This window comes from Gymnoscopelus microlampas (assembly GCF_963454915.1).
Source record: "Gymnoscopelus microlampas genome assembly, chromosome: 5".
Lineage (NCBI taxonomy): Eukaryota > Metazoa > Chordata > Actinopteri > Myctophiformes > Myctophidae > Gymnoscopelus > Gymnoscopelus microlampas.
Window position 1 is genome coordinate 33,919,126 of NC_139942.1, and position 55,469 is coordinate 33,974,594.

The 55,469-nt window shown below is 40.2% G+C and overlaps 3 protein-coding genes across 3 annotated transcripts; all 3 read right to left on the reverse strand.

The window, feature by feature from the left end:
• Positions 1-13,208: 13,208 nt before the first annotated feature.
• On the reverse strand, positions 13,209-22,763 carry LOC311046422 (glycosylphosphatidylinositol anchor attachment 1 protein-like). Its single transcript, XM_084058714.1, has 13 exons — positions 22,664-22,763; positions 22,027-22,135; positions 21,305-21,484; positions 20,674-20,785; positions 19,960-20,107; positions 19,569-19,670; positions 18,071-18,267; positions 17,787-17,983; positions 16,590-16,743; positions 16,179-16,247; positions 15,840-16,036; positions 15,368-15,538; positions 13,209-14,686 (listed from the first exon to the last, which is right to left on the reverse strand). The coding sequence occupies exons 2-13, from the start codon at positions 22,098-22,100 to the stop codon at positions 14,443-14,445; spliced, it is 1,845 nt and encodes a 614-aa protein (XP_083914840.1). The 5' UTR covers positions 22,101-22,135; positions 22,664-22,763; the 3' UTR covers positions 13,209-14,442.
• An 835-nt stretch (positions 22,764-23,598) lies between these two features.
• On the reverse strand, positions 23,599-26,198 carry LOC311046432 (exosome complex component RRP41-like). The gene is made up of 3 exons (XM_084058726.1): positions 25,997-26,198; positions 24,661-24,867; positions 23,599-24,113 (listed from the first exon to the last, which is right to left on the reverse strand). Exons 1-3 carry the CDS (start codon positions 26,165-26,167, stop codon positions 23,760-23,762), a joined length of 732 nt encoding a protein of 243 aa, XP_083914852.1. The 5' UTR covers positions 26,168-26,198; the 3' UTR covers positions 23,599-23,759.
• A 391-nt stretch (positions 26,199-26,589) lies between these two features.
• LOC311046429 (cAMP-dependent protein kinase catalytic subunit beta) lies at positions 26,590-37,345 on the reverse strand. The gene is made up of 10 exons (XM_084058722.1): positions 36,997-37,345; positions 32,053-32,114; positions 31,824-31,952; positions 31,538-31,636; positions 31,354-31,436; positions 30,932-31,058; positions 30,747-30,842; positions 30,078-30,200; positions 29,715-29,879; positions 26,590-28,298 (listed from the first exon to the last, which is right to left on the reverse strand). Exons 1-10 carry the CDS (start codon positions 37,040-37,042, stop codon positions 28,173-28,175), a joined length of 1,056 nt encoding a protein of 351 aa, XP_083914848.1. The 5' UTR covers positions 37,043-37,345; the 3' UTR covers positions 26,590-28,172.
• Between the last annotated feature and the right edge of the window lie 18,124 nt (positions 37,346-55,469).

Here is a 55,469-nt window from a genome sequence, read left to right on the forward strand (position 1 = left end):
CAGTCAGAGCTCGTATGTCTTGAAGGACCCATGTCCATCCCGATAGAGCGAGCTCTGAAAGCACAGAGATGACCGAAAGGAGCCTTGCCTTTAGGGAAGTGTGTTGTTAGACTTATGTTCTAACATTAATCGAGTATTGATTCCAAGTCCTTGGAATCTATAAGTTAATAATAGTTGCCCCTTCCCTACCGGCGTCTATAAGGTATATGTTGCATTCTGACTTTGACTCTTGCCTTGAAGACTACTGTGTCCGCCGGGATATGACTGGAGAGACTGGGAGACTCCTGTTACTGAAAAACACAAGTTGAAAATAACTTTATACTTAACTTTTTATTCTGGGTGGAAACATTCGTCAAAAATAGCAGATCTACAAGGCTAGAAGCTTGTATATCTTCATTTGTTGTTTCTGGTTTATTATTGTTGTTGAAGTAATTGTAATATTAGTCTGTAGTAAATTATGAAGAACAGCCACAACAGAAACCTGTGATCTGCAGTACTTTGTAGTGACTTTTTTTGGTCCCTAACATTGATCGAGCTCTGGACTTAAGTACATTTATTTTTTCACCATTGTGTCACTACCGAAACGAAAGTTAAATCCGAAAAAATCACTAAGTGTGGAGGCCAAAATCGTCCCCCCAAAAACCTGTTAGGAGTACGTTTCAGGCAATTTAGAGTTGATTGGTAGTACTTTGTAGTGACTTTTTTTGGTCCCTAACATTCATCGAGCTCTGGACTTAGTAAATGTATGGGTAGCACTTTACAATAATGACCCGTTATAAAGCATTTATAAGCGTTTATAAGTAGTTTGTAGACTATTAACAAATCATTAACAACCTGTTTGTTGACATTCGTAAATGATTACTAAAACCTTTATAACTACAGTTACAAATCATTTATAAAGAATTAGTAAGTAGTGAACTATTCATGAATAAGCCATTTATATACATCTGTAAAAGATTATTAAATCATTTGTAACAACCCATTCTAAAGCATCTATAAACGTTTATGAGCAGTTTGTAGCCTATTAACAAATCATTAACAACCTGTTTATTGACATTCGTAAATGATTACTAAAACCTTTATAACTATGGTTACAAATCATCTATAAAGGTATTTTATGACTATTCATGAATAAGACATGTATAATACATCTGTAAATGATTATTAAATCATTTGTAACTGATGTTACATAATATATACAAGCTATTGGTAGCTTGTTCATGTTTAACATATGCTTTGTTAAACATTCCTAAAGTATCTATAAATCCTTAATACATGTTATTATGTGCCCTATAGTAAAGTGAAGACAGTTCATCATTTACAACTGTCTGTTAATGTGTTTGTTCGTGTTTAACATGCTTTGTAAAACATTCCTAAAATATCTAAGACTATGCATTATTATACTCTACCAGGAAGGCTGTACTTGTCAGCCATCTGTTAGCTCAATGGGTTGACACGCAGTATTCATGATCCAGAGGCCATGAGTTCAAATCCCATTGATGTCTTTCCTATGATTCTTTCCTTTGCAGACTGGCTTCCAGATGATCAACTTGAAAACTACCAGGAAGGCTTTACTTGTCAGCCATCTGTTAGCTCAATGGGTTGAGACGCAGTATTCATGATCCAGAGGCCATGAGTTCAAATCCCATTGATGTCTTTCCTATGATTCTTTCCTTTGCAGACTGGCTTCCAGAAGATCAACTGAAAACTACCAGGAAGGCTGTACTTGTCAGCCATCTGTTAGCTCAATGGGTTGAGACGCAGTATACATGATCCAGAGGCCATGAGTTCAAATCCCACTGGTGTCTTTACTGTGATGCTTTCCTTTGCAGACTAACTTCTAGAAAAACAAGTTAAAACCACCAGGAAACCTGTAACTCTCAGCCAACAGCTTAGCTCAACTGGTAGAGCGTCTGTCCAATAACATGACTTGACTTGACTTGACTTGACTTGAGTGGGTTCGATTCCCACTCGAGTCAAGTGTCCCCGGTAACTTGAGGCAACTGATAAATTGAATGATATCCTTAGTGATGCTTCCCTTTGCAGACTAACTTCTAGAAAAACAAGTTAAAACCACCAGGAAACCTGTAACTCTCAGCCAACAGCTTAGCTCAACTGGTAGAGCGTCTGTCCAATAACATGACTTGACCTGACTTGAGTGGGTTAGATTCCCGGATAAATTGACTGATATCCTTAGTGATGCTTCCCTTTGCAGACTAACTTCTAGAAAACAAGTTAAAACCACCAGGAAACCTGTAACTCTCAGCCAAAAGCATAGCTCGACTGGTAGAGCGTCTGTCCAATAACATGACTTGACTTGACTTGAGTGGGTTCGATTCCCACTCGAGTCAAGTGTCCCAGGTAACTTGGGGCAACGGATAAATTGACTGATATCCGTAGAATAACTCCTCCCCCTACTCTGGGCCCTACTCCTCCCCCTACTCTTACTCCTCCCCCTACTCTGGGCCCTACTCCCCCCCCTATTCCTACTCCTCCCCCTACTCTGGGCCCTTCTGGGACCTACTCCTACTCCTCCCCCTACTCCCCGACTATATTCCCTCTTTACTCTACTCACTACTCTACACACCCTCTATCTATCTCAGTAACTGAGACCGAATTGGCCAGATTCGGTTTCAGTTACTAAGGTGGTGACTGGATTTGAACCAGGACACTCCTACAAGTTATTCTACGGATATCAGTCAATTTATCCGCTGCTCCAATTTACCGGGGACTTGACGTTAGTGGGAATCGAACCCAGGACCGCTCGGTCCTGGGTTGAACTGGATTTGAACCAGCACACTCCTACAAGTTATTCTACGGATATCAGTCAATTTATCCGTTGCCCCAAGTTACCGGGGACACTTGCCTCGAGTGGGAATCGAACCCACTCAAGTCAAGTCAAGTCATGTTATTGGACAGACGCTCTACCAGTTGAGCTATGCTGTTGGCTGAGAGTTACAGGTTTCCTGGTGGTTTTACCTTGTTTTTCTAGAAGTTATTCTGCAAAGGGAAGCATCACGAAGAATATCAGTCAATTTATCCGTTGCCCCAAGTTACCGGGGACACTTGACTCGGAGTGGGAATCGAACCCACTCAAGGAAAGAATCATAGGAAAGACATCAATGGGATTTGAACTCATGGCCTCTGGATCATGAATACTGCGTCTCAACCCATTGAGCTAACAGATGGCTGACAAGTACAGCCTTCCTGGTACTTTTCAGTTGATCTTCTGGAAGCCAGTCTGCAAAGGAAAGAATCATAGGAAAGACATCAATGGGATTTGAACTCATGGCCTCTGGATCATGTATACTGCGTCTCAACCCATTGAGCTAACAGTTGGATGACAAATATAGCCTTCCTGGTAGTTTTCAGTTGATCTTCTGGAAGCCAGTCTGCAAAGGAAAGACATCAATGGGATTTGAACTCATGGCCTCTGGATCATGAATACTGCGTCTCAACCCATTGAGCTAACAGATGGCTGACAAGTACAGCCTTCCTGGTAGTTTTCAGTTGATCTTCTGGAAGCCAGTCTGCAAAGGAAAGAATCATAGGAAAGACATCAATGGGATTTGAACTCATGGCCTCTGGATCATGAATACTGCGTCTCAACCCATTGAGCTAACAGATGGCTGACAAGTAAAGCCTTCCTGGTAGTTTTCAGTTGATCATCTGGAAGCCAGTCTGCAAAGGAAAGAATCATAGGAAAGACATCAATGGGATTTGAACTCATGGCCTCTGGATCATGAATACTGCGTGTCAACCCATTGAGCTAACAGATGGCTGACAAGTACAGCCTTCCTGGTAGAGTATGATAATGCATAGTCTTAGATATTTTAGGAATGTTTTACAAAGCATGTTAAACATGAACAAACACATTAACAGACAGTTGTAAATGATGAACTGTCTTCACTTTACTATAGGGCACATAATAACATGTATTAAGGATTTATAGATACTTTAGGAATGTTTAACAAAGCATATGTTAAACATGAACAAGCTACCAATAGCTTGTATATATTATGTAACATCAGTTACAAATGATTTAATAATCATTTACAGATGTATTATACATGTCTTATTCATGAATAGTCATAAAATACCTTTATAGATGATTTGTAAACGTAGTTATAAAGGTTTTAGTAATCATTTACGAATGTCAATAAACAGGTTGTTAATGATTTGTTAATAGTCTAAAAACTGCTCATAAACGTTTATAGATGCTTTAGAATGGGTCGTTACAAATGATTTAATAATCTTTTACAGATGTATATAAATGGCTTATTCATGAATAGTTCACTACTTACTAATACTTTATAAATGATTTGTAACTGTAGTTATAAAGGTTTTAGTAATCATTTACGAATGTCAACAAACAGGTTGTTAATGATTTGTTAATAGTCTACAAACTACTTATAAACGTTTATAAATGCTTTATAACAGGTCATTATTGTAAAGTGCTACAAATGTATTTTTTCACCATTGTGTCACTACCGAAACGAAAGTTTGTCACTACCGAAACGAAAGTTAAATCCGAAAAAATCACTAAGTGTGGAGGCCAAAATCGTCCCCCCAAAAACCTGTTAGGAGTACGCTTCAGGCAATTTAGATTTGATTGGTAGTGACTTTTTTTTGGTCCCTAACATTCATCGAGCTCTGGACTTAGTAATTTTTTTTTCGTTTCGGTAGTGACACCATTGTGTCACTACCGAAACGAAGTTAAATCAGAAAAAATCACTAAGTGTGGAGGCCAAAATTGTTCCCCCAAAAACCTGTTAGGAGTACGTTTCAGGCAATTTAAAGTTGATTGGTAGTGACTTTTTTTTTGGTCCCTAACATTCATCGAGCTCTGGACTTAGTAATTATGTTTTCGTTTCGGTAGTGACACCGTTGTGTCACTACCGAAACGAAGTTAAATCCGAAAAAATCACTAAGTGTGGAGGCCAAAATTGTTCCCCCAAAAACCTGTTATGAGTACGTTTCAGGCAATTGAAAGTTGATTGGTAGTGACTTTTTTTTTGGTCCCTAACATTCATTGATCTCTGGACTTAGTAATTTTTTTTTCGTTTCGGTAGTGACACAATGGTGTCACTACCGAAACGAAAAAAAAAAATCCCCAAAAAACCTGTTAGGAGTACGTTTCAGGCAATTTAAAGTTGATTAGTAGTGACTTTTTTTTTGGTCCCTAACATTCATCGAGCTCTGGACTTAGTAATTTTTTTCCCGTTTCGGTATGGTGTCACTACCGAAACGAAAAAAAAAATTGTTCCCCCAAAAACCTGTTAGGAGTACGTTTCAGGCAATTTAAAGTTGATTGGTAGTGACTTTTTTTTTGGTCCCTAACATTCATCGAGCTCTGGACTTAGTAATTTATTTTCCGTTTCGGTGGTGACACAATGGTGTCACTACCGAAACGAAAAAAAAATAGTGACACAATGGTGTCACTACCGAAACGGAAAAAAAATTACTAAGTCCAGAGCTCGACGAATGTTAGGGACCAAAAAAAAAGTCACCACCAATCAACTTTAAATTGCCTGAAACGTACTCCTAACAGGTTTTTGGGGGAACAATTTTTTTTTTCGTTTCGGTAGTGACACCATACCGAAACGGGAAAAAAATTACTAAGTCCAGAGCTCGATGAATGTTAGGGACCAAAAAAAAAGTCACTACCAATCAACTTTAAATTGCCTGAAACGTACTCCTAACAGGTTTTTGGGGGAACAATTTTGGCCTCCACACTTAGTGATTTTTTCTGATTTAACTTCGTTTCGGTAGTGACACAATGGTGTCACTACCGAAACGGAAAAAAAATTACTAAGTCCAGAGCTCGATGAATGTTAGGGACCAAAAAAAAAGTCACCACCAATCAACTTTAAATTGCCTGAAACGTACTCCTAACAGGTTTTTTGGGGAAAAAAAATGTTTTCTCGTTTCGGTAGTGACACCATTGTGTAACTACCGAAACGGAAAATAAATTACTAAGTCCAGAGCTCAATGAATGTTAGGGACCAAAAAAAAAGTCACTACCAATCAACTTTAAATTGCCTGAAACGTACTCGTAACAGGTTTTTGGGGGAACAATTTTGGCCTCCACACTTAGTGATTTTTTCGGATTTAACTTCGTTTCGGTAGTGACACAATGGTGTCACTACCGAAACGAAAACATAATTACTAAGTCCAGAGCTCGATGAATGTTAGGGACCAAAAAAAAAGTCATTACCAATCAACTTTCAATTGCCTGAAACGTACTCCTAACAGGTTTTTGGGGGAACATTTTTTTTTTCGTTTCGGTAGTGACACCATTGTGTCACTACCGAAACGGAAAATAAATTACTAAGTCCAGAGCTCGATGAATGTTAGGGACCAAAAAAAAAGTCACTACCAATCAACTTTAAATTGCCTGAAACGTACTCCTAACAGGTTTTTGGGGGAACAATTTTTTTTTTCGTTTCGGTAGTGACACCATACCGAAACGGGGAAAAAATGACTAAGTCCAGAGCTCGATGAATGTTAGGGACCAAAAAAAAAGTCACTACCAATCAACTTTAGATTGCCTGAAACGTACTCCTAACAGGTTTTTGGGGGAACAATTTTTTTTTCGTTTCGGTAGTGACACCATTGTGTCACTACCGAAACGGAAAAAAAATTACTAAGTCCAGAGCTCGATGAATGTTAGGGACCAAAAAAAAAGTCACTACCAATCAACTTTAAATTGCCTGAAACGTACTCCTAACAGGTTTTTGGGGGAACAATTTTGGCCTCCACACTTAGTGATTTTTTCTGATTTAACTTCGTTTCGGTAGTGACACAATGGTGTCACTACCGAAACGGAAAAAAAATTACTAAGTCCAGAGCTCGATGAATGTTAGGGACCAAAAAAAAAGTCACTACCAATCAACTTTAAATTGCCTGAAACGTACTCCTAACAGGTTTTTTGGGGATTTTTTTTTTTTTCTCGTTTCGGTAGCTACCGAAACGGAAAATAAATTACTAAGTCCAGAGCTCGATGAATTTTAGGGACAAAAAAAAAAGTCACTACCAATCAACTTTAAATTGCCTGAAACGTACTCCTAACAGGTTTTTGGGGGAACATTTCTTTTTCCGTTTCGGTAGTGACACCATTGTGTCACTACCGAAACGAAAAAAAAATTACTAAGTCCGGAGATCGATGAATGTTAGGGACCAAAAAAAAGGTCACTACCAATCAACTTTAAATTGCCTAAAACATACTCGTAACAGGTTTTTGGGGGAACAATTTTGGCCTCCACACTTAGTGATTTTTTCGGATTTAACTTCGTTTCGGTAGTGACACAATGGTGTCACTACCGAAACGAAAACATAATTACTAAGTCCAGAGCTCGATGAATGTTAGGGACCAAAAAAAAAGTCACTACCAATCAACTTTCAATTGCCTGAAACGTACTCCTAACAGGTTTTTTGGGGAAAAAAATGTTTTTCTCGTTTCGGTAGTGACACCATTGTGTCACTACCGAAACGGAAAATAAATTACTAAGTCCAGAGCTCGATGAATGTTAGGGACCAAAAAAAAAGTCACTACCAATCAACTTTAAATTGCCTAAAACGTACTCCTAACAGGTTTTTGGGGGAACAATTTTTTTTTTCGTTTCGGTAGTGACACCATACCGAAACGGGAAAAAAATGACTAAGTCCAGAGCTCGATGAATGTTAGGGACCAAAAAAAAAGTCACTACCAATCAACTTTAGATTGCCTGAAACGTACTCCTAACAGGCTTTTGGGGGAACAATTTTTTTTTCGTTTCGGTAGTGACACCATTGTGTCACTACCGAAACGGAAAAAAAATTACTAAGTCCAGAGCTCGATGAATGTTAGGGACCAAAAAAAAAGTCACTACCAATCAACTTTAAATTGCCTGAAACGTACTTGTAACAGGTTTTTGGGGGAACAATTTTGGCCTCCACACTTAGTGATTTTTTCGGATTTAACTTCGTTTCGGTAGTGACACAATGGTGTCACTACCGAAACGAAAACATAATTACTAAGTCCAGAGCTCGATGAATGTTAGGGACCAAAAAAAAAGTCACTACCAATCAACTTTCAATTGCCTGAAACGTACTCCTAACAGGTTTTTGGGGGAACAATTTTTTTTTCGTTTCGGTAGTGACACCATTGTGTCACTACCGAAACGGAAAATAAATTACTAAGTCCAGAGCTCGATGAATGTTAGGGAACAAAAAAAAAGTCACTACCAATCAACTTTAAATTGCCTGAAACGTACTCCTAACAGGTTTTTGGGGGAACAATTTTTTTTTTCGTTTCGGTAGTGACACCATACCGAAACGGGGAAAAAATGACTAAGTCCAGAGCTCGATGAATGTTAGGGACCAAAAAAAAAGTCACTACCAATCAACTTTAGATTGCCTGAAACGTACTCCTAACAGGTTTTTGGGGGAACAATTTTTTTTTCGTTTCGGTAGTGACACCATTGTGTCACTACCGAAACGGAAAAAAAATTACTAAGTCCAGAGCTCGATGAATGTTAGGGACCAAAAAAAAAGTCACTACCAATCAACTTTAAATTGCCTGAAACGTACTCCTAACAGGTTTTTGGGGGAACAATTTTGGCCTCCACACTTAGTGATTTTTTCTGATTTAACTTTGTTTCGGTAGTGACACAATGGTGTCACAACGAAACGGAAAAAAAATTACTAAGTCCAGAGCTCGATGAATGTTAGGGACCAAAAAAAAAGTCACTACCAATCAACTTTAAATTGCCTGAAACGTACTCCTAACAGGTTTTTTGGGGAATTTTTTTTTTTTCTCGTTTCGGTAGTGACACCATTGTGTCACTACCGAAACGGAAAATAAATTACTAAGTCCAGAGCTCGATGAATGTTAGGGACCAAAAAAAAAGTCACTACCAATCAACTTTAAATTGCCTGAAACGTACTCCTAACAGGTTTTTGGGGGAACAATTTTTTTTTTCGTTTCGGTAGTGACACCATACCGAAACGGGAAATAAATTACTAAGTCCGGAGATCGATGAATGTTAGGGACCAAAAAAAAGGTCACTACCAATCAACTTTAAATTGCCTGAAACATACTCGTAACAGGTTTTTGGGGGAACAATTTTGGCCTCCACACTTAGTGATTTTTTCTGATTTAACTTCGTTTCGGTAGTGACACAATGGTGTCACTACCGAAACGGAAAAAAAATTACTAAGTCCAGAGCTCGATGAATGTTAGGGACCAAAAAAAAAGTCACTACCAATCAACTTTAAATTGCCTGAAACGTACTCCTAAAAGGTTTTTGGGGGAACAATTTTTTTTTCGTTTCGGTAGTGACACCATTGTGTCACTACCGAAACGGAAAATAAATGACTAAGTCCAGAGCTCGATGAATGTTAGGGACCAAAAAAAAGTCACTACCAATCAACTTTAAATTGCCTGAAACGTACTCCTAACAGGTTTTTTGGGGGAAAAAAATGTTTTCTCGTTTCGGTAGTGACACCATTGTGTCACTACCGAAACGGAAAATAAATTACTAAGTCCAGAGCTCGATGAATGTTAGGGACCAAAAAAAAAGTCACTACCAATCAACTTTAAATTGCCTGAAACGTACTCCTAACAGGTTTTTGGGGGAACATTTTTTTTTTCGTTTCGGTAGTGTCACCATTGTGTCACTACCGAAACGGAAAAAAATTTACTAAATCCAGAGCTCGATGAATGTTAGCGACCAAAAAAAAAGTCACTACCAATCAACTTTAAATTGCCTGAAACGTACTCCTAACAGGTTTTTGGGGGAACAATTTTGGCCTCCACACTTAGTGATTTTTTCTGATTTAACTTCGTTTCGGTAGTGACACAATGGTGTCACTACCGAAACGGAAAAAAAATTACTAAGTCCAGAGCTCGATGAATGTTAGGGACCAAAAAAAAAGTCACTACCAATCAACTTTAAATTGCCTGATACGTACTCCTAAAAGGTTTTTGGGGGAACAATTTTTTTTTCGTTTCGGTAGTGACACCATTGTGTCACTACCGAAACGGAAAATAAATTACTAAGTCCAGAGCTCGATGAATGTTAGGGACCAAAAAAAAGTCACTACCAATCAACTTTAAATTGCCTGAAACGTACTCCTAACAGGTTTTTTGGGGGAAAAAAATGTTTTCTCGTTTCGGTAGTGACACCATTGTGTCACTACCGAAACGGAAAATAAATTACTAAGTCCAGAGCTCGATGAATGTTAGGGACCAAAAAAAAAGTCACTACCAATCAACTTTAAATTGCCTGAAACGTACTCCTAACAGGTTTTTGGGGGAACATTTTTTTTTTCGTTTCGGTAGTGTCACCATTGTGTCACTACCGAAACGGAAAAAAATTTACTAAATCCAGAGCTCGATGAATGTTAGCGACCAAAAAAAAAGTCACTACCAATCAACTTTAAATTGCCTGAAACGTACTCCTAACAGGTTTTTGGGGGAACATTTTTTTTTTCGTTTTGGTATAGTGTCACTACCGAAACGGAAAAAAAATTACGAAGTCCAGAGCTCGATGAATGTTAGGGACCAAAAAAAAAGTCACTACCAATCAACTTTAAATTGCCTGAAACGTACTCGTAACAGGTTTTTGGGGGAACAATTTTGGCCTCCACACTTAGTGATTTTTTCGTATTTAACTTCGTTTTGGTAGTGACACAATGGTGTCACTACCGAAACGAAAACATAATTACTAAGTCCAGAGCTCGATGAATGTTAGGGACCAAAAAAAAAGTCACTACCAATCAACTTTCAATTGCCTGAAATGTACTCCTAACAGGTTTTTGGGGGAACAATTTTTTTTTTTTTCGGTAGTGACACCATACCGAAACGGGAAAAAAATTACTAAGTCCAGAGCTCGATGAATGTTAGGGACCAAAAAAAAAGTCACTACCAATCAACTTTAAATTGCCTGAAACGTACTCCTAACAGGTTTTTGGGGGAACATTTTTTTTTTCGTTTCGGTAGTGTCACCATTGTGTCACTACCGAAACGGAAAAAAATTTACTAAATCCAGAGCTCGATGAATGTTAGCGACCAAAAAAAAAGTCACTACCAATCAACTTTAAATTGCCTGAAACGTACTCCTAACAGGTTTTTGGGGGAACATTTTTTTTTTTCGTTTCGGTATAGTGTCACTACCGAAACGGAAAAAAAATTACGAAGTCCAGAGCTCGATGAATGTTAGGGACCAAAAAAAAAGTCACTACCAATCAACTTTAAATTGCCTGAAACGTACTCGTAACAGGTTTTTGGGGGAACAATTTTGGCCTCCACACTTAGTGATTTTTTCGTATTTAACTTCGTTTTGGTAGTGACACAATGGTGTCACTACCGAAACGAAAACATAATTACTAAGTCCAGAGCTCGATGAATGTTAGGGACCAAAAAAAAAGTCACTACCAATCAACTTTCAATTGCCTGAAATGTACTCCTAACAGGTTTTTGGGGGAACAATTTTTTTTTTTTTCGGTAGTGACACCATACCGAAACGGGAAAAAAATTACTAAGTCCAGAGCTCGATGAATGTTAGGGACCAAAAAAAAAGTCACTACCAATCAACTTTAGATTGCCTGAAACGTACTCCTAACAGGTTTTTGGGGGAACAATTTTGGCCTCCACACTTAGTGATTTTTTCTGATTTAACTTCGTTTCGGTAGTGACACAATGGTGTCACTACCGAAACGGGAAAAAAATTACTAAGTCCAGAGCTCGATGAATGTTAGGGACCAAAAAAAAAGTCACTACTAATCAACTTTAAATTGCCTGAAACGTACTCCTAACAGGTTTTTTGGGGAATTTTTTTTTTTCTCCTTTCGGTAGTGACACCATTGTGTCACTACCGAAACGGAAAATAAATTACTAAGTCCAGAGCTCGATGAATTTTAGGGACAAAAAAAAAAGTCACTACCAATCAACTTTAAATTGCCTGAAACGTACTCCTAACAGGTTTTTGGGGGAACATTTTTTTTTCGTTTCGGTAGTGACACCATTGTGTCACTACCGAAACGAAAAAAAAATTACTAAGTCCAGAGATCAATGAATGTTAGGGACCAAAAAAAAAGTCACTACCAGTACCAATCAACTTTAAATTGCCTGAAACGTACTCGTAACAGGTTGTTGGGGAAAAATTTTGGCCTCCACACTTAGTGATTTTTTCGGATTTAACTTCGTTTCGGTAGTGACACAATGGTGTCAATACCGAAACGAAAACATAATTAACAAGTCCAGAGCTCGATGAATGTTAGGGACCAAAAAAAAAGTCACTACCAATCAACTTTAAATTGCCTGAAACGTACTCCTAACAGGTTTTTGGGGGAACATTTTTTTTCTCGTTTCGGTAGTGACACCATTGTGTCACTACCGAAACGAAAAAGAAATTACTAAGTCCAGAGCTCGATGAATGTTAGGGACCAAAATAAAAGTCACTACCAATCAACTTTAAATTGCCTGAAACGTACTCCTAACAGGTTTTTGGGGGAACAATTTTTTTTTCGTTTCGGTAGTGACACCTTTGTGTCACTACCGAAACGAAAAAGAAATTACTAAGTCCAGAGATCAATGAATGTTAGGGACCAAAAAAAAAGTCACTACCAATCAACTTTAAATTGCCTGAAACGTACTCCTAACAGGTTTTTGGGGGAACAATTTTGGCCTCCACACTTAGTGATTTTTTCGGATTTAACTTTGTTTCGGTAGTGATCAATGGTGTCACTACCGAAACGAAAACATAATTACTAAGTCCAGAGCTCGATGAATGTTAGGGACCAAAAAAAGTGTCACTACAAAGTACTACCAATCAACTCTAAATTGCCTGAAACGTACTCCTAACAGGTTTTCGGGGGGACGATTTTGGCCTCCACACTTAGTGATTTGGATTTAACTTTCGTTTCGGTAGTGACAAAATGGTGAAAAAAAAAATGTACAAGTATATAGTGCTGAAGTGGTTAATTTATGTTTTGTGATTATCAACTAAAAAACAAATAATTGTACTGTGGAGTATAAGTACAATATTTGCCTCTGAGATGTAGTGGGGTAGACATACAAGTATTGGAAATTGGAAATACTTGAGTAAAAATACCTCAACATTGTACTTAAGTGTATAGTACTGGAGTACATGTACTTACTTTCCTCAACAGCAGTGAATAAGATGAAAATATATACGGTACCATTTTCAAATCACAGTCATCAATCACATCTGTCCGTGTGTTTTATTTTGGCATTTATAAATTAAAAAGAGTACACATGGTTCAGTTAACAAACAAGTATAAAAACACAAATAGTGACAGTTTGTGCAGCACCTGCAGACCTTCAGATATGGCACAGCTTCTCTTGAACTGTCATAACCACTTAAGCCCTTTACATTTAATTGCACCATGAATAGCGTAAATAGCCAATCTACTAGCATACATAGGTGTTGTGAGATCGTAGATCTATTTTCTCTATTTTAGAACAAGTCATTCAGGCTGAAAGTGGTTAATCCCCTTTTCTTCCCTCATCCACATACTGACAGGTGCCCTGAAAACAATCATTAAAAACCAGTGCAGTAGTTTTCCTCGTGTACCAGGGACTACCCCTTAAAACATTCACAGCAAAGTACTTAAAGCTACACTATGTAACCTTTTTTTGGTGACTTTTATCTATATGGTTAAGTATGTTAATACAATATAACTAACACAACTGCAGTGGTTGTGTAAGTTCTCCCTGCTGAGACATTTAGAGCCTGTGGTATGGTAGGACCACTACTGCTTGACAAGTGGTGCTGCCTGAAGGTCAAAATTAATTTCTCCCCTGAGCAAGCAGGCACAAAATGTCTGCACCTGCACAGGGAAACAAGGTTCAAATCCCTGGTAGGACATGAAATTTACAAAGTGTAGCTTTAACCGAAATCACCAGCTTAACAGCTGGTGATTTTGGACCACCTGCAAGTAAAACCAATCATTACACCTTCTTTAGAAAGTCCCCCTCTATTTGCATACATATTTTTTTTTAAAGCATTTAATTGTAATTGATTTTGAAAATACAAAGCACTCCATTCTGTCAATATGGAAACAAAATGATCCTTGCCTTTTACTTTAATTTAACAATACACCAAATCTGTAATTATCCTTGAACTTAAAGTACATTTTACTTTTTTCATTAACTAGATTATTTTCCACTTTAATAAATAATAAATAATAATAATGAAGTGCTTGAAGTCACAAAACCAACAAAAACAAACAGGGAGTGTATACTTTACAAGACAAGTGTAATGGCAATCTTACTAATGGACATAAGTCAGTCGTTCTTCATGCTCTCTCCTTTGGAAGGCAAACCTGAGTACAAATCATAGTGCCCACTGACATTCAGACCCACCCACCCCCACACAAAGACCCACCCATTGTCAGGGCCTGCGTGTCCCATCATCCCATGTGTGTGAGTAGAATCTACTTCCAGAAAAGAATATTCCAGAACAGCAGCCAGCAGGGGTAGACCATCAAGGACACGAGCGGGTAGACCAGAGAGCCATACAGGCAGTTGTCCAGGATGCCCTGCGAGATGACAGACAGGAAGAGCATCCAACCCTCCATGAAGCTGACGGGCATTTCTGACAGCTCCTGGAAGAAGAACACGCAGAAGAGTAGCGTGCAGGCGGGGCTGAGGACGATCATGACGAAGGCTGACAGAGCCCTGTGGGCGGACGGGGGGGAGAAGCATATTAGAGGCTTTACTTCTACAGCAGTGGTTTTCAACCTTTTCAGGCTGCGACCCTCCAAAATAATCATATTTGAACTGGGGACCCCCCACCCTGACAAGCACTTAGAATTGTAGGAGTTGAGGCATTACATTTTGTTTGACCCAGTTCCCACAGATAAATATTGCGAAAATAGCCGATCTACAAGCTTACAACGCCTCGCAACGCGACGCGCTGTGAGCTTGTAGATCGGCTATTTGCACAATTTTAGCCTCTTTCTTATTTTATTTGACAATTTGGCCAATGTTTGACCAGTTTTTATAATATAGTTTGTTGACCTTTGATGCATTAATGGTCTTCAATTGTCACTTTACTGTCACCTGGGGACCCCCAAAATATCATGTGGGGACCCCGACCCACAGGTTGAGAACCACTGTTCTACAGCACTGACCTTATGACTGAGTGTACACTGTATGACTCATGACCACTTGTAAAATCCCAATCATTTAGGTTCCAAAGGAACACTTTGCAGCTTTCAAATGGTTTCATTATTAGTTTTTGAAATGGCAAATTGGAGACTATAATTTCAGAGAAGGAAACAACTACTTAATTTCAAGTACTGTATTATCCATCACTAAGCAAGTTAAAGACCAGGGCAAATGATGAGTGAGTATTACTTCGGTACGTGGGGTGTGATGAAGGCTGCCACGGGCACCAAGGTGAGAGCCAAGATGAAGCCCAGGGAGAAATTGATGAGGGCGGTGCAACCCAGCAGCACAGCCAAGTACAAGACAGCCACCAGCTTCAGAACTTTCCAACCCTGCTCTGTACCGTGTCCTGTCAGGAGCCTGGGGGTTACAGCAGCACAAAAAAAGTCACTGATCGACATCGTAACCTTTTACACTTGCGTGCCTAAAATAGCTGTTCTACAAGCTCGTAACACCTCGCGGATGCAAAGCTGGAGAATTCCTATTTTCAGTGTACAACGGAGCATAAATTAATGCTAAAGGTCTCAGTTGTACTTTGCCTTTGTACGCCTCATGCCGCGAATGTCTACATAATAATACAATGAAATACATTTCCCTAGGTGAACGAGAATGAAGGGCATTCAAAGACCTTAATGCTAGTGGCTATAGCATCAGCGACTACCTGTTTGTGTTGTGAGGAAGAGCAAGGCCTGCTGTGTAGATGGCAATCACCGTCAGGACCACAGCCTCTGTCTCAGACACAGGGAAGTGCTCCACAGCCATCTCCTGAGAATGGATCGGCAGAGTGTACAGAGCTGCACCTGTAAGGTGGCTGATCACCAGAGGAGTCAACACAGACAGCACCCCGGGACTGGATGGCTGTGAGACAGTGGAAAGAAAAAGAAGAAGAAGTTGGGTACAGTTTTTTTCCCCTGGAATATGGTTGTCACTTACACACTAGCAAAGATTATTCATCATCTTCTTTAGAAGACAGAGATATAAAGAAAGGAGTCCGTCTAACCTGCTCGATGTCAGTGACGCCATCTTCTTCTCTTAGTGGAGATACAAGTTGAACCCATAAATCTAAGGCCTGTATCATGGTTAAGGGCACCCACATTTACAATTAACAAATGATTAGGATTATTATTTTTTAATTTGACCTAACAAATCAAATGTTAACACAAATGTCAAAGTCTTCAAGTTTATACTGAAAGTGTGCAACACGTCTATAACAGGCTAAGATACATCTGCTTTTATCCATTTCAGGTTTCCATCCAATCCAATCGATGTAAAATATCACCAAAAGATGCTTGGGAATGTTCCTGGGTTGTTTGTCTGGCTTAGTCTCAACGTGTCCTTGAGCAATACATGGTATGGTATGTATGTGCATGGGTGAATGTAAATGTACATTTAACATTTACCAAAAGGATACACGAAGCAACAGTATGAGAGCAAGCAGGCCGAAGGCTGGCATGTAGTAACCGATGGAGACAAAGCGAGAGAGCGAAGGCATAAGATAGAAGAAGTAGGACTGGTGGAGGCGTTCCAAGAGATTATTGAGCTTCCGAAACATTCCTTCCAGGAGCCTGGGAAAACAAAACACAGTCCAGTCCATCCCCGATCAATCATCAAGTATCAATCCAATTCATATTTTTTCATATTTTTCTAGATAATACACCTGCACAGTGTAGACTTCAAGTACATTAAAGTTAGTAAAAACATTCCAATTTGGCCAATTCAAAAGTGGCTGTTGGACTAAAATCACCCAGAACATGTAATTTTCAAACTGACTTGCTTGTTCTGCAACGCTACATGTCTGTAATTATTTTAATTTATTTATTTGCAGCTGTTGTTTAATAAAGTTTGGAGCGTTCAAAGTGAGTTGCGAGCCCTTCCTGTTCTCTATGTAATTAAATTAAAAACATTGCATTGTTTTTTGTTAGTTTTGGTGCAAGCTTTGCAGCTACTTTGCCATGCAACTGTATACTTGATTTTACCCCCTTATTTTGCATACAGAGTAAAAGATCATTGGCATTCTGAACTGAAACATTTGATTAGAATTCGGTCCGAGATTATCCCAGAAAAGACGAAAAAGAGGTCCAGGTCGACATTTAAGCTACAAAAAACACAGGACTTTTCTGTCACACTGACCCAAATTATTCACAATGTAATTTGTATGTCTGACATAGACAGATAGCAATGCAGTCAAATACTGTATAGAAAGGATCGGAAATTGACTGGACCTAACATCAATTAAAATATACCTTGATCCTGATCTGTCAGATAGGGACATCAGTAAAATTACAATGATAAAAAACATCACAATGTCAAATTCAGAACACGCATAATGAAACAAGGCAATAACAAAGAAAAAGAAAAAAATGCAGATCTACATGCTTGCAGATAGGCTATTTTCAGCCAAGAGATTTGGTGTAGAGAAAAAAGGAGTCGGCCAACTAAGGATAGACGCCCGGAGGACCCCAGGTCAAACAAGTATATTTGAAGTGGTTAAAATGTCTTAACCCACCCCCCACCCCCACCCCCCAAAAAACATCATAATGACAAACTGAACATATAGAAACAACTGAACTGGATGGATGCTCCATCATGTGAGTGAACTGGCACTGACCTGCCGATGGTGGTGGCATCAGTCTTGTACTGGCGGAAACTGTTGATCCCCTTGATGGAGGCAGCTTCTATGTGGTAGCGCAAGAACAGTCCGTGGTCACCCCAGGGACGTCCACTGGCCTGCTTCAGTACCATCAGCATCATGGTTTGAACTGCATGGCTGTAGCCTGACGCAGTGTCCCAGTCATTCCTCTGAAGCTGTAACATTATATGCTAAATTATTACAAAGTAAATGGAGTAAATGTGATCGTCTTCAATGGCTGCAGGTGGTCTTCAAGCTCATACCTTGCCCTGGATGGTGCAGAGGACCCCTATCTTCTGGCAGAAGGCATAGAAGAGGTTGGCCAGGTCCAGGTTGGGCAGCTGACCATTAAGCCCCTCCAGAACTAGGTCTAAGCTGGTGACGACGTCACTGCTGAGCTCCAAGGACAGTGCTGCCTGGATGGAGCCACCACGACCTTGGAGTGGAGAGTAGTCCATACCTGACAAACAGACAAAAAGGCGGGTGATAAGTTTATGTTTGTTCTAGGAAAACCAAACACAAACAGTTCAAGAGAGAAGAACTGTGAGCTGTAAGCCTAATTTGTGAAGTCAAAGATCATTCCTTCAATGGACTGATTGAAAGAGATGTGAAAGCTTGGTTGTATTATTCATGTTTATGTTTGAAGCATAAGAATAATGCAAGTGCGAGATTGAAATTAATAGGAGAGATAAAGTAAAATGGGAACGGTTTTTTTTTATACCTTGCAGCAGTTATGAGGGAATGGGTTACCTGCAAGCCTTAAGTTGTATTAGCTCTATTGAGAAGTTCAAGTCCTCTATAACAGCTGGCTAAATAGCAACTGGACCTAATTATAACCATCAATTAGTTGAGTTGTAGGTTCCATTTTTTCTTTGCTTTTTTTGTTGTGTAGTATCGTATGTATATATTATTGATTTTATTTTTCTGTATATTTCAGCTACACCCCTAGCCCTAGACTGGCTATAGTATTACATGACATTACATGTATTACATACTATACACAGCCAATCAGCCATAGATCACAGCCATGCGGCGGAATTAAAAGTTGTATCGCTCCAATGAACCACAGTGGTCAATGAGGTATCTGTATTTATATATGTGTGTGTGTGTGTGTGTGTCCAACAAAAGTGAAAACACGTGGCACAGTTTACGCACATTTGCACTAAAAAGGACCACAATAGAGCACCGAAGTCTGACATCACTGCCGCTAGAGTCCCCTGGGTCACAGCCTTATTTGTCTGTATTGGAATTCATAGGGGAAACTTATATAATAACTGTGTTCCAAAAATAAACAAACCACCCCAATGATTTTACTCATGGATATGAAGCATCAGCTGAAGGTGAAAAAGTACAAATTCATCTCCAAACACATACGTTCAAATGTAACTCAATATCATAAACGACACAGAATCACATACCTGAGAAAATCGAAAATTAGTTTTCCGGGTGGAGGTGCTGGCAGGCAAGATAATGTACATAAGACAGAAAACTTCCCACTGCTTCTCTCAGGAAGGAACCGCACACTCCAATGACGATGGACACGACTCACTTAATGCTTTTTTTACATTTTCTGCACAACCCGTTTCGCTGTGTTGGCTTCGTCAGGTGCATTAGGTGAGTCCTGTCCATCGTCATTGGAGTGTGCGGTCCCTTCCTGAGAGAAGCAGTGGGAGGTTTTCTGTCTTATGAACAAATATATGTTCATATATATGCATTCTTGTCAAAAAGTTCAATAAATCAATGGTAAAAGATAGTACTCACCTGTAGTGTTGGTGTGGTGGTAGCCCTCCAGCCAGGCCTGCATACCAATCAGATCATGTTCATTCACCAGGAAGATTATATCCTTGGCCCAGTAAACCTGACCTATACAACAGCACAACAGCCATCATTTCAAGAAATACCATAACTATCTCTGGAGCTATGCTAATTTGTGGCAGGAATATGACAGAGACAAAATGCTAACAACAACAATTGAATTGTATGAATTGATTGAATACCAAAAAGTAATCTCAACAGTATTCATGCAGAGTGAGCTGTAAGGCTGTGTGTGCTAGTCTAGCTTGCCTTGTTCTATATGCAACAATCTATGAAAAGGGGCAGGGTACTTACTCTGAAAGTACTGTGCCAAGTTGAAAAGAGGCAGGGTACTCACTCCGAAAGTACTGTGCTAAGCCAAGCAGTAGGCCCACCGCCTGGTTGTTGTTATTCCCTGGGGTGCAGGGGGCACTCAGCACCAGGGCTTCTGTGCGAGGGGCCCTGGGAGCCCGCAGGATCCCATATACATTAGTACCTTTCACCATCTGGAGAGAAGGGGGTATCAGAGGGAGATCAATGAAAGGAAGCACAGGTAGGAGAATAGAGCACTGAAGTCTGACGTAATTTACGCATCCTACCTGGGTCGCATTCCCCCCCCGCCCCCATTCTGAATTCCCATAGACGTGTTTAATATCGCCTCAAATAAGAACTGTGTTCCAAAAATAAACAAATGATCCCTGCGGTTTGACTCATATGGATATGAAGCATCAACTGACGGTGAGAAAATGCTAATGTTACTTCCGCCGAATTAGTTAAATTTTCGCCAGAAACAGACTGTATCAAATATGAGTGACTGACTATCATAAACGATACAGAGCCACCTCCCTGACAATATCGCAGAGACAGTTTGTTTATTTTTGGACCACGATTCTTATGAGACAATTCTAAGATGACCCAATGTTATTCTCCATAGAGAAATTACTTCCGCAGGGTACTCAGGGGATGAACGAGTGTGACTTCAGGGCTTCTGTACTCTATACATTTGGCCTATTTCTTTAATCACTAGAACTGTTCATACATAGCTATTCATCATCTCTCATTTAAAACTCACATATCGCTCTTTGTTTTCATCAGGGAAGGGAAGCGTGCGGGTGAAGGTTTGGGTAAACACCTCCAGCCCTCGGGACTGCATGGTTTTCACCAGCCAATCCACTGGCATTCCACTGCACAGAACACAACTGGTTAGATTGGAGTCAAGATAGGTTGTTTAACCCATTTAGACCGGGAAAGTATCTCTGTCATTTTAGATTTCTTTGGTTATTAAAAAATAGCAGATCTACAAGCTCATAGCGCGCCACTCGGTGCCGCGCTATGAGCTTAAAGATCTGCTATTTTTGAAAAATCGTGAAAATGTGTGCAAGTCTTTGAATATATATTTATAAAAGCGAACATTTGTCAAATATTTGTTCCAGGGACCTCCAGAAGCAAAGATTTTAGTTAAAAATAAATATATGTCAAAAAATATATGTATTCAAAGATTTGCACAAAATGTTCAACATTTTTCAAAAACAGCAGATCTACAAGCTTGTAGCGCGGCACTCGCTACAAGCTTGTATATCTGCTGTTTTTGAATAGCCCAAAAGTATAAAAATCAAAAATGATGGTCTTAATTGGTCAGCTGTTAGCTGATGCTGCTGGGGTTGACTGAAGGAACTTCATTGTCTCAACAGTATTTAACTTACTCTGCCTTCTTTTTATGAGCTGCAAACTCCCTGCCAGTGGCCATCGCCCGCTCTCCTGCTGGGAAACGCTCCTCCACCATAGTGGAGCCCATGGCATTCTCTGACATGTATGTACGCAGAGTGAATGGGTCAAAGGCAAGGCCCATGAACCAAGCCACGCCCGCCATGTAACATATAACACTGAGAGTAATATACAAAAGAGAGAGAATTGTAAGAAATGTGCACAAATACACTGTAGATTATAATTATGAACAACATATTCATTCATGACATAAATATACCATACAGACATGGATTTATGATGAAGAGTCCCTGACAGGTACACCTACTTCAGTGGTTCTCAACCTTTTCAGGCCACGACCCCCCAAAATAATCATAATTGAACTGGGGACCCCCCACCCTGACAAGCACTTGGAATTGTAGTTGAGGCATTACATTTTGATGGACTCAGTTCCCACAAATAAATATTGTGAAAATCGCCGAGCTACAAGCTCACGTTGTGATCTTGCAGATCTAGATTTTTGCCTCTATTTTATTTGACAATTTGGCCAACATTGTTTAGATATTAAAAAGGTCTTAAAAGTCCTTAAATTGTCACTTTACTGTCATCTGGGGACCCCCCAAAATCACATGGGGACCCCCCTGGGGCTCCCGACCCACAGGTTGAGAACCACTGACCACCACTACTTTGCATGATCTGCATCTCACTTCAAATGACTTACCAGATGGGGGCATTCAGGCGGGTTAGCATGCTTATCAAAGCACGCCTTCTGTTTGGGTCTGACAGTAGTCCCATGAATGCTGTCCTGTGCCCCTAGGCTGGCCAAAGCACTAGACCACGGAACACAGCAGGCAAAATCATTACAATACTAATAGCACACTTAAAGAGTGGAGAGAACAGTGGAGAGAGTGAAACCTATGATCTGAAAAAAAGCGATTCTTATACATCCTCTCATTGGGCTGATTTATCTGGTGAAACACTAGGGAATATAAACTTTTCCTCATTTGCTGGTTACCCCCTGGGAGACTTCATGGGGTCCTGGACGTCACTTTGACAACACCGTTTAGGTGACTCAGCTAGAGCTACGGCATTTTTGTTAAAGGTATGGTATGTGCCACCAAATGAAGAAATATTGTATGTCATGGGATACTACATTATTCTACACCAAGACCGTACATTTAGTCTCCCATTGTCATAATGAATCTATAGACAGGTGCATGTTTGCTGCCTGCTAGCTAACGTTAGCTACCTTAGCAAAGTAACCAGTTATATACAATTGATCAACGGGGAAGGGAGAAAAGGTGGTCTTATTGTTTTATCACGCAGCTATTCCGTAGTTATAGTATTGTTATAAATACCTCTCAGTGCACAACACAACACCGACAACCAGGATGGTGCAGCTTTTTGCAGCCGCTGATGAAGTGTTTTTTTATTTCCTTGTTCCCAGGGACATTTAATGCGACGGACCAACTTCCGGCAGAGAAAAAAAATAGTAACTGACATCTCCACGCCAGCTATCTAAGTGTGGAACCTATTTACAGTGGTGGAAAAAGTCTGGCTGCAGACTGAAGCCAGACGCTTCTCGAAAAAGTACTACATTTCTTTATTAAGTATCAATACTGCAATGTAGAAACACTGTTACAAGTAAAAGTCCGGTAATCAAAATATACCAAAAGTAAAAGTACTCATTATGCAGAATGTTTCACAAGGTATCATGTGTATAAAATGTATTTAAAACAATCTTTTGAAAATAGCAGATCTACAAGCTTTTTGTAGATTGTACATATTGGTGGTTAATGCTGTAGGTTTTGTAATAATTCAAATCTACAAAATAACTAGTAACTTAAGTTTTCAAATAATTGTAGTGGAATAAAAGTACAATATTTGCCTCTGAGATGTAGTGGAATTAGTTAAATGTAATCGTAAAAGAATTGGAAATACTCAAGTAAAGTAAAAGTACCTCAAAATGTAAATTTAATTAGTTACTTTCCACCACTGCATATGCATAACTGCATATGCATATATATATATATATATATATATATATATATATATATATATATATATATATATATATATATATATATATATATATATATATATATATATATATATATATATATATATATATATATATGAATGATTGTAACTTATGGTAGCATATTGCATGAAATATGCAAATTGATACACAATATAAACACTTTGTCACCAAGCGTTTTACAGCAAATTAAGTCATTCAATTATATAAGCTTTATCACAAAAACAGACAGATAAATGCAGGTTTCACTTTTTTTATATACTTTATTTTTTCAAAGCCACAGTTTAATTACAAAAAATATCTAAGACTGGTCATTACATATATCAAAAAGAATGTACCCAACTTTTTCATTCATCCCACACCATTCAAATTCCAACTCAGCCTGTGCCCAAGTTCTAACACTCTCCATCACCCCATCACTCTCCAGTGAGCACATTCACTTGTAGGTGTTGCCGCACTACCTCATCCAATACTTTGCTTACACCTTTGCAAGCCGTCATGGCGGCCTCCATCAGAGTCTCTAGGTGGTCCTGATGTAGTCTAGCGTCCATCTGCAGCAAAGCGATCTGCCCCCCACGTGGCAGGAGTGCCATAGCCAACGAGCTTCCTCCACTCTCCTCTACATGGGACAGGTCTGCCAGGGGCGTCTCGTCCACAAACCCCACTGTGCAGGCACACACGTAGTCTCGCATTGGAATGCCAGCGTCGATCACTGCCAGTGTGGCGGCATTCACGCACGCACTGTAGTTCCCACCATCCGACTGCAAAATCTGTTTTGAGAGAAGGCATTTCATTGCGAAAATAAAACACCTTTAACCACATGGAACCCTAGCATTCCTATTCTGGGGCAAACGTCCGAACATATGTGTCGTGTTTTTGGGACACGCGAGATTGTAAATCGGCTTTTTTCAGTAAAGATATTTGCTGTAGAGGGAAAAGAATACAGTATAGAGCAGTGGTTCCCAAACTTTTAGCTCAAGACCCAAAAGAGAAATTATGACGTTTGCCCGGGTCCCAAACTTGTGAAGATAGCAGACCTGCAAGCTCACAACGCGGCGTGAAGTGACGCGTTGTGAGCTTGTAGATCTGCTATTTTCATATGTTCTTCTTCTTAAACATATGTCTTCTAATTTAGGGAATTTATTTGATTATTTTTATTTAATTCATGAAATTCTTTTTGAAGAATATTTGAATTTGTTTTCAACTGGTAATCATTAATAATTAATGACAACATTTAGGAAACAAAAAATTAAGGGATATTCACTCACAACCCACGAAAATGGGTGTATTTAGCATTCATTAGTGTTTGTAATTAACCTTAACATAGATGTCTATTTGAGAACGTGGATAGAGCTGGGTCATCACAGCCGCCTCAAACGTCTGCTTTAGGTGAAGACTCATCTCTGTGGACTTGCGGTCCCCATGAGGTCTCCTCTTCCTCTCCGCTGTACTGAATGTGGCCATGCTGTATTGACAGTTGATAACAGCTCTGTCATAAAGTGTCCGGCTGCGTGAACCTCGCATCTATAGGGGTGACAGAAAACGAGAGTATCATTGTGCAGCAGTATCAATTAATCTATACAGGATTAATTACAGTTTTGTATACAATTTCTCCCCCTTCATCTTTGTAGTAGCATTAGACTATATTTGCCAAAATTAAATGAATTGCTACTTCAGTTTTTTGATTGATCGATTGAATGAATGAATACTTTAATTACAGTTTGCAACCTACATAGCTGAGGCCGTTTAGCTCAGTTGGTTAGAGCGTGGTGCTAATAACGCCAAGGTCGCGGGTTCGATCCCCGTAATGGCCACTTTTTCGATAAATTGAGTACAAAGCACCCCAATAGAAACAAGCCATAGGGCCTTGGCTTTCTTTGGTTTAAAATCCTCTTAGCAGACCTTGTATTGAACTGTACTGTCTTTCCTGTGATTTCTTTTGCAAACTGCTAATAAAGTATTCAATCAATCAATCAAAACAGTGGTACATTATACAGTGGTGCTAAAAGGATAACACAAAAGGCCCTATAAGGGCTTGTTTCCATTGTGGTCCTGTGCATTCAATTCCTCGAGACATTTAAAGACATACAATAATATACAAGACATCAACACTATGACTTGGACTTGAACCCTATGACTAGAAAAATACTTCATTTGAAAATGTTTGTTTCTCTAGGAGAGAAAGGGATAATGAAGTAGAAATGCTACAGACTCTTCATGTACAGAGGGAAGGTTACCAGAATGTCTATATGTATTATTTTGTATTTATTAATGGTTCAAAGTAATAAGACTATATTAGTTGGTGTGAAAGCACATTTTTCAGAACCAAATGTACTTACTACTTATATTTATCACCAAGCAAAACTTGACAGCATAAGATATGTCTTGAAGCTTAAGTTGGTTATCTTTGTTGGGAGTCAACTTGGGACTCTCACAAGACTTGTTCGTAAGTGTTCGTAAGTGTTGTTTGTAATTGTATTTACCACATAGACCTGGACAGATGCATACACAACAATTGACAAACGATAACTAATATCTATTGTAAAATATATCACTGTTGCAACTGTAATTAGCTATAATTAGGCTTCATTCATTTTAACGCATCTTTCAGCTTTTAGCTAGCTAGCTAGCTATTAGCATTAAGGCCACTTACTTCATGGGGACCATACACAACAGCAAGGACTTTGGTGTTGCCCTGCTCTATGTACGCAGAGCCGTCAGCCTGGGCAAATACACCCATACGAGCTTGTACTTTTCTAAGTTCAGTTGCTTTTCTTCCATCTAGACGGTATCCCTGATCGGACAGCAATTCAAGGCCTGCCATATTTGTGGAAATCAGGGCGAGAAGCAGCACACGTGTGTGGTTAAACTACATTACCCATAAACCCACCCACTGAGTCAAGGGGGGAAAATAATCTGTGTGGCCATCTAGTGGTGACCAAAGTCAAAGCCATTGTCCAAGTGATAAAAGTAGTAGTTCATCTCATTTTGTCTCAATAGTAAAAATATATGAGGTAGAGTTTAGACCATGTATTTTAAATATATTCAACATTAAACACCTAGTATACAGTTTTTCCACCATGCATTCAATACATTATTACACAAAATTGTGATTTGCGCATGTCTGTGGTAAACTGTACTACTGTTGAAAGTAGGCTAATTCCTAATCTAGATGGTTGACTTCATGGCATGCATGCCCTGACAAGGCAGTGACAAATCCACCTGAAGGAAAATGACAACTTTGACACTTTTAAAAATAAAATTTATTAGCATCTCTAATGTGTATAAATAAAAACACATATGAAACAATGCATATACGTATAATGTAATGAGCTGGACAATGACTGGGTTACATGTGATACAAACGAGCAGTCTTGGTTTTAGCCAGTGTATTGTGAGGAAAAATATGTACCTTGGAAATCAAGCCGTTCAAATCTGCATACCCATCAGTTGCAACTCTACATTCTTTCATAAGAATGAAACAAACATGGTAGTTTAAATAGTTCAGGAATGCCAATAGGGAAAATTTCGAAAAATTGCTGTTTTGTCATCCTGTTTCAGGAGATTTAAAAACACCTTTTGCATGAATGCATATTATAAAGTTTGTACTTCTTTAAGGTTTCACAAACAACGTTGAGGCACAAGCCACAACACTATACACATTTAACTGATCATTTTTACATTACACTCTAGAAAAATCCCCAAAGATTTTACATTTGAGTAACACAGTTGCACGCAGGTATTGCACACCTAAAATAGCTGATCTACAAGCTGACGTCGCACTGTGTGACACTTAACACGTTGTGAGTTTGTAGATCTGCTTGCGCAACTAAGTATAAATCAGGCTTTACTTCACTCTTTCCCATATCCTGGAGGCGATTGCTCCACCAACTTTTATCAAAGGGTCTTTATAAGCAGACCTGTAATCTAGGGATAAAGTGAATATAATGTTAGACACAGCAAATAATGGTGAGATATTAAATGACAAATTTACAATTAACTAAAGAGATCCAAACGGATCGAACAACTAGATTTGCATTTTACCATCAGTAACAAGGTTTTCCATTTCCTGAAATGGCTTGCTGTGACTGGGTCAGAATACCAAGAAGAGCATGAATTGATGCTTTGTGGGGTTTGAGGACATGCCTCTCTAAGGCAAAAGCAAAGAAGAGAAACAGGACCTCTCGTCTTCTGTCACCGAATGTTTTCTATTTGGTCATGCTTTGAACACTCACCCTGTTCAAATGTCTTACAAAAGTAACAGCTATGCACATATGACAAATACTACTTCTGAAAGCTGGCCAAACTTTGCGAGATCCAGAGATGAGAGTAAGGTTTTCTCCCATCTTGGATTTGTAACAGACCATAAATATACATTGTTGACAACTAGAGGCAATACCCTATAACCCACACAATTGTGTGTCATACTGCCACAGACAAATCTGTTACGTGTGGATTAATATTGGCCATTGTCTCAAGTTTTTCCTCATAAATTGAAAAAATATCACATTGTAAAAGGGAGTACAACATCCAAGACTAGAACTGCTTCAAAGTAAAAAAAAAAAAAAAAAAAAAAGAGGAAAAGAAAAAGTGGATAAAAAAAACAACCAAAAGAAAACAAAGTGATGTGTCTGCTTTAATATGCAGGTGAGTGAGGGGGGTTATCGGCACCCAAGGATCATGGCGACCTCATTCAGCCTTGTGGAATGAAGGAACTACGTGGTAGATTAGAACGATGACGGTCTCTGCTCCATCCCAAGTCTTTAGAAGAGTGCAAAGATCCCCTTATTTTGTGTGTTTTAGCCCTGATACATCCACATTCTCATGTCCTAAAACTCTGCAAACTCCTTCGCACATTTTTCCGTTACGGAAACACGGATCTCCTCCTCTTCGTAGTCATCAAAGTTGCTGGTGTCCCCTTGACCTCTGCACTTTGGTATGAATGGTGCTTCCACCTGCAAAAGAGACAAGAAAAATAAGGCACTGAAAGGAACGTGCTTGACCAATGTAATCATTACAGTGAAGTCTTAGTGGGATTCAAACAACAATGAAAACTGTGCATGCTAATGCCAGAGTTATACTTAGTACTTAGCACCAGTGTCACACTCCGAAAACAGCCAAAGGCACCTGGCCAATCCTGTCTTTCTAAAAGATCAACCCATCAAAGATAAATAAATACCCATTTTCAGTAATCGATACCACAATTATATCATACTCATCACGGTGAGTGTGCGCTACAGAGGCTGCTGGGTGATTTCCAGGTCAAAAAGAAAAACAAGTCTAACTGGTCAGCTGTGCATGACTGATCCGTACAGTATGCAAAAAGAATACAAGCATGCAAAGTATAAAGCAAGCCTGATCAACTGCCTCAGATAACAGTCTAACAACACCCAGAGGACCTGTTTTCACAATATGCTGTTAAAGCATATACACCGTTTCACAAGAAATAAAATAAATAAACCAATTGGTGTGTGATATTTCACACACCAATTGCGTTCGTGAAATTTCCACGAACGCAAGGGATTCACAATGTGAGAAATGTGAACATTCAATAAACGTTTCTTTGTTTCAATGCTTAAAACGTTAATGGCTCCGTTCTTTTTAACTGCAAAGAATACGTTAAAGTAAGTAAAGTAAGTGATATTTTTTGGTTAAAACTAAAAAGTATTTGTTAAAAAGTCAAAACTCTCCAGCTCTTAATAAAAAGAAAATACATGTTCAGGTGGTTCACCAATGTCATCCAATCAGGACCCATTTATCAGCTTCAAGTTTGTAGTGTTCCAATTAAAAATGTTTCAGCAAATTCTTTGTTTCATTACTTCCAATTTTGCTTGTTTATTCTGCATCTTGTACGAGTTCTCTCTCCTGATTAGATGAAATTGGTATCCCGACCTGAAAATGAATTTTCTGTTTACTAAAAAGCTGGAGACATAGGGAGATCCCTGTTACTGAACAAACACTATCTATAGCAATGATTACTATGGGAATATATATATATTTAACAATTATTTTAACAACAAAAATATCACTTGTAAAGGGCTACAATTACAGTTAAAAAGTGATAATGTTGAACAAATATTGTATTGATATTCTTCTGTTTTCAGTGGATTTTAAATGGATGACTTGAATTGATTTAGGAACAATTTTCCTATATATTCATTAATATTTCGGTCAGCCGAATATTTAACTCTCTCAACTGATTGAGTTCTTCTAGTGGTCACAAATTTGAGGATGGACAAACATGGACAGATTGTACAGCAATTACCATGGCTCCCACATTTCAAGCGGGGCTCTAATTACTTTAGTTTCATAGTGGTTAGACTGTGGTAGCAAAAATATGTTGGTGTACAGTATATAGTGTATTGTCTTGCCTTCCTCTCGTAGATAGCGATCCAGTCTGTTGTGGCAAACCACTTGTGGCCCTTGATGTCGTTAACGCCATTCTTCAAGTTACCATAGCGTTTGGTCAGGTCCACCTGCAGTAGGTTTCTCAACAGGTCTTTCAAGTCTGAGCTGAAGTGCGAGGGGAATCGTACCTGGCGAGGGCCAAAGGATTATTTAATTTAAAATTTGCATTTAAATGCCATTTCTGACCAGGGAACATTTTGTACATCAGACAGCATGCAGAGGTTCAATGATAATTACATGTAAAACATTTTTTGTAAAGAACGTTATGAAAAAGCCTCTCTCCAATCAGATGATAGTGTGGCAATATGAAAAAAGGTTTTGCTTACCTTTCCAGACACAATCTTCTCGTAGATCTGAATGGGTTGATCTGCAAAGAATGGAGGGTAGCCAGCTGCCATCTCATAAATAAGGACTCCCAGAGCCCACCAGTCCACAGCTTTATTATAGCCCTACAAAAATAAATAACATAATCCGATCAGCATGACATCACAAAGCACTGCACATTAAATAGAAATTTAAATATTATACTATATTTCCCCCGTAGCTTCCTCATGTCCTGACCGCTGCACCCTACTGTACTGCTGACAAAGCCCTGGGTAGGCGAGCAGGGCTGGCAAGTTATTTTGACAACCCGTATGGATTGCTTGTTTACAGCAATACGCTAGCAATGGGAGCTCCACATTCTAACGGACAGCCGACAATGGAGCTAATATTTTCTCAATGACATCTCAGTTTCTGACCCCCGTGTTTGTGGGAGAAACCCAGACGTTCCAAGCGCTGGTAACATTACAGATCCACGCTCCACTGCTCCAGTTACAAGCTGCAGCCCCAGTTTTTTCAGGTTAGAAGTTATATAACCCTATCAGAGTATATTGGTTATTGAGTTACAGAATTAACTTGGGAACACACTTGAAAGCATAAATGGAATGTCACATGATCTGTCTGATCAACATCATTTGACTACAGGTAAGAGACAGAGTAGATATTGTACATACTTTGCTGAGAATGATTTCTGGAGCCAGGTACTCTGGTGTTCCACACAGTGTCCAGGTCCTGCCTTTTACCCTCTTGGCAAATCCAAAGTCTGTCACCTAGGGCCCAAGGAGAAAACAGACTGTATAGGCAAAGAGTTGAAAGCCCAGCTGCAGTAAAATAATTCTTTCATTGATTCATAGCACACCTGAATGTAGCCATGGTTATCGATGAGGAGGTTCTCTGGCTTCAGATCTCTGTAGATTAGGTCTAGCGAATGGAGGTACTCAAAAGTCAGCACTATCTGGGCAGCATAAAAACGTGCGTGTGGTTCACTGGAGAGGAGAAATGTTGTGTTCACATTTGGTGAAAAAAAATGAACAAAGACATCTTAAACAACCAACCACTAAGCACACTGGCATAGAATAAAGTACCAGTAAAGGACAAATTAACTGAGCAACATCAGCCCTGAAGAAAATGCCAGTTGTTATCCATTTAGATTGCTTGTGTATGTAGACTGTGCTTCATGCGTTTAAACAACAGGTTGACAGGTTGCTAATATAAACGCAAAAGCATAAGGTGAATAAACCTTTTGATGTATAATAAGAAAGATGCCGCGATTGAACAGACCTGAACCTTCCAATTCTTCTTAAATGTGAGAACATCTCTCCTCCTGGAACATACTCCATTACCATGTACAAATTGGAATTGTCCTATAAAATCAACAAAAAAAGTAAACAGGAAACCAAAGTTTAGCTGATAACTTAGTAAAGGATGTTTTCTATACCGATGAAGAATGTAATGGTTCCCCTACCTTGAACGAATAATCAAGTCTGACGAGAAAGGGGAAGCTCACTGCCGACAATATTCTTTTCTCGTTTAGTGTGTGTTCTATTTGTTTGAGTTTCACCACCTAAGACAGAGAGGATTAATCATCTAATTGCATTCTTGGGAAAACGTCAATCATACTGGCAAACAGCACAGGTGTTTTCTTTTTGGATTAACCGTTTTTCATTTTAGCCAATGCCAATTCACCTCATGTTTATATAGTCCAAACGTACAGACACTGATTCACACACACACGTCCCATCATCACTAACCTTTTGCTTGTCCAGTATTTTCATGGCAAAGTACTGCTCTGTGGCTTTGTGTTTCACCAGCATGACTCTTCCAAAGGAGCCAGTGCCCAGTGTCTTTAATCTCTCAAAGTCATCTAGGCACGTTGTGCTCTGTGGAAAGTTGAGGCAAGAACACAGGAAGTTGGCCTACTTCAAGGACAACTGCACCAAAAGGTGAACTTCTAACTACAAGGTCCTCTGTCACACTCACCTGTTGTGGACATTCCCATTTCCGTAAGAAGTCTTCTTTGGCTTTGGCTAGAAACTCTTTCACTGAAAGGGTGGACAGAGAGAGAGAGAGAGAGAGAGACAATTAGCATACAGATACTGGCATCCAAGGCTAACTTATACTTTGTTGCACAACTATGTCGCTTGCCGAAAATAGCTGGAAAAAAATGTTTTCACTTGGAACTCAGTTATTTTTGGCAAATGACACGATTGTACCTAGATTGTAAAAAAAATGGAACTGGCACAAAAGACCAATATGGGAATAGATATATAAATATATAGGAATACTATAAAGGGAGTTGGGGGGGGGGGGGTCTAAATCCCATATGTATACAACACCAAACTGGATGTTAAAATATTACATATTATGTTTCTAATGCTTAGACACAACACAATATACGGTAACTCAAAACAACAACAACCAAGACAGGCAGACTAGTAAGAAATGATGCAAAGAGACAGCATATTTTCCCTTTTTTCTTAAAGGGAGCTTGCACAGGAGAAGTCTCTCCAAGTTCTTGTGCATCACTTTCTGTACTGTAATACCAATTTAGGGAAGGCTATGGAACTCAAGAGTATTTAAAATGATGATGATCAAGGACAAACCAACATTACATGGAAAACACAGCAGACAGCAGATATCCAGAATGACAGAATGTGGACGACAAAAACATGGGTGCATTATTACGTAGCAAAGCACAAAACACAGCAAGCTTATCTAAAGTTATCACAATGAGAACACTTCGGTTCTGTCATTTTGGTCATCGTTTGGAAAGATAAGCATACCAAAAGTCTCTATAGTTCACCACGGATTTGCAGGAACATTCACCCACATGGATGGGATGAAAAAACGGAGAGAGAGACAGAGAGAGATTTTATGTATTCAACAAGTGACATCAGATCAACAGACATGAAGCATATGTAGTGAAGAAAGCTCACAGGAAATAAAAGACACAAGTAGCGTTGACGTACCGCTGTGGTGAGAGTAGGCCTGTCATAATTATAACATAATTGCCTAATCATCATTGGAATCCTTTACATTCATCTGTATAAAAACAGCGTTTTTTTAAAACTCTGTTTTCCACCGGTTGAGGTTTGACTTGAGGGTTAGTCAGTCATGTTAATGTTCCTAGCCACTGAGAAGCATGATTGGCTGTGATTGTGGATGACAAGGTCATGGCTTGTTTTGACCATACAGAAATACATTGTTTAAGTTAAACTATCTTTGCCTGTCATTGTCAGTCATTTATTTGTACTGTATGTATATGTCAGTAATAGGCTTTGTATATTTAAGTTATTTACAGTATGTTAAATCTACCTTGTGCAAATGTATACTATGTTCCAATGTTAAATGCTAATTAAATGGCTCTTCTTCATTGGGGTAATAGTGGCATAAAATGAACTGAAAGAGACAATTAAATTGTTAAATCACAATTATTTGTATGGTAATTAATCATCAACTAAACTTTCATGATTGTGACAGCCCTATGTGAGAGCAGTATCAGCAAAAAGATTGACAGAACAGATATGTGAAAATGCCATGGCTAGAACCATGTGACAAAAATTCAGTTCAGATTGAGGAGATAATGAGGACTCAGGGGTGGAAAAAAACAGTATACTGTCTCATGCCAAGTCTTCTAGCCTATCTGTCTCAAATGTGTGTGAAACCCATCCTGAAGGGTTATGCATTATTAGGCTATTCAGTCTTAAAACTTTCAGAGTGCTTTGGTGGCTCTTCTTGTAAGAATGCTGAACACATATCTGCAATGTCCATGGTTCAATTCCCTGATGGTGACCTACTACATGCATGTCATAGCCCTCTTTGCTAACTCTGTGGCATACAAATCGGTGATAGTTCTCATGGGTGAACCATCATGGGTGGGGTGGGTTCAGCCATGAAACCCACCATGGGTCAAAACAAATTGTGATGAGGTACTGCTCAAATGGTAGATACTCCCCCTTTTTTTCGGCGCTATGTTCACAGACAAATGTCCAGGGAAGTTTGTTAGCATGTTGTCACAATGCTAATGTAAATGAATGTTATCAGCTAGCCAGTATCTGTTTAGCCCCTACTTCTGCCCCCCCCCCCCCCGATTGAATCACATCATCTGACAAGTTTGTTTCCACAGAGAGACAGACAAAACCTGGCAAAGTACTGAAAGTCCTACAATAGGCGTCTTCAGGTCAATATTTTGCCATGATGAAACACACACAGACTCACAAGGTGAAAACAATGCCATGCAGGCATGCACGCTGTCACAGATGTTAAAAATAACTGCTAGTATGGTTTGCCCAGACCATTGTTCCTGAAAGGACAAATGAAGCAGTTTAATGTAATGCCAGCGAGAACCCTGGACAGCAATGCCAGACTCCTGACTTGAAAATCGAAATAAGTGGACGTGACTTTGCTCTACTGAAATTACATTATGATCAAGGCAGGAGAATGATTTTCACATCCACTAACTAAAGTGATAATTTGATCCCAATATTGAAGTCACTTTCATGTTTTATCCTCAATTGCTTGTTATAGAACAGAAAAATAAAGTGTTGTTCATCTGCCAAATTGTGGACCTTAGCAAACACAAACAACATTTTGAGAGCCAGCAAACAACCATTGTCATTCTTGTTGACAAATATAGTGTGCTAGTACCAAGGGACATTGGAGAGGAGGCTAGGGTTGCTGATAGCAGACACAGGAACAGAGCTATATAGGTAACCAGGTCGTCTTGTGAGAGCTGCTCCAGACAAATCTTCTGCTCAGGGCATGGTGTCAGCTTAAATGGTTTTAACACACTCAGAAGTTGATAGCCATTGCTGATCTGATCTTCCCAGCCTCCCGGAGCGTCTCTGGCTGGCAATGTGCAGTGTGCCTGGTCTCCCTCTCAATAACTCAATAAATCTTAGAGGGACGTATTCACAGCATCATAAAATGACAACTGCTTTAAACAACTTGGGTGCACTGCTGGCCACAGACAGTTGTCTGCTTTATTAAGAGCATGTGCCAGGAAATGTTCCACCGCAAACAGAAAATGCAACCATCTAAATTGGTTGGAATTCTTCATTTATTTTGTACATATACAGAGATCAGTTCAGTTAATTCAGTAAGCCGTTTGTCCACTTTTGTTTAGCCATTATCTAGGTGTATGAAAATATTTCTGATTTATTACATTGGTTGTTCATTAACTATCAACTGCATATGTCAAAGTGTCCCATCGCAGATTGACTCTGGCCTAGGGCTAGTTACGTCAATCCTTTCAAAGCTTGTAATGCCCCTTATCCTCTGACGAAGGTCTGACGACAAGCTGCTCCAGTCAATGACACACAATGAGCAAGAGTGTGCCTTTACGGATCTTCATATACAGCAAGATTAAATAGAAAGTAATGTGGCAGCTACTGAAAAAATGCTGTTGGTGTATATAATATACCAAGATCATATGCACATGTACATGCGCTGATGATCTATTTTTTTGCACGCTTACTTTTTTTAAATCTTTACAATTGTATTATTATCGTTATTACCTATGCTGCTGCATTGTCTGAAGGAAGAAAAAATAAGTTTTACTCTTATGTACCCAAGATGTAACAATAAAGCAACCTTGAAAGTGTGTGTGTGTGTGTGTGTGTGTGTGTGTGTGTGTGTGTGTGTGTGTGTGTGTGTGTGTGTGTGTGTGTGTGTGTGTGTGTGTGTGTGTGTGTGTGTGTGTGTGTGTGTGTGTGTGTGTGTGTGTAGTAGGGCCTGGTTTTATGAATGGAAAAAGGGCATTTGTCATTTCTTCACCATATTTGGGCACTATGCTGCACTGAGGGAAAGCTTTGTTTATCTAGCCGAGAATAACATGCTGATGATGTCTGGAGCAGAAGCACATACCACCATATTAGAAACGTATGGTTTAGTTGTATATCAGGGCAATCTGTATCGTTGCTACGTCTGTGTTCTGATAGCAGTGCTCAATAAATAAGCTTCAGTCGTAACATGCCACCACATCACATTTTTTTAACTGAGACTTGGGACCACAGTGCATTCCTCTTATTTGCTCAGCCACCAAATGACAGCAGATTACGGTCTTGCAGGCTCGCCCATATTAACCTAGAGATGTTTAGCCTTTCTACAGGGATAAAGCACACGCCTCGGCTAACACTGTGTGCGTGTGTGTACAGGCCAGGAACGCTGCTATCATCTGGGAGGCAACGGGACTGACAGGGCCCTGATGTGGGCTAATCCCCCCATGGCTAACACTAGCATGCTAACTGGTCAACAAACTTGATGCCATTTGCAATTCAACCGTCCTTCTCCATATTATACAACAGCCAGTGCAGAGTGTGAATGTGTGAATCTTGCTTGTCCAGTTTGCATCTCCTTATAGCGGCCAATGCTCCCCACACTGTGGCAATAATGCACACTTCTTGACAATGTTTCATTATGATATGACCGTTATCTTAGATCTATAATAGTGCAGCTAACGTTAACAACTAGGCCTTTACATGTTTCCATCTGTACGTCCAAAACACACTATTGTATTTGCTACCCCGGGATATTTAATTGGTTAAATCGCTTTTAGACGCCTGCGGGCACTTATAATAGCACCCAAACGGGCAATGTTTACAAAACTTGTGCAATGACTGTGTGGGTGGGGGGGGGGCTGCCTTTTAAATCGTTTGTTCGTCGCTCGACAAAATGACCAGCTGGGAAGAAAAGTCTCGCCGTTACGGCGACAGTTTTCTTCCCAGCTGGACATTTTTGTCGAGCGACGACGAAGTATATAGATAAATGAGTCTAATCAGGGGGAGGGGGGCTGGGCACGGGGGGGGGGCTTTGACAGCCCAGTAGCAAGTAGTTAGCTGTAGCAACCATAGCTCTTTTTATTTGTGTAAATAAGGCCAAACAGTTGAATTAAAGGCAGTATTATCAATCAACGTCCCAACTCACCGCTCTCTATCTCGTTGCCTTTCTTGGCGGTGGCAGCGTTTCCCATGGTATGAAGACACGGCGCAGGCTGATGCGAGAGATGGCGGTATAAGCTACAAACTACTAGCTGGTGTTGGTGTGTGTGTGTTCTGTTCCCAAGCTTTCTTTTCTTTTTCTTTCCTTTCTTTTTTTTAACCCCACTTCGTTTCTTCTGGCTGGAAATCGGGTCAAATGAAAACAAGGCGGGTCCAAAATGTGAAAGATGAATTTTAAATCCCTTCTCCAGCCGCCCCCTCTCTCTCGTTCACAATGATCTCCGGTCTCTTCTCTCTCTCTATCCTAGTACTTCACTAATTCCTGTCTATCTGGTTGTATGGAGCTGAGCTCAGCTAGCGGTGACTTGTGCATCCGCGGCCGCTATCTATGGATTGACGCTACACCAGTGGTACTCTACCTGTGGTTCGGGACCCCTCAGGGGGGGGGCAGATGACAGTAAAGGGATACAGATGACAGTAAAGGGATAATTTAGGACTTTTAAGACCTTTTTAATATCTAAACAAATTTTGTTTTACAGACCATTAATGCATCAAAAGTCAACAAACTATACTATACAGACTGGCCAAACATTGGCCAAATTTTCAAATAGAATAAGAAAGAGGCAAAAAGTGCAGTTCAAATATGATTATTTTGGGGGGTCGCGGCCTGAAAAGGTTGAGACCCACTGCACTACACTACAGTCTGCAGATGGATCCCACAGTCTCTGGGTTGGCTGTAAAGTATTTGAATTGGCCCTACACTATAGTATGTGGATTGTCCCTAACTATTTGGATTGGCCCTATAGTATTATTTGGATTGGCCCTTTAGTATTTGGATTGGCCCCAGCCTGTCTGTCTGTCTGTCTGCCTTCAGAACAAACTTCAGCAGCTTCCGTGTTGTTGTACATCACGGTTAGATTGAACCCACACGGTCTGATATGAGCTTTTCACTCCCACAACATTCTTTTAAAGCTTGAAATAGTAATTGGTGGTTTTGGTAACTTGTACAGGGTTGGGTAAAATGACTAACTACATGTAATCGAGTTGATATAATCAGATTACAAAAACAAATTGTAGGCCTACCTATCAGTAGCCTATAGGTAATTATCATCATTATTATTATTATTATTATTATTATTATTATTATTATTATTATTATTATTATTATTATTATTATTATTATTATTATCATAATCATTCTATTTGTTTATTATTTATGAACTGTCAAATTCATATGGTTGGAATGGGAAGGCAACATAGGTAACTCCACTGTAACACAGAGCAGCATTGTGTCATGCAGTGTTCAATTAATTATTAACTAAAACATATAATGTTAAGTCATTATCAATTAATTATAATAATTAATTGAGGCTTAAGTAATGATTCACTAATGATGATGGTCCCACTGGAACCAACCAGGCCTATCCAGTGAGCCAGTTCAACTTGGGTGACCCTCGTCAGTCATCGCCATGCCGGCTTGTGGTGGACATTTTTGTCAAAATTAAATGTATAGTACTAGTGCTGTGGTCCTCAAAGTGGGCTGAAACGTAATGGTCCAAATGGACCATTACAGGTCTGTAACTCTGAGTGTGTACAAATGGAACCAAATGGACCCTACGGGTTCATTTGGTTCCATTTGTACACACTCAGAGTTCTGGGTCCTTCAAAATAAAAGGTACTTATGGACTCCTAATGATTGTGCCATAGTGTCATAGTAAATCAGTGTCATACCTCAAGAAAACCGGGAGACTGACATTTAGTAATTGGGTCTTATGATCAAAATAAGAACATTGCAATATTATCTAAAATTTGCCACAGAAGGACAAGTCTTGCCACATTTGTCTGTGTATGGACATATTGATGACCCTTGCAGCCATGCACCACATGGATGTTTTGGAACACAACACCACCAGAGACCGACTCTCCATCGCTACACCTACCCGCATATGATGAGCATAGAAGCCACCGAAAAAAGCAGATCTACAAGCCCACCAAGTGCCCTTAACTAATGCTATATTAACTTAACTAAGGTTAAGACAGTGACTTCACCATTAATTAACAGGAATTAGGAATTCATGATGAATTCATGTCAAGTGTTAATTAGGTGTATGCATTTGCTGGCTATTGTGAAGTGTGACCCAATGTTTTAAAATCATTTTTTGATTGATTGATAGAATACTTTATTAGCAGTTTGCAAACAGTACAGTGGTACGATTATACACTGATGCTAAAAGGATTGCACAAAAAGCCCTAAGGGCTTGTTTCCATTGTGGTCTTGTATTAATGATAAATTGTCAACACTGTATTAATGATAATTGAGTGAATGAATGAACCCAGTCTAGGCTCTAGTGTAAGTATCATCTTCACAGTGGCATAGCTATGATAACATTGGTTCACTGTGGGAGGTGTTGATTTGTTCATTGATTATTGGGTACACTTACTAATGACTCATGAAAAGCGCATCTCCCATGCATGAAAAAAAAACTTGAACATAGGGCCTACTGTGGGATGGTCCTACGCCAAACCTGTTCAACTGGATTTTGAACTAATAATCGTGATGGTGGCACTATGCAGCAACCATCTATAGTTTAAAAATGTTCATAATAAATCAGTCGTAGGCCTACATGCTATAACTTGGCATGTGTGTGTGTGTGTGTGTGTGTGTGCGTGCGTGCGTGCGTGCGTGCGTGCGTGCGTGCGTGTGTGTGTGTGTGTGTGTGTGTGTGTGTGTGTGTGTGTGTGTGTGTGTGTGTGTGTGTGTGTGTGTGTGTGTGTGTGTGTGTGTGTGTGTGTGTGTGTGTGTGTGTGTGTGTGTGTGATATACAGTATATGGGGGGCGACCACCCCTCGACGTGCGTATAGGGCCCAAGGGTGTGATGTGCCAAGTGGGAGGTTGGTCGGATCAGCAGATCTCCCAAAAATATCGAAAGAACCGCAAATCCCCATATATGGAGTATGCTGATGTCATCAACATGACGTCATAGACTGGCCTAGACTCCATATTTGGGCATGCCTGACACAGAACTCCATAAATGGACATATAAGGGGCAAGGATAGACATACAAAAATCTCCATGTAGGGGCATAAAGGGACAATGGGACAAAAGGGATTTCAAGGGTTGGAGGTTTATTTGTATTGTAGTGTACCCGCTCCTATAAGTGGGTTTGGAAAGTATTGGGACCCATCCACTTTATTTGTCTTTCGCTGTACTGTGATTGGCTGATTGGTATTCAGAATGTACTGTGATTGGCTAGCGAGACGCATGATGAAATTAATAACCTATAAATAGCACCACCCACTTCAAAAAAATTACTTTTTTTTTAAGTGAGCTTCCATCACTGTGATGACCACTGTTGTTTTTAAATAGCACCGCTCACTTCACACTGGGTGTGATTTTGTATACATAGCTACAAGATAGTATAGCATAATTATAGGCAGTAAAATTCTTGTAGGCTCACAAGGACAACTTTAGTTTTTTACAACCAAGGTTTATATTTTAGCTTGTAATTAAAGTAAATAAAAGATGAGTCTACTTTTTTTTTCATTTACTGTTTTCTAGATTTTAGCATTTTTTGCAATATTTTTTACAGTGGGCGGGGGCATTCTGTCCTGTGGCTAAATATGCCTTTTTTACACAATAAAAAAGGTCCTGTGGTCTTTGATGGCCAGATGTGAGTTATTGGGGGATAGAAGAGCTACTGTAAATAATAATAAAGAAAACGAAGGGTTATTGTGTAAAAAAAAGACATATTTAGCCACCGGACAGAATGCCCCCGCCCACTGTAAAAAAAGATCATGAAAATTACTAAAACTATAGAAAGCAGTACATTTTAAAATTTTAACACTCATCTTTTATTTATTTTAATTACAATCTAAAACATAAACCTTGGTTGTAAAAAAACAAAGTTGTCCTTTAAAGCTTCATCAACAGTGTAACAATAAAATAACATAAAATATTACCAAGAAATATACAGTTTGCACATTCAGGGATATAGACAGCTATTTGAAAATAGCCAATCTACAATAGTTTGTAGATCTGCCATTTTCAAAAGATGTTTATACATTTTGAAAACTTGAATAATTCTTCATAATGAGTAGTACTTTTACTTTTGGTACTTTAAGTATATTTTGATGCCAATACTTTTTTACTTTTACTGTAACCAGACTTGTACTTGTAACGGAGTAATTCTACACTGTGGTATTGATACTTTTACTTAAGAAATATTTGTACTTTTACCACCACTGATAGAAACCTCCTCAACCTGGCCAGATCAGTCAAAGATGATCAGTGTGCTATATCACTGCATTCACACTAGGGGACAGCAATGCGCTGTGTAGGAGTGTATGTGGCGAAAACTTTGCATAGACCTGACTTCTCTGACCAGCGACCACCTCAACCCAGAACCTTCATCATATGAAACTTCCCAGAACCCGTGACGTTCTGTGATTGTTTTTTGTTTCCGTTTCCGTGGTAATCCAGTCCATTGAATATCGGTTGGTCAGAGATTCATTATCCTGGTAAGTTGCTTTCCGTTATATTGCATTGTTTCAATTAGAAATCCGAGTCCATGTGGTGATTGCTGGAAATTCAAATGGCAATTGCAGGTGATATCCACCAAAGAGACAAATAGTGCAAATATTGTCTAACAACGTGGAAGGGTTATACAAAATTAAACTAATTTTCATAATTGTTCAGAGAAGAAAAATATGGCACATGCAGTAGACCATGTGGAATTGAGTTGCTAGGGAACAGCTTGGATCCAAGTTTATTTACTGTAGCCTTGTGTTCGGGAATGTCATAGACAGGAAATAAACTTGGACCCATTTAGAATGTTTATGCTGTTAAGTGTGAAAAGGTCTATATATTTTCTTTTTCATTCAAATGTGTGGGAGAGACATTTGGGATTCTGAATGTGAACTTAATCTGTTTTCAGTCATTTTGCCTCATTCTTCCCTTTTCTCCAGTAAACACTACAGTATGTCTGACATACTATGTCATGTTCATCCCAAATGACCAGCTGCTGTCCATATTGACTTTCGTATGTTCTTTGCAGCAAGGTCGGCTACGCTTCAAAGGGAATGATTGATGCCCTGAAATGAATGAATGAAAACCTGCATACTCTTGCTTTCATTTTAGTCTGTTGAGACGTAAGCCTGTAGGAAGTTCAAGTAGGCTACTGTAACCATGCCACATGCTGCATGATTTACAATGCATTCATTCATCTACATCTATATACAAATACTAATAATAATGCTAACCAATGGCTAATATAGTTTAAACATGTACTAGTTATTCCTGTTGGGGTGGGGGTGGGGGGGGTATGGAATCTAGAAAGAAGCTTCTACACATTCACACGGGGTGGCTAGTATAACCCGCACATTTCTTCTGTTGGCTGCTGACCAACCCCTCTGGAGCAGTTGGGGGTTAAGTGCTTTCCTCAAGGGATATCAGCAGAATTTATAGGGGGCGGGATTGGGTGGATCATGACACCAGTAACTCTCAAGCTTCCAATCTTCTTCATCTCGCATCCACAGACCTCTTTATCGGTCCGAGGATTCAACCTGGCAACTCCTGTGCACGCTTGCTTCTCTTGAGGCCACTACCGCTGGGCCCTCATCATATCGTCCGCAAATCCCTTTTGTGTTGTTTTTATTTAGAAAGCAGGGAAGGCTTTGCACAGCAGTTTGTGGTCTATGGCAAAGTGTCTTGGTGGCCATAGTGTTGCTGATGAAGGATGCACATTTCAATCAAACCCCAATGCTCGCACTAATCCAAGGTTGTGAGGTGATTAAAGAGAGAGAAGAAGTGGATGGTTGCAGCAGAGCGATGATCTGGCAATGTCTTCATTATCAATCACCAGCTCCTATTAGGATGTTGCATGCGGTTCCAGGACATTACCCATTTCCTCCTCTGTATATCAAAGCCTGTAGGCCCCCCTCCTTCCCTCCTTCAGCCTAATTCACTCCAGATGAGCACAATGGGACATTTGATTTCTTGCGCAAAGACACATGTATACAGCTGTGTCTCCCTGCCTCAAACAGCTGGCGCGGAGCCCTGATACAACAGCAACTCTTAATCACGCATTTGTTTATGTAATTAAGATCAAAAAACGCAGTCAGTGATCTTTTGCTCTACTCCCCTCTTCAGCTATGGACTGATCAGATGTGTGTGATGTGATTCTTGGCTATGTTATCGCTCACACTGCTAAAGCTAGCAAACGCTACCTTGTGGTCTAATGACATGCAGGTGATACAAATCATGAGTATGCTGCAAAAGGTTTTCCAAGTGTGTGTCAACACGGATGACAGCTCACCCATAGTTCCAGTGACTATATTCTTTGGCCCCTAGTCAAGAGGATCAGATGACCGGTTACATAAGCCTAGTACTGTCTGGTTGTGTCACATTTTGGTAATTTTGTAAATTAACTATAGTATTTCAACCATCGATGTACACAGGAGAAAGAAAAAACAGTAAGGTCAACACCCAATTAATTGAATTAAGATATTTTAGGTCTGTGAGACAGCAAAAGAAAAATATGATCTTGTGCAATCTGGGAACAATGAGGTATCGGTATGCACTGCAGAGCTCGCCTTTGGATCTGTTATGATCCAAGTTCCTTAAAGCTTCACTCAGCCCCATTTTTGTAATATACCCCTTGTGAGTTCCAGGCAGTTGATACAGGGATTTGCAGCTCGGTGCCCTCATCCTCTGATGGAGCTTCAGACCGGTGCTCTATGGGCATCCAGAGGTATCATATAGTGTATACGTATGTGTGTCTGGGAATGTTGATCTGAAAACCATAAGGGTTTGTGTCTATTCGGCGTCTTCAACAGAGCCAGGTCTCCATTGTGGCTTCATGTGGGCAAACTCCAAGCTGTTTTGTCCTTTGGCAGGCTGAGTGCAGCACTACAACATAAATGCCTGTAATTTCACAACCACTAGATAATGTAATTTTGCCAACAGAGGATGGTCTCAAAGTGACAGTTGCACAAGCAGCTAATTTGGGATAGATGCACAGTGTTGCTTTGAAGTTCACCACTATAGTAGTTCATATTTACCAATTTTTTCTTTCTTGTTTACACCTTTTTCTCCCCAATTTAGTCGTTATGCCAATTGATTCCTCCCCACACACATTTTTTTGTGTTGTCACTGCTGTTGAATCCTACTGACTCACCTGCCAGTGAGGGAGCCTCCACCGGGAGGACATAGAGCCTTCCACCTACTCCTCCCACGCAACACTCCCTGCTGACAGGTGCCACCCCAGCTTGTAAGAATACGTGCAGTGACAAATATCAACCTCCCCGCCCGGCTTCCATGCCCCACACACGGGCCAATTGTGTTCGAACCCTCAACCTCCGTGGCGGAGGGCAGGCACTTTACCACTGCGCCACTCGAGCGCCTCGGCACCACTAACCTCTAACTTCCCCTTAGGTAGGTTGCTTTGCATGGTTTCATCTGCCAGACGGTGTGTGAATGTGTGAATGTAATGCACACTGTAAAGTGTTTTGCATAAAAGTGCTATTATAAGTGCACCATTTACCATTCATAGGCTTTCAGCGTGAGACTGTCAATTAGTGACAGCCTGTGAACACCTGTAACACACTATAATCAGGGATTATCATTACTTTGACTCTAGCACCATCTCCTGATATAAAAAAGTCATAGCTTTCTTCCCATGACAGCTTTGGTCCGCTACATGGGGCTAACTGAAAACTGACAGTCAACTGGGCACTTTAGACACCTCAATGAAATTATATAGTGCGCACAATGAAAAACAAGAACTCAGAAACATGTGAGATGTATTCTTTTATTTTCCTGGACCGACAAAAGTCAACGGTACCCATAATTCAAAGAAAGTGTTTATACATATGCTTGTCCACTCGGCTCATATTGACTTAAATGCATTCCCATCAAACTTCTGGCTCCAATTGGCCTCTCAGTGCCTAGAACGTGTTATGTGTGACCTCTCCATTTTCAATAGGCCTATACTCCTTGGTTAGAGTCTGACTGACAAAATACAGCTAATTGCATTCAGGTTTGCCCTTGCAAGAGTTGTGTTCATTCATTGCACTTCAAAACATACATTATTTATATTTTATGGTACGGACTAAAAGTTGTTTTTTAATTAAATAAATGGTCCCTTTCGCACATCGAAGGTCATACATACTTAATGTGAGATGTGAAAATACTTCACAAATCTAGGCACCGACACACAGTCTGTCTTCCCTACTGCAGCATTTTTGGAGACGGCAGATTATGGTAGGATAACACTGCACAACATGGCAGCCCAAACCAGATCAAAGGAAAGACAATCAAAGCCAGAGTGAAAGCTACAGCCTCAATAAGCTCCTTTAAATATCGGCCTCCCTCACCCCATCTATACGGAGTGTTACATCACTCCTCTCAAGTGTTTCCATACCCCATCTTTCCACTTCTGGGCGCGACATAAGCCCCATTTGCACGAACACTGGGCAGTGGACAGGGAGTAGTCTCGACATAAATCCTTCAAACCAATGCAAACACCATGGTAAACGACCTGCGTTAATATTAAACCTGAACTGTCGTGTTATAAATCCCATGTAATGCCAGCCTAGATATATGACATGACACTGGTCATATTCGTTTATGATACTTGGCCCAGGCTGTATAATGCTGCAATGACAAGTAACTTGTCATGACTCATGCATGGTTTTAGATAAAAGAGTCTCACCACCACCAGTGAGCTCATATACTGCAGTCAGATAGTTCAGCTGAAGGTTTGATCCAGTTGCTCACAACAGAACCATAGTCTAGACTATGCTTTGCCTGTTATGAGTCCTTATCTCCCTTCTCAGAGTTCAAGCCTCTTACCATTGCTAATGCACTTCTTCATTTGTCACTGGGGTAAATATTAGCTGATAGTAGTTAGTTAAATGATGTGTGTGTATGTGTGTGTATATAGCCTATGTGTGTGTATATGTGTGTGATATGCAAAGGGTTGCTTAACCATTGGTTGGCTCTGTAGGTGTTTGGGAAGGACACACCGGTCAGTGAGATCAGATCAGAGAGCAGACGTACTTTGTGTTTCACATTGCTGTCCTGGTTGACGCTTTGATTTTTACCTCATTGACTGAGATAAAATCACCAGGATGACAGAGCAGGTACAGTGTAGGAGCAGCAGCTCCCTGGTATACGGTCTACATAAGAGGGAAGTAGATCAAAACAGACCTGGTTGTGCGGCGCCGGCGTGTTAAGCACCAAAAATAGCTGATCTACAAGCTCACAATTATGCCCGGTTGCGACGCGCTGTGACCTTGTACATTGGCTATGTTTGGTGTGCGTCACCAGCGTGCATCTAAGTATAAATCACAGTTTACGCTCTGACCAGCAGCAGTAGGGGACATCATAGGAGCTTTGTGATGATAATATCTCAGATCAAACCGCATGACCTGGGCATCTCTTGTCACTTTCACAGACAGCAGCTTTCAGAGCACTTATAATGTCTGCAGAAAGCAAGGATGAGCCCCCTCAGGGAGAACATTCACTTTGATGATGATACATTTCATCAATCTGTTTGAAGTCTTCCATCTACCCCCCCCACCGCACCCCAACCCACCCCACCTCTACCATCCATCCTTTCTTTTTAGCTAGGCACTTGCTTGGTTAGAAAAAAGCTTCCGAATCAGATGACTCATACTAGCAATATTATCCAGTCCTAAGTGTACTTGTGCAGTACTTATCCGTGTGGATAAAAACTCGAGAGAGAGCTTTTTTTTGTGCTAGTAACAGAGATTCTATGGGATCTAAAATGTACAATTCAATTAGATTTGGATAGAAGTTAAGTGGTTTGTTGGCTGGATTGTGTGAAAGTTCCAGAAGTAGTCGTAATTGAAAATGACTGCCAAGATAATGCTAGGCTATCCTATCAGGTTAATCTAGAGTTAATCCTATGCATTTATTTTCAGTGGTGTGTAATCAGTTGCTTAGTCAACCACCTGCTCTTTTAATTTAGTCCTGATAAAGGTCTAGGGCTTGGCCTATAGTGATTTCTCCAGTATTTGTCCATCAGTAACTATCGAGTCCATGATCATGGAGCCAAAAGTGTGTTGCATTGTTCCATTAAACCATATCTGCTCCTTGCTCTTAAATCCACACAGAGTTCAACCAACATTTTGCTGTGAGTATTCTGATTTCTGCATAGTGGAGGAACCATTCATTGGCGCCGGGATGGCGGAGTCTGGCGGTGAAGTTCCAGGCAAATAAAACTACCACTGCCTCTGTTCCACTACAATCTGACAGTTGCTGCCTTTCGTCTGCTGAAATAAGACGTGACTATGTGTGGATCTGAATACCATACAGAATATCAGAGGTAAATCGTTTATATAATTTTAAATCATGCTCTTGCCTTTGGCTTGAGGAAGCAATATGCTGGCGTTGTGCAGCAGTGTGGGGCAGGGAAAAGGCTATTAAACAGAATAAGATCAGTGATGAGAAAAAGGAGCTTCATTACCTAATACCTATTACTTCATACAGCAGATTCCAGGAGTGCTTACCTCCTCTTCAGTACCTTTGTGTTCTGCATGATTTCTGTCTTCATTGTGGTTATTCTGAGTTCATCTATTTTTGTTTCTATTTCAAGGGCACCTTTGCTTCCTATATGTCCAGGATTTTTATTTCATTCAAAAAAGAAGTCACTGCCTAGCTCTCCTTGTTACCGTCGTGGTTAAGAGAAATAACTCAAAAACTCTCATCAGAAAACTGATATCGTCTTTGTTCACGGCCAATTTCAGCCAAGGCTTGAGGCACTGAGGGAATGGTTGATCTATTGACAATAGAAACATGTATTGTACAGACGATTTCCACCATCTAAATGTGGTCATGTTAGGCTGTTATGTAAAACTATAGCTATGCCTGACCTTTGTGTTCTATCCCCGGTACTGTAGGGTCCACAGTATGAAATGCTGTCAGCACTAATGAAGTTTATTCAAGCTGGAACAGCCACGCCCTGGCCCCTGGCCCCTGACTCCATATATCCCTGCACACTTTACTCTTTCCGTTGAGCAACCAGTGGCCCCAAAATAAATAAGCTTTCTATAGCACGCACATAACGTTCATGGAAACATAAAGTGTGATGTGTGTTTCATAGTTCTAGTTCCATTTTGGAATACTTTGAATTTCTTTTCTTTCTTTCTTTTTTTTTTTTTTGGTCTTCAGTGAACCTCTCAGCTCTATTTTGAGACACATGTTTAAGCCTAGTTTCTACTTGCGATGGTGCCGCTTAGGCCTACCACAAATAACTGATCTTCAAGTGGAAAACGAGACACAGTCGTATGACAAAGTATAAATCAGGCATTAACATGCTACTGTTCTTTCAGTGCCTCGACGTGTGAGCCGTGGCTGTTTGGTATTCCGCTCATCCTCAGCCAAGACCATCTGGTGGCGCTGTTTGCACTCTCCCAGTGGAACATTACTCTCTTAGTGATCTTGTTGCCCTATCACTTGCTACCTCATTAAAATGAGTGATGATAATAAGTCCCACAGAGCCCATGATCGTGCAATGAAGTCATATTGATTTGCAGATGCACATACATCACCATCATATGCATACGTATCAATCCACATACATGGACCACACCAGCCACTGACACACATAGAATCTACTCTACTATTAAAATATTTCATTTCAAATCTCTTTTCACAGTCCAGCACTTTTTTAGGTGCTGCACAGTGCATACCGTATGTGCTATAGGCACATGCTCAAGGCGAGGCTTTCTGAGTGCCGACCAGAAAGGAATGTTTAATCAACCAAGGTTACTGTGTGTTGCCTTGCAGGGATGTTTGAGGAGGTTTAGCAAGGAAAGAGAGACGATCTCTCATCTGTATTCTCTTCAGATGGCTTGTGTTAGTAGGATCATGCAGATATGGGATTTTTTTCTCTCTGAGAATTAAAACCCAGATGTCAGGCTAACGGACACACACATCTCATCGCTGCAGTAAAATATTATTTATGACCCTGCAGTCAGCATAACTAATGCCTCACACGGAGCATTCAGTCACTGTGAACAATGTAAAAATAGTCTTCTATTTGAACTCGTTGGCAAGGAATCAATTCCACCCCTTTTACCCAAATTTATCTCTCCCCCCCAAACACTCACTATCTATCCCTCTCTGACACACACAGACACACAGACAGACACACAGACACACACACACGCACGCACGCACGCACACACATACTCTTAACTGTTAAACATAAACTGATTTCACGGCAAGCAAAACAAAATAGCACCATTCATTTGATTTTAATCTTACATTGGAGAGGCCACAGTCATGTGCAGAAATGTTGTTCATTTCCTTGATGTTTATGTGGGCAAGTCAATAACATTGAGTAAAAGCACTCTAGTTTTCCTGCACCCAACATAAATGGATTTGGTTCTTTCTTTAATGATTCACTCACTTTAAAGATAAGAGAATGTTTCTTAAAATGAAATTATTTAGTATTCTGCTGGACGCATGCAAGGCCTGCGCCTTTTTCCTTGATGTACGCCTTTGAAAACAGCGCTTGATTGACATGGAAATGTTATTATGAAATAGTTACTGTAACTGCAATCAAAAGATTAATATTTTCATTTCTCGTTGGAAAAATAAGATCCCCTTTCACATTGTGTGTCTGTTTGCATTTCCATTGTGCATGCAGGAAACATGATTAAATTAAGATGACAGGTTGGATATCAGCATCTCTCCTTACAACATGACTTTTCTTCATTGAACCCTAATCACATTATGTTAAATTCAAGTATGCACAGCATTGCAGTATATGGATATCAACTGATAAATTTGACAATATGACATCGGCCTACATTTTGTTGCCGTAGAAATCCCATATCCACTCTGAAGTGGCAATTGACTGAGTTACAGATATGAAGCAGCAGTGAGCTTTCCCCTGTTTTGCATAGAGAACAGTGGCGTTGATGTCCCCCAGTGAATTGTGTGGCAATAACTCTGTCTCAACAGAAGTGATAACATCAACACATGGCAGGTACAAGAAATACACCAATGTGACGGCTGCATTTCAGACAACAATGTTTGATTATGCTAATAAACTACGCAATGTGGGCTATGAATATATAGCTATATAGGCTTACTGCATAATACATGCCTGTGATGTAAGCTCGGTATTAGAAACAAAGGGACCATGTATTCATTTCTATGGGCTACTACATAGTTCTATTCTGCCACAAGAAAAGGGCAAACTACTATACTAACCTGATTCTGTTTTCTTATTGTATCATAACTCAACAACCAAAATCCCATAAACATATAGATGGGACGTGTTGCAGAATATGCTGTAGGACTGTTTGACCTATGTGGCGCAAGGACTTATGCATAGTCTCTCAAGCCAGACAACTACTCCACAATCTCTGAATGCTACATACTGTACATGTTTAGGTGGAAGCATTTGAAAACTGTGTGAGCCAACAGTCTCTAATAGACTAATATATGCAGGGTTCTATTTGTGCAAAAAAAAAAAAAAAAAAAGAGAGAGAGAGAGAGAGAGAAATGAGTGGCGGAGGGGACATTTTCTTAACAATTTCATTAAACATGTTTGTTAACCACATTAACCCTGGCGTTCCTATTTTTGGAAGATCTTCCAATTTGTATTTTATTTGAAAAAACATTAAACGTTAAAACATAGTGAGCATGTACATCAGCTATTTTCACTATTTGTTGTACGAATAAGTGGTTAAATTGTGATATAATCAAACATATCATACAGTCTACATTTACCAAGAGGCAATGTATTTAACTCAGTCTAACCAGAAGCAGAAACACATCCTCACCGGCATTAAAAATGGATGACCAGATATCAAAAGCATGGATCTCCCCCCAGCTAATATAACCCTAGAAATATATGTCAAACATACATGTACAAGTACATGGAGGTCCTTGCTATAATAATGTTTGTCATGGCATGTTTTGGCAAAACACACAGTGCTTAGTAACTTTTTTAAAATTTTTAGAACATGTCATATTATTGCATTCTCTCTGCTGTCGTTATGATTACGCACAGCGGAAAAGCATTCTGAGCTGGTGCCAGCCACCTATACTTAGAACGGAAGACATTAAATGGAGACATACCTGAAGTGACACAAACTTGGCAGGGCTGAAATAGTTTCCAGATAGTTAATTAACCTTAGTGACTGGCACAGTGGTCTTGCACGGCCAGTCAGTCGCAATGAGTGCCGGGATAAATACAACCAGTCATGTTGACATGTCACAGCTCATACATGTCATCTGTGTACTGGCCGCTGTTACGCTTTGTTTAGAGCCGAATTCACAGGGTATTTTCGTCAAGGCGGAGAGAAGATGAATTTAGTGCACAGACTTAATGTTATGCAAACACACCAAGAAGTCACTCCACCAGTAATTAGGTCAGGTAATTTAGGACTGCATGCTGAATGACTCAAGTGTCCCTATTGATATTTGTAGGGGGTAGTGATACAGCCAGGGAATATTTTAGAAAATTGTTCAGCAGCTTATATTTAACGACAAGAAGTTTACATCAAATAGATTGTACAAACAGGGATTTTAGAATAGATATATTAGTACACAGTATACTACCATGTATAGTGGAGGTAGAAATTAGAAGGGATGGGTGATGGAGAATGTTCCTCTCCAACAATCCTTAGAGGTTAAAATGTACACTCTCAAAGTTAAGCATATTGTTCATTTTTAATTTACAGCTACATTCTGGAACTTTAGTGTTATTATTAAGTTATTTTGACCAATCTGTATGGCAGTTGTTTGACGTGGGCTCCCTGCTCTGCCTTTGAGAAAACCCCTTGTTCGGGTAGGAACACTACTCGTTGACAAGTAGTACTGTCTGAAGCTAAAGGGCAATATCTCCCATGCCCAAGTGGGCGTTCCGTCTTAGCTCACTGGAAGAATTGTCTCCAACACAGGAGACCTAGGTTCAAATCCCAGGAAAGACATACAGCAAGTGTTATAGATTGCAGCTTTAACTCTAAATTTCTAGCTCAATTTTTTCACACTTTTATTGTACACTTAGTGTTTCCCTTTCAGCTTACTCAATGAAGAAAATACTAAACGGGAAGGACTTCTCACTTTCTTTTCAAAAGAAAACATTTCTCTATTTTGAAGTGTTACGTAGTCCAGACCTCATTCAGCTCTATTCAGCCTATAGCAGGAGAATCTCAAGTAAGTAAAGTGGCAGTCCCCCCAGATAGGCGCCACGTCCAAAACCTAACCTTAACATTTACGCGGATCGTTCTTCTGGTTTTGAACATTTCCACATTTCCCACCACCATTACATATTGCTACATTCTGACACGATCATTTGAAGCCACATCTCCAAATCAAAATGTCTAAAGAAAGAAAGAAAAAGAAACATCTGGTGAATAACACCTCGTGGCTCATGGGAAGAAAAAGGGAGGGGAAGAAAGAGAAAAAAAGTCAACACGTTTTTGTCAAAAGAGATTGCATGTGTCAGAAAAATGGATATAAAGACGGTGGAGTGAAGCCCAAACTGAAATGAGGGAATGATGACACTTTCAGGGATGCGATTACACAAATGAATAGAAAACAGGTGTAATCGGCATGCACCCACCAGAGACTTTCCATTTCAGCAGCATTAATTTCTTACAGACTATATCACAGGCATCTTTCACTGGGAGGAACGCTCTTTTCACCTTTGGAACGAGAACGTGCCCGTTGAACACATCTGCCTCTGTAGTCGAATAGCCAGCATGCTCTCTCTCACACTGTGTAATCCATGGCGGTGACCCATACAAGGCTGGCCCCTGCCACTGAGCCCCCCCCAGACCAACTGAGCTGGAGTTTTAGACCTTATTTATCCAGGCCTGGCCCAGGGCCAGCGAGAGTCAAGGTAGAAAGTTCACCAAAGAACACCATCCAATTCCATAAATAGATGTCTGAAGTCTTTTTTATTGTTATCATTTTTTTTATACAAACAAAGTAACTGCAATATTGTGTAACAATTTGTTGAGAAAACCTTGCCATTTTGAAGACATACATTAGCATGATGTTGATGCCAAAGCCAATTATGGCTGACAAGTTGGGTACCCCACCTTCTATCCCCAGGTTCTGTGGACGTCATGCACCATGTCCATTGCCTGACTTGTTCCTGTCAAAATGGACCCTGATATTTTTTGCTTTAACGGCGCTGAGGTGATTTAAGAAACCCTAACAGAAAAAGACATGCGGTTTGTATTCTCATGGCTGTCTTGGCTTAAATGCCTCCAGACTCTTTATAAAGGGGGTGTAGGGGGTGATTTGCTGACGTTATTTACATGGGGAAGGTTTTGTAGTCTCCCTGTCGGCCAGCACATCAGGATTTTGGAATTCTTTGGCAGTAACCTACATCTGGATTTCTGTGCTTGCGGGTTGCCCCACCCCCTGACAGACTCTCACAGCCTGAGGCCTGAGCAGCACTAAAACCCTTCTCCATTGTAAATGTTACCCCTCATTGTTTCTACCATGCCTATCAGTGTAGCGTTCGGCCCGTTCAGCCCGATTTATATGTTATCATACGACATCATTGCACACCGTAAATACAAATGCTTGTAGATCGGCTATTTTTGGGGCACGCCACTAATGTACCATGGACATGAAGAATAGTTTTTTTGTTACAAGGGTGGAGGGAGGGGGAGAGCGGCCATCCTTCCTTCAGACCGCTGTTCTTCATGGAGCGTGTGGGGACCCTAGTCTGGTTTTCATCCCCGGTGCCCCACCCTGGCTGAAACACAATGGGATTGGGAGCAGGCCTGTGACTTTTAACTCACTCTGCAGATTCCATGCTCTGCCGCCAGTTTGGCCAATGCACAGCCTAGAATATTCCCTTGATGTGTCAGCCAGAGCAGCTTTGAATCCAATCATAAGGCCATAGGTTCCCCCTGTAATAGTCCATCCATGTTCCTTCAGTTAGACACGAGGGAATTGCGTTTATGGTCAGCAATGTGGAAAAAGACAGATTGATTTTAGCCACAAATCTTAGGCCTTTCCGAGGTATTTTAAGGAGTAATTACAGGTAGACAGTTCACTAAATCCACGTAGTAGTTGATCAGTGGATGACACTCCTTCTTCACGAGCAAACTTCAACTGGCAAAGATCTGAATTTATTTCTCACTTAAAGCACTCAATCTAACACGCTGCTGTATTATATAGTTAACTTTTACAACCCAGTATTCCATCCAGAATGGATAATCAAATTTATGCTTTTCTCTGCTACCTCCAGGTCGTTATTGGCTGGCCGCTTTCCTCCCAGGCTCATACAACATACAGTATGAATGAGCATTCTAATAAGAAAAAAAGATTGTGGGGGAAAAAAAACTGGAGTGAATGAGTGAAGGAGTCTGTCAGTGTGTCACGGCCCAGCTGTCCATCTGTCAAAATGTGAACCACGGCTCTGCAGACTTGAGTGTCTCCACAGTGGGTTTTTGGAGTGGTTTTCTCGTTGTAGCCGCCACCATACAAACAAAGGCAGCCCCTCTAGGTTTATGTCCCATCCCTCTCCCTCATATTGGACTCAGAGGGCTTTAAGGCTGTAATTAAATTCCAATCCTTGCTCTCACTCCTCCACTGGCTGTCCCTGTCTCTGTGGGAGGCTGAGAAGCTGGGTTTTGCCGCCTGTTGTGGCTTGTTTGAAAGATCCAGATCCTCTGGAAACCCTTTCCATAACGATGGAATTCACACATGTGGTGTGGAGAGAGAGAGAGAGAGAGAGAGAGAGAGAGAGAGAGAGAGAGAGAGAGAGAGAGAGAACCCCTGTTCTGCTGAGTTAACACCTAATTTATACTTTCCAGTGATAAACGGGATGGTACATCGCGTTTATCATTTGAAAATCTGTTGTCAACAGCGATGCCGTTGTGCAACAAAAGCACAAATTGGGCTTTACGGTATTAGTGTGCTGTCCAATCTGATCTTGTAGCGCAGAGACTAACAGCACTCATGCATGTTGTTAACCACACCACCCATAAATCCCTGTGGACAACTGGCTTCATGTACTCTCACGTAAAGTCTTCTGTCATGATTCATCAGGGACTGCCAGTCGCTCCAAGAGCAGCGCTGCGTGCATGATGGTACCGTTAGGGTGTTATAATGTCTGGGCTGAATAACGGCGTTGCACACCGTACCTTTCACATCCCTTCCTTACCAGACGGCCACCCACTGTCATAGCACAGATTGCTGGCATCAGTCCATAGCTAGGGCAACAAACTGGAATCAGCTGCAGCAGCAGGCCGTCAGTTGGGACCCCTGACAACGATATGAGGGGCTAGACCGCACAAGTCCGGTCCGGCAGGGACCAGCGGGAGAGGCAGGCTGAGTTCTGCACCACTGATCCAGAGTGACAGTGATGGACAGGTTTGGTGAGGGGAGCTGATGGCCTGGCTTTTTCTCCCGTCTGGACAGTGTAGGAAAAGATGGACAAGATGGTCGCA

Coding starts and splice junctions, on each gene's coding strand:
- LOC311046422 (XM_084058714.1), bottom strand. CDS start 22,100: ATGGGACTACTGTCAGACCCAAACAGAAGGCGTGCTTTGATAAGCATG. Junction 16,037..16,178: donor GCGTCACTGACATCGAGCAG/GTTAGACGGACT, acceptor ACTGTCTCACAG/CCATCCAGTCCCGGGGTGCT. Junction 15,539..15,839: donor CTTCCTCACAACACAAACAG/GTAGTCGCTGAT, acceptor TGTAACCCCCAG/GCTCCTGACAGGACACGGTA.
- LOC311046432 (XM_084058726.1), bottom strand. CDS start 26,167: ATGGCAGGCCTTGAATTGCTGTCCGATCAGGGATACCGTCTAGATGGA. Junction 24,868..25,996: donor TTGTGTATGGTCCCCATGAA/GTAAGTGGCCTT, acceptor TCACCCCTATAG/ATGCGAGGTTCACGCAGCCG. Junction 24,114..24,660: donor AAATAGACATCTATGTTAAG/GTTAATTACAAA, acceptor CTCTCAAAACAG/ATTTTGCAGTCGGATGGTGG.
- LOC311046429 (XM_084058722.1), bottom strand. CDS start 37,042: ATGGGAAACGCTGCCACCGCCAAGAAAGGCAACGAGATAGAGAGCG. Junction 31,953..32,052: donor AATGGGAATGTCCACAACAG/GTGAGTGTGACA, acceptor AACTTTCCACAG/AGCACAACGTGCCTAGATGA. Junction 28,299..29,714: donor TCGCTATCTACGAGAGGAAG/GCAAGACAATAC, acceptor TCTCTTTTGCAG/GTGGAAGCACCATTCATACC.